We start from the raw sequence: 62,875 nt of genomic DNA, 5'->3' as shown, positions 1-62,875 counted from the left end.
TTGGTATTAGAGTGAGCCAAGGTTAAGGGTTCCTGAAGATAAGCTGGGCATGTACACTCGTCACTAAAGATAGCTTCTGTAACGCCCTGGTTACCCCAGAACAGTTACGGTGAACCGGAAATTTAACTCGCTACCCGAGTTCTTTGGTTAAAAACATGCTTCTAGGTATTATTAACAGGCTAAGGTGGAAAACTGATCAAAAAGAAAGGATATATTTTTATTTAATACATAAAACTGTTCATGGGCCCATCAAAATATTTACAAGTTATTTATAACTCAAAATGGTCATTACTGTTTCAAATATACAAACTCGCCGACCTAAGCAGCAAAAATAGGGTAAACCCCCTAGTTCCTCTGAGAACTCCTTGGCCATGGTGGTCAAGTGGCCGCATATGTACACATCACCACCTAAGCTCTCCACTCAAGGCTGGGTGAGCTTTTCTTTCCCTTTACCTGCACCACATAGCACCCATGAGCCAAAGCCAGCAAGAAAACACAATATAGCATGAATATAATATCAACAATGATCATAATAATCATTCAGGACTTTCAGTCCAAAACAGAGGAGTGACAATCGCAAAAGTCACTATGGTGGGTTCCATTCCCTCTAGCCATGTGACGATAGGGTCACCGGGGCTTAACAAATAAGTGGTCCTTTCACTAGCTTAAATAGGATAGGTGCTTGGTGATTAGTCACCAACATAACCTACCTCGTGACCAAAGAGTCACAACCATGGGATTCCGCTCCCTAGCCATGTGACAAGCTGTCACCTAGGCCTTAGGCCCTGGCTCTGAGTAACTAGTCATAGACTAGACAAGCGCTTACAAGTTTCATCGACCTTAGGGTCGGTCCAGCATTAATTCTCCTAGAGTCATTCAACGCTGATATCGATTAGATTTAATCTTTAATCGGCCCTGCATTCAGGACGCTGTTGCCGTTCCTGACTCTCAGGTCAATAATATGCGACCAATGCCGTCCCTGACTAATCAGTGCCATACACAAGTAAGCAAGCTCTGCTAAGCATTTAATATGCAATCAATGTCCACATTTATCAACCAACATGCCTCAACAACAATCATGCATGTCATATACACAGGGTGTAGTTTTCTTACCTCTAATTCGAGCGAGAATGAATAAAAGAACGACCCTTGAGAATGATCTTACTTTTAGCCCTTTAGTGGTCACCTAGTCATAACCAAATATGGGACACCATTAATAAAATGAATAACAAAGGTTCCCAATCCAAGATCTAGCCTCTGGAACATCAATCCCCACTAATCCGGGTAGTAGGAACAATCCCGAGGCCTAAAACCAAGTTCCCGAGGTCAAAACACTCAAATGGGCTCAAAACTACCCAAGAGTCACGACCCTAGCACCCTGAGCCATGGCCCCCAGCCACAACAGGAGCAAGGGCTGCGGCGCCCCATGTGCAGGGTCGCGGCGCCCAGCAAGGCCAAAACCTCCCCAGCTGCTTCTTCGAGCTTGGGCCGCGGTGCCTAAGAATAGGGCCGCGGCCCCCCACCCAGAACCAGCCATAAACCTGATTTCCTTCATCCCAAACCTTCCAAGAACACACCTAAACACTTCAAAATCCAAAAATCAAAGTTCCCAAACTTCCCAATGATCCAAAACCATTAAATCTCGAGGCTCAAACGAATCAAAAACTCAACGATTCACAAAAACCAATTCTAAGCTTAGAAACTCTAAAACTCAAAACTTAAAGCTTAGATTACCTTTGATTGGGTTGTTTCTCATCAAATCCTTCGGTCGAGAAGCTTCTAATCTTTCCTAGGATCACTATGCCTCGATCCTCGCTTGATTCCGACTCCTAATACTCTAAATTTCTTCGAAAATGCCTCGAACGGTAAAATGAACTAACGGGAAGAGAGAAAGGGTTTTCTAACATACGGTTTTATCTGACAAACTACTTCAAGCTTAAGTAACCTCAAATAAAACCTAAGGCTTGGGGTCCCAAAAACACCCCCGAGAACATTATAGTCAAAACCTCCAGAATTTCCTCCTGATCTCAATAACTCCCAATTTATCATCAAATAACATTCTCATTATTCAATATCCCAATAATAGACCCCCGTTATGGCAAAACCACTAATTTGAAATATAAGACTGTCTCATGCTGAATAGCTCGAATATATCTCCATAATAATGGGATCTCATCCACAAATCACAATATGCACCCAAAATACACAATATGCCCTCAACGGGCCAAATTACCAAAATATCATAATAATAAAATGTGGACCCACATTCATGCATATAACATCATATTATAATATAATTCACATAAACATGCATATTATCAGTTAATGACACATTTAAACAATTATGGCCCTCCCGGCCTACTAATCCAGCCATTAAACCGCATTAGGGATTTCGGGGCATTACAGCTTCACTCAGGGAATGGTAACTATTTCTGTAGTTATGTGCTTAACTCCTTAAATAGAATGTAAATGCTTTACCTACACATTGTATTAGGGAGCACGAGATGCTGATAGAGCCTGACTCTTGACTATATGATTACATGCTCCATGAATATATATATATATGAATGTAATTATATGATTACCTGCTCCGTGATTATATAAATGTGATATTTGCATGCTGGAGTTGGAGGTATGGTAGATATGTTGGAAGAGCAGGGATTATGGTTGATGTATAAATGCTATGGGCATGTGTTTAGCACTGCAATGGTTTGTGATTGTAGTGTGGTAAGATTGTTCCCGTGGGAAAAGCTCTTAATATGCTCATCATGTTTAATAAGTCAAGTTATTGACTGCAGATTTGATTAGAAGGTATGTATCCAAGGCAGATAATGAGGCTTGGTGGTGGTTATACAGAGGCTGAGAGTTTCAGTCAGGGGTTGAGTTCTTCATCTGCCCCTCAGAATTTCCAGCAGGTACTTACAGATGTGCAATTAAGATTGCAGAGGCAGGAGGAAGAGATCAGGTGTTTGAAGCAACAACAGAATATGTCGGGGAACACCTCTTCCTTTGTTGTGCCAAGAGTGGCACCAGTTTTGGCTCAGCCTAGGGTTGAGAACAGATGGGAATTTCTCTGTGGAATATTCCAGGAGTTTTACCCTCCAGTCTTTGAGGGGGGCCTAGATCCATTCAGAGCTGAGTAATGGATGGGCATGATCAGTTCCATTCTCGATAGTATGGGGTTGGTAGGTCACGATAGGGTGATCTGTGCGACATATATATTACAGGATGATGCCTGGACATGGTGGGAGGTAGTATCCTGAACACGAGACATAGCTATGATGGATTAGAAAGAATTTAGGCAGCTGTTCAATGAAAGTTATTGATGTGATGCGGCCCAGACTACAAAGATGAATGAGTTTATGAGCCTGGTTCAGGGCAATGCAACAGTAACCGAGTATATTAAGAGATTTGATGGACTGGCCAAGTTCGCTGTTGACGTGGTACCCACAGATGTAGCTCGAAAGAAATTTTTTATTCAGGGATTGAATCCCGGAATAGCTCAGGGCATTAGAGTTGCCCCAGTGCATGAAATCTCTACCTACGCTCAAGTGGTAGGGAAGGCTCTTGCTGTTGAGAGCAAAGGAAATCAGATTGGGCAGAAGAGTGCTGGAGAGCATGGAACTTAAGCAGTGATGCCTCCATTTATTGGACCATGCAAGAAGAAGGAGTGGAGGACCCGTCCAGTATGTGCTCGGTGCACGAGGCGTCATCTGGGAGAATGCCGAGCAAAAGCATGTTTCTTATGTGACATGGTTGGGCATTACAAGAAGGATTGCCCAAGGCTAAGAAAGGATGAGCAAAAGGGGATGGACAGCTTGACTACAGCTCGAGTGTTCATTCCGATGCAGTCAGAGACTGAGACTGAGACTGAGACTAGTTCCTCAGGGGTGGCAGGCCAGCTTTCTAGTTTTGATTTTTGTATTGTGCTGACTGGTTTTGGTGCCATGCGGTTTCTTTGTTTGTTGCATATAGAGAAACATAAAGAGGATATGCAGATCACATGGTTATGCTGTGATGGGAATGTAATATTGTATTGGTGATTTAAGAGATGAGTTAGGTTATGATGAAAATGACTCATCAGTGGTTTTGATAAGGTTGGTTATGAGTGATTTCAAGATGATTCTGAATTTGGATTGGTTAAGTAAGTATGGGGAAATGCTAAATTGCAAGGAAAGGATAGTAACTCTTGGGTTTGAGAGTGGGAAACCCTTGTGGCAGTTGGCACTATGCATGGACTTCGTATTCTTCTGGCATCTGTATTTAGAGCTAGAGATCTATTGCAGGGAAATGCATAGAACTCTTAGCTAGTGTGGTGGATACCACTTAGATTGTGTCAGCGGGATCAGGATAGAATGGATTAGTCTGTGAGTTTCTGGATGTGCTTCTAGGGGATTTGTCAAGATTACGTTCACATAAAAAGGGATAGAATGGTGACTGGATTGGTGTTAGGGATGGAATCAGGTTTAGGGCAATATTTTGAACAACTTCAGCAAAGTTGTGAGACCTAAAGGATTAGTTATTGGATAAGGTGGTATTCTCCAAGGTGGATCTTTGATCTGGTTAGTACCAGCTGAAGATCAGGGAGAAGGATAAACATAAGACTGTTTTTATATTAGATAAGGGCACTATGAGTGCTGAGTATGTTTTGAGAATTCGGTTAATGCCAAGTTATTTGTTTTATAAATCAGATGAATAGAGTATTCAAGGATTATCTTAATTGGATTTGTGATCGTCTTGGACGACGGTATTATTATTATATTTTAATATAATGTTTGATTGATTAAATAAGTGTTACAAAAAGTGATTATTTAATCTAGTGGGGGAATGTTATATTATTTCATATAATATAATATTAGATTAAATAATGTGACAAAATGTGATTTGTCACACAAATGTGATTTGTCACACCTTGTAACATATTATTGAGAGTCACAAAATTGGACTAATGTGTGTGCCCAAATGTGACATATTTTGGAGTTACAAAATCAGTTACAAATTTGTAACTCCCAAATATTACCCAATAATGTGTATATTATATGTTACACATTTGAGATTGGATTTCACAAAGTCATGATGATATATGACTGTTGGAGACATGTTTTTAACTCCCAATAGGTGTTTGGAGGTTACAAAATCATGTGGGAAAGGATTTGGGACGTTTTGGAACGTTTTGGAAAAATGACTTTTTTGTGCTGAAAATGGCCTGTGGCCGTGGCCTGGGGGACAGAAGCCAGTGGCCGCGGCCACTGAAAAGTCGTGGCCGCGGCCAGTGAGGCTGACAGCCTATGTGAATTTTTAGTTTTTTCCAAATTGAACGGTTCTAACATCCCAAATAACTCCCAAATCTCCATTTTAAATCCATAAACATCCAATTAAACATTGGTAACAACCATGGGGTTTGGTGGAATTTGAAATTCAAATGGGTATCTCAAACTCTATAAATAGGAGCCTAATGCTCACTTGTATGACAACACCATTTTTCATTCACAAAGCACTTGGCTGAAAAATACACCAAAAGGCTTGATAATTCCAGAGAGCTATTTCCTTGAGAGATCCCTTAGTGCTTAGAGAATAGGGGAAATAAGCTTTTGGACAAAGGTCTTGAACCTTGTTCAAGTTGGTGATCCCCACTACTCTACACTTTGGTTGAGTGTGAGAGTTTGTTTGTGTTTTCATTCTTTTGTTCTTCTTATTTTTTTGTATTATTATAGTATTAAGTTTGTAATCTTCTTCTTCTACATCTTTCTATTTACTTGTATTTTGAGCAATTGAGTTGTAATATTTATTTAATCAATTATCTTGTCCATTGTATTTTTGCATAGAGTTGTATTTGGTTTTTCCACAATTCCATTGAGTAATAAAATATATTCTCTAACAATTATAGTATTTTCTCTGTGGAGATTTGCCAAGGTCAAGGAACACCTTAGGGGCAGGAGTTTCCTTGGATGGGCAGAATATTATATGTACTTTGTGAAAGAGTTATGAGTCTTCTTACAGATCAGAATCAGTTAGTAGGTTGTTATGACACCTCAGTGATAGGGAAAAAGTGATTGTCTATGCATCATGTTGGTTAAAGGATCTGACCATAACTAAAGTAGAGTTTCTGGTGGGCCAGGTGGCCAGTTGTACCCTTGAGATTATCATTTCGGAAAGGATCAAAGGAAAACAATTAAGTGAACCACAGATAGGAAGATTGAGGAGAATGTCTTAGCTGGATTAGCTAAGGGTTTTGCAATGTCAGGTATGGGTTATTATGGAATCCGATGGACACTGGGATTAATTGGGAGATTCTAGTTGAATTTCATACTACTCTCTTATTCTCTTCATTCAGGAATCATGACCATGTACCGGAGTTTGAAAGTTTTATACTGATGGCCTGGGATGGAGAGGGACATAATGAAATACATGACAAAGTTCTTAACCTGTTAGCAGGTCAAATCAGAGCATCAAAAATCAGTAAGGCCATTGTAGCCTTTGAATATTTTATAGAGGAAATAAGGAAACATTGCGATGGGTTTCGCGATGAGGGTGCCCAGGATAGTGGGTCAGCGTGAATTGATTTGGGTCATTATGGATCAGTATTTAAAGTGAATTCACTTCTATCAGTAAAGACAAATAACACAGCTGATCAGTATTCAGATCTCTATGTGTGAGAGAGATAGTTCGCCTTCATGGAATTTGAGGTCTATCTTATCAGATGAGGACTCAGTTTTTACTTCCAAGTCTTGAGGAAGGTTAAGAAAGGTCATGAGTATATAGATGGAATTTAGTACAGTTAGTTATCCTCAGACTGATGGTAAATCAGAGAGAGAGTTATCCGGTTATTGGAAAGGTACCTTATGAGATGAGGTATGATAGAGAATGTTTATCACCCATTCATTATAATGAGATGGGTGAGGTGTTGATTTTGAATCCTGAGGTAGTTCAGAGGACCATTGAGATTATTAGAGATTAGAGCTTGGATGCTCACTTCTCAGAGTAAATGGAAAAGTTTATTGAATTCAAAAGCAGGAACATGGAGTTCCAAGTAGAAAATTGTATCTTCCTTAAAGTATCACCATGGAAAGAGGTGAGGAGATAGGGGCAAGTTGAGCCCTAGATTAATATGACTGTTTGAATCCTGGATAGGACTGGTCAGGTTGACTTTGGATCGGCCTTATCTTTGGCATTGTCAGTTGTATACAATGTATTTTATATTTCCATGTTGAGGACATGGGTTAGAAGAGACTCGTGTGTTGAGTTATAAGAATCTGGGGATTGAGGCTAAGTTATCCTGAAAGGAATAGCCAGTTCAGATTTTAACAGAAAGAATAAGGTTCTGAGGAACAAAATTATACTTTGGGTTAAGGTATGTTGTAGAGACAGTGAGGTCAAGGGAACGACCTGGGAAACTGAAATCAGTAGTGCGGAATTCTTATTCAGGGCAGTTCAGATAAATTTCGAGGACGAAATTTCTGTAAGGAGGGGATAGTTGTAATGCCCCAAATTTCCTAATAAGGTTTAGGACCTTGATTAGGAGGCCGGGAGGGCCATAATTGATTTATTATTTATTAAATGATTATATGTATGTTTAGGTGTATTAAATATGCATGTGAACTCATTTTTGATTAATTGGGTGATTTTTATATTTTGGCCATTTCGGACATATTGGCATATATGTGGCATGTGTGTGTGGTGCTTCATTATTATTTGGTTATGTTAGGGTTACCCAACACAAGACGATCCTAGGAGGTAAGCTAGTGGAAAAGTCACAACAGGATTTATGCTTGACCTGGAGTGAGTCAAGGGGTATGTAGCACATTACCGGGATATTGGGTAATGGGAATAAATATTTGATGATAAATTGGGAGTTAGTAAGATTAGGGGGAAATTCTGGAAGTTTTGACTATTTTACCCCCGGGGGCGTTTTCGGGACCCCGAGCGTTAGGATTTGTTTGAGGCTACTTAAGCTTGAAGTAACCTACTAGAATCATAAAAGAACATTCAGAACGTTCTCTCTTCCTAAAAGTTCCATTTCGACACCTGATCGCATTTTTGAAGAAAACTTGAGTTCTAGGACTCGGATTCAAGCGAGGATCGAGGCATAGCGATTCTAGGGAAGATTAGAAGCTTATTAGCCGAAAGATTTAGTGAGAAATAACATAATCAGAGGTTATTCAAGTTTTAAGTTCTAAGTTTTTAAAGTTTTTAAGCTTGAATTGGATTTTGTGTTTTGATGAGTTTTTGATTGAATTAAAGCTTGGGTTTTGTTGGATTTGGCTCATGGGGATGTTTGGGAACTTTGATTTTGGAATTTGGAGATGTTTGGGTAGGTTTTTGGAAGGTTTTAAAATGGTAAAAATGAGGTTTTTAGGCTGGTTCATGGTTGGGCCGCGACCCTGTTCTAGGGCGCCGCGGTCCAAGCTTGAAGAAGGAGGAGGCGGGCTCTGCCTGGAGGGGGGCCGCGGCATGGTTTCTTGAGGGCCGCGGTGCTTAAGGGAAAAGTTTGCTAGATTTGGTTTTTGGTCGTGGGAACTTAACTCTAAGGGCATGGGATCGATCCTACTACCTAGTTGAGTGGGATTCAACGTCCCGGAGGCTTAGGTTGGGTTTGGAAATATTTATTTACTCATTTTGATGAGGTTTTATATTATGGTTGTGACTAGGTTATCGCTAGGCGATTGGAATCAGGATCGTGCTTGTGGTTCGTTTATTGGTAACCTGTGCTTGGACCAAAGGTAAGAAAACTACACCCAGTATGTGATGCACGAGAAACATGCGGTTAGAGCATGCCATGAATGTTGAATATGATATTGATCAGAGCTTAAGTCTCTGTGTTTGTGCATGATCCTAATTATGCTAGCAATTGTTAAGTAAGCATGTTGAATGCCCTATATTCGGATATTTGACATATGATATATGTCTGGTAGCATTGCTTACTTGTGCGTGACACTGACTTACTAGTCAGAATCGGCAATGGTGTCAAAACTGGCTGTGAAGCTGTGACTTACTAGTCAAGTTCGACAGCGGTACTGAGCACTGGTTGTGTGCTATTGACCTATGAGTCAAGAACGGCATAAGCGTCATGAACGTAGAGCCGAAAAGATTAGATCTAATTGACAATGAGCATTAATACCGGACCAACCTCAAGTTCGATGAAAACTAAAAGCGCTTGTCTAGTTCTATGACTAGTTACTCAGACCTAGGGCTAGAAGGTCCAGGTGACCATATTGTCACATGGCTAAGGGTACGGAACCCATACTAGTGACTCCATGGTCACTCATTTGGTTCATGTTAGTGACTTGCTGATCAGTCACTCATCTAAGGGTGCAGATCCCATATTAGTGACTTGCTTATCAGTCACTCATCTAATGGTGCAGATCCCATGTTAGTGACTTTGATTAGGGCTATAAGCCCCATCATGGTTATTGGAACCTCAAGTGTAAATCACTCATCTGTTTAGGATTGACTTGATAGTCATCCATACAGGAGGGCAGGGCACAACCATCATTACTTGAACTTATTTGCATGCGTGATTAAGGCTATTATTGCTAGGCATGCGCATTATGATTTGATGACATGTTATTACTGTTCATGAGCATATTGAGTTTTCTTGCTGGGCTTCGGCTCACGGGTGCTATGTGGTGCAGGTAAAGGAAAAAGAAAGCTGGACCATCCTTGATTTGGAGAGCTTAGGTGACAATGTGTACATATGCAGCTGCCACGACCGATGGTTGAAAGAGGAACAAGGGTTAAACCCTATTTTGCCGCTTAGGTCGGCTGGTTGTAAATATTTTGTTGTAATTAACCTTTAAATTATATTTTTTGGGATCCCAATGTATACAGTAAACATTTTAGTGAAACGTTATATCTTAACCAAAAAATTTAACCCTAAATCGCTAATGATACTTAGTTACACGATTATGGCCAAATGACTCGATTAGCGAGTTTAGCACTGTTTAAAATGCACACCGTAACGGTCCCTGGAGTTTAGGGCGTTACACTCGAGGTCCTCAAAACCTTGAGCATCCATTTTTCTTGGTTCCTTGAGGTCCTCAAAACTTTGATCATTCATTTTTCTTGGTTCCTAAAGGTCCTCAGTTTTCTTGGTTCTTAGAGGTCCTCGGACCCTTTGAGCATTCATATTTCTCAGTTCCTCGAGGTCCTCAAAACCTTGAGCATTCATATTGCTCGGTTCCTCGAGGTCCTTGAAACCTTGAACCTTCATCTTGCTTGGTTCCTAGAGGTCTTCGGAACCTTTGGGCATTCATATTGCTTGATTCCTTGAGGTCCTTAAAACATTGAGCATTCATATTGCTCGATTCCTCAAGGTCCTCGAAACCTTGAGAATTCATCTTGCTTGGTTCCTAGGGTCCTCAGAACCTTTGGGCATTCATATTTCTCAGTTCATCGAGGTCCTCTGAACCTTGAGCATTCATCATGCTTGGTTCCTAGAGGTCCTCGGAACCTTTGAGCATTCATTTTTCTTGGTTCCTTTAGGTCCTCGAAACCCGGAGCATTCAGTTTGCTCGGTTCCTAAAGGTCCTCAAAACCTTTGAGCATTGATATTGCTCGGTTCCTCGAGGTACTCAAAACCTTTGAGCATTCATATTTCTTGGTTCCTCGAGGTCCTCGGAAACTTGAGCATCCATTATTCTTGGTTTCTTGAGTTCCTCGAAACTTTGAGCATTCATTTTGCTTGGTTCCTTGAGGTCCTCGGAACCCGGAGCATTCAGTTTGCTTGGTTCCTAGAGGTGCTCTGAACCTTTGAGCATTCATATTGCTTGGTTCCTCGAGGTCCTCGAAACCTTGAGCATTCATCTTGCTTGGTTCCTAGAGGTCCTTGGAACTTTTCTGCATTCATATTGCTCGTTTCCTCGAGGTCCTCGGAACCTTGAGCATTCATCTTGCTTGGTTCCTAGAGGTCCTCGGAACCTTTGAGCATTCATATTGCTCGGTTCCTCGAGGTCCTCAGAACCTTGAGCATTCATATTGCTCGGTTCCTTGAGGTCCTTGGAATCTTGAGCATCCATTTTGCTTGGTTCCTAGAGGTCCTCAGAACCTTTGAACATTCATATTGCTTGGTCCCTCGAGGTCCTTGGAACCTTTGAGCATTCATATTGCTTGGTTACTCGAGGTCCTCAGAACCTTGAGAATTCATATTGCTTGGTTCCTAGAGGTCATCAGAACCTTTGAGCATTCATATTTCTCGGTTCCTCGAGGTTCTTAGAACCTTTAGCATCCATTTCGCTTGGTTCCTAGAGGTCCTCGGAACCTTTGAGCATTCATATTGCTTGGTTCCTCGAGGTCCTCGTAACCTTGAGCATCCATTTTGCTTCGTTCCTAGAGGTCCTCGGAACCTTTGAGCATTCATATTGCTTGGTTCCTAAAGGTCCTCAGAACCTTTGAGCATTCATATTCCTTGGTTCCTCGAGATCCTCAGAACCTTGAGCATCCATTTTTCTTGGTTCCTAGAGGTCCTCGGAACCTTAGAGCATTCATTTTGCTTGGTTCCTAGAGGTCCTTGGAACCTTTGAGCATTCATTTTGCTTGGTTCCTAGAGGTCCTCAGAACCTTGGGCATCCATTTTTCTTGGTACCTTGAGGTCCTCAGAACTTTGAGCATTCATTTTGCTTGGTTCCTAGAGGTCCTTGGAACCCAGAGCATTCATTTTGCTTGGTTCCTAGAGGTCCTCGGAACCTTTGAGCATTCATATTGCTTGGTTCCTCGAGGTCCTTGGAACCTTTGAGCATTCATTTTTCTTGGTTCCAGGAGGTCCTCGGAACCTTGAGCACTCATCTCATTTATTTCAGATCTTGGAGCCGCTCGACTAGCTCAGAAGTGGAGCGTCTCTAACAAGCTCGCCCAATTAGCCTACGAGCAGCTCAGATCTTCTTACTGTCACTATTAAAAGATAAGCGATGTCAAGTAATGAAATGTCCAAGGCCTAAAGATCTGGTCCTCATGAAAGAGAGAGTTCACACGATAAATCAGCCTTATGTAAACATGAAGACTGTTTTGGGGGGCTATGGTTGTACCCATTTTTGGAGTATTACTACTCGTTGGCCTAGATCATACCTAAGGCTAGTCACTTGTTACTTTGTCTAATTATTGGGCCAGACCCTATAACTTAAGCCCACACTCAATTGTAACCCTAACTCTTCAATATAAATAAGAGAAGTGGGGACCAAGAGAGGAGGGCGACACCTTTTTACAGAGAGAGCTCTCAATCTTCAATGGAACCAAATAGCTAAAAGACGGATTATACAAATGTAATCCATGGCTTGCAAGATCAATTACAGTGACTAAGTGGATGTAGGTCATCTTTTTGGGGATGAACCACTATAAAATTATTTCTCTATTCATTATTTCTGGTCACTAGAATTATCTCTTATACTTTATTTAGCTCTCACATATCTTCTCAATATTATTATTTGAGTGTTAGACGAGTTAACGAAAAAACGGGTCAACAGATTTAATTAATTAATTAATTATTGTTTAAATATAATTATAATTATATATATAATTTTTTATAAGACAAATTAACGAAATTTGTTGATAATATATATATTATTATATTTATTTAATTAAATAATAAGAGTTTTGTTTTATTATATAATTATTGAAAATAATAGTATTTGAATTTAAAAGACTTTTATGCTTTGAATTTAAAAATGGAAAAATATCAAGGCTTTGTAAAATATCTAATATTCAACCATATAGGGACATTTAAGCTATTATTTTAATTATTTAATTAAATTAAATTAACCCTAAAATATTGCTATAAATAGGGACTTAAGTCTAGGGTTGTCAAGTAAGTGTGAAAAAACAAAAACATAGACTCAAGAGAGACCTATTGTGGTCGCCCATCACTACTTTCTTGTTCTCCATAATTTTCTCATCTCATGTGTTGAGAATTGTCCACCCTAGTCTAATTGATCAAAGGAAATTGTGGAAAACTGTGTAGTTTGATGATATAGTTCACTCTCTTGTTATTACTCTGCGACAAAAAGGAACAAGAGTTAGAGAGAGTGAAGGAAGGAGGCTCAATATCCGATGTGAAAAAGTAGAATTCTTAAACTCTGTTATTTGATTTACTTTATGAAATTCATTAGAAACATGTTTCTAGGTTGTTTTATATATTAATTTGTTTAATATATGAAACATACATGAAAATATTTATGATCCTGTAAAATATATTCCTAATAGCAGTGTTGTTGCTAAGACAGTTTCTCAACAAGGTCTTCATATTTGCAATCCTTCGGTATAAATATTTCACTTGCTTGGAAATCAACATAATTATTTTTGATCATCTAGTGTTTATTGCTTTGTATTAAAATTGGTATTGGATTCCATAATCTGATAGGTACATAATCTCAGTTTTTTTTTTAAAAATATATCACAATGTTTTTCAATGGTAATTATACATTTTATTTCTTAGGTTCAATGATATAAATACAAAAAAAAAAAAACATGACAACAACACCACATAAACATTTTCATAAATATAAGTTTCAAAATAATCACATTGTTTTCACTATATTTTTTTATATTACCTCATTTATTTGAAGTTTTTTTTTTTTCCATCTTTGCTTCCAATCTTACTGAAAAGTGGTTTTTGATTTTTTTTTTTTTTTGTTGAATTTTCATTGATAGCTTGATGGTGGCCAGAGATGGTGATTTTCTGTTGAGAAACCAGATGTCGTTTGGGAATTTTCTTACCCTTGTTGCATCGAGATCTTCTTGTAGATTTTTTTTCTAAAGCTTATTGCCGGCGTTCATGGAGATCTTCCCTCGGTGGTTACTGTCATGGCTGATTACCAAAGCAAAGCTTTTGGTGTGTGTAAATAGGTCTGTAGTAGACCGTACTTTTGTTAAAAAAAAAAAGTGTTGTCGTATTAGTGTTTAAATTGTCGTGTGGTAGTGTAAATTTTAATATTGGACAATATTTGTCTATATCAGAAAGAACTCCTAAAATTGTTACCATATATTGTAAATGAGCATTTTATGACTAGAGATGTACATTTTTTTCATGGAAATGCCCCTCTAGTGAGGCAGGAATTTTTTTTATCTAAATGAGGAATAAGGCAGGACTACAAATACTCTTCTAGATATCAAGATATGTGAAAACGTATTAGAGTGAGGAAATTCCATTTCCAATTTCTCCTCTTGATGTATCTAAATCTTGACTTTTTTTTTCTTTAAAAGAAAGGTTAATAGCATATAAGGTCCCTGATTTATTACTATTGTCACATATGTCCCCCATTTTATTTTATTTTAGCACTGAAGTCCCCATTTTTTGTTAAATGCAACAAATTAGTCCCTAGTTCTATTTTCCATCTAAGAACCGTTAATCCAATGGGTAAAATGATAATTTTACATTTGGGAGGATTGAGTTCTTTTATTTTATTTTATTTTAATGTAGCTTCTTTACCACTTCAAAAAAAATGCAACTTTTTTTAAGACAATAATTCTATTCTTCTTTCTTTTTAATAGATATTAGAGCTATGTAATTGTCTGAATAAAAAAAAAATTATTCATATTAAAGAAATGTATATCATACATCACAAATAAAATTTACAATAAATTATGCAAGAAAAAAAATGTATAATCTAATAATAAAGTTACCATAAGCATATGTTTTGAAAAATAATACACATTAAGATGAAATATTTCCTTTTAATTTTATCATGTTTGATAATAAAAAAAATTACATATTCGTGAAAGTATTTAGAAAATAAATTTATTTTTCTTGTGAATAGTTTAATCAACATGCTCCTATTGATAATGATACTTAATATACTTTTATTTCTAAGTATAGTTTTAGTTTTTTTTTTTTTTTTGTATTTTTTGTCATATTTCTAAATTGAATTCATTGTTATTTTGATTACTGAAATAGTATTTCTATTATTAATTTTGAAACCATTATTTATATTTAGTATTAATTTTTTAATTTTCATATTCTGACAAATATAGTATAAGATACATATTTACTTTTTTTTTTTCAAATTTGATGTTACTTTTGATTTATATATATACTTACAATTTATTAATAACTATAATATATATTTATCATGATTTGTTTAACTATGTTTCCTTAAATCATTTTAAATTAACTGTCCACATCTGATTTGAAAAAAACAAAAATTAGAAAAATTGAAAGAAATAAAAGATGAACTGAATTTAAAGTTTTAGGAACAAACATAAATTATGAATGAATTTTATAAATTTTATTTGTGATGTATCATATATTTATTTAATATGGATGAACTTTTTTTTTAATTTAGTTACATAGCTTAAATATATATCAAAAAGAAAGAAGGAAAAAATTACTGCCTTAAAAAAGCTGCATTTTTTTAAGTGGTAAAGAGGCTACATTAATAATAGACAAAAACTCAATGTAAAATTACTATTTTACCCATTGGATTAACGGTTCTTTGATGGAAAATAGAACTAGGGACTAATTAGATACATTTAACAAAAAATGGGGACTTAAGTGGTCAAAAAAATAAATGGGGACCTATGTGATACAATAGGAATAAAATGGGGACCCTATGTGCTATTAACTCTTAAAAAAAATATCTAATCATCTTTTTTCCAAAAAAAAAAAAACAGAAAACATTTAGGTCTTGAACTTTAAATTTTAAGAGAGTAAAAATAAATTTTGAAATATTCAATTTTCCTATGTTTGGATTGAATCAACAAATTAAGAATTTTTTTCTAGAAAAATTAAAACTTAAATATAGTATAATTTTTAAAAAATTTCGACATTTATAAATATCTACAAAAAAATATTAAAAAAAAATCTATAATCAAATTTGTGAAAAAAAATTTCTTCAATTTTTTCTTTTCTATCTTCCCTCGTGAAATTTTTTCTACTAAAATCCAAGTTACAAAGCCTATCCTAATTCAACAGATAATATAATACTCTGGTAGGTAAACGAATTATGAATTAAAATGACAAATACCAATATGCAAATGTTGTCGTTTTAAGTTAGAAAAGTGGTGTTTTTATTTTTTCACGTATATCCTTGCCGTTTACCAAAAACGACGTGTAGATTTATTACATTCCAAAATTACCCTCATCGCACGCTCTCCTCTCTCTCTTCTCTAGACTATACCCCAAAACCCCTGACCAGCCAAAACTGGAGTGGAGCCTATGCACTCACTGAGATCGCCCATGAAAGGCACCCCAAAACACGAACAAATTTGTGAAAAATAAGAGAAACCCGATTCAATCCAACCAAACATGTCTTCCGTAGCCACAAAAATTTCCCCCAGGTCTCTCACCAGGCTCTTCGCCTCCCCAAATCCCCTTTCTCGCACCCTATCCGCCGCCACAGCCACCGAGCCTCGAACCCAGAAGCTCGAGCGAATCGCCGACGAGCTCCTCGACCTCACAAAGCTCGAGAGGTACGACTACTCTGTTCTCTTCCGCCACAAAATGGGCCTCAACCGGTACGGTCCGGCGGTCTCAGCCCCCAGCTCTGGTGGTTCAGGAGCGGCCGGATCTGGGACGGCATCAGCTGATGCTAAGGCGGCGGAGAAGACGGCGTTCGACATTAAGCTTGAGAAGTTCGATGCAGCGGCGAAGATCAAGATCATAAAGGAGGTGAGAACTTTTACCGATTTGGGCCTGAAAGAGGCCAAGGAGTTGGTGGAGAAGGTTCCTGTTGTGTTGAAGAAGGGGTTGACCAAAGAGGAGGCTGGTCCCATAATGGAGAAGCTCAAGGAGTTGGGTGCTACTGTGGTATTGGAATAAGTAAACTCAATACCAAATTTTTCATTTTCTTTTTTCAAGTTAGTTCCATTGATGTAGAATAATAATTCTTTGGCTTGATGATAAATGGAAAGAGATGAAACAGTTATTGATGTTTCTTGTTACTCATAAGCTGATTATGAGTGGAGTTTGAAAGGAATTTTTGGTATTTGCTGAATTCAGACTGCTTTTTTTCATTTTAGTTCAGAATTGAGTTTAGATTGACACCAAGTATAATGAACATGACGTTAGCAAAACGCTAACTCAGGTTGTGTATTTTTAAGTTATATAAAATGTTGCCATTTGGTTCACATGTTTTGTTGTTGAATGTTGATTGTTCTTGTGACACTTCTGGGTCTTTGGAGACCTTATTTTGGAGCGTTTAGAACCCACCAAGTTGATCACCGTCCAGTGTCCAATATGAAAGAAGGAAAACCTTTTAAGGGGTTGATTCGTTGTTATTGCTAAATCATTTTCTTCTTTCTTCTTTCTAATTTTTTTTCTGTCTTTGTTTGTTTGCTTTGGAAACCTACAACAACGAGCGCGTAATTATAATTTTTGTGTTATTTGGATTTCCAAACAAATTTGGCACATTTTTATCCTTGGGTTATGTGAAAAGTTAAACAAACGCCCCTTCAAAGTTGAATCCAATCTAAAGGGTTAGTTGCCTTTGTTCTTGGTGTAAAAAAAGAATACCCTCTAATCAGAAGATTTATACATAAGAATTGCCTCCAACAAAGGTTTAATCCGCTGCAAAACAAGGAATATATTCTTCGGCTTTGCAACAAAATGCTTTTTTTTTTTTTTTTTTTAAAAAAAACCTCTTACCAGGGTAAAAGATAACACATTTGAGCAAGGAGGGGCAAGAGAGAATGTCCACAATGACTAATAATGTAAGAACAAAAGGCAATAATGCTCTTATAGTCCTACTACCATACACTGTAATTTTTCTATTCAGTCGATCTTCCCCCCCGGATCAAATCAAAATGACTAACATAAGAAAGAGATTCCCATGGGGTATCCACAACTCTTTCTTTCTTACACAGTTTTCCATCTGTTTTCGAAATTTGAAAACAAAACTCCATGTATATGGAACCCCCGTTAAGTAACATAAGTTCATATAAAAGTCACATTCTCCAGATTTACAAGCCTAATCTATATACACCAGCAGATGCATGAAGACGTACCACGTTGGGATAATTTTCACATGCCCAGTATGGTTCTTGCTTTTGTTCTTGTCACTGACGTGTGAATTTAATGTCACATCTGAAAAATGGAAAACCAGGATTAACAACCTCAATAATCGTAGTTCTAGAATGTATGCTTAGTTAAAACATGTAAAAACCAACACATTTTCTCAACTATGGGAGGAACATTGGTTTGACCCAAAGCAGGAAATCACCCCCATGGTCTAGAAGGTTTGCTAGAATAGTAGCCCCAGTACTCAGCCAAATTTTATGCCGGCAACAGTTCCATTCTAGAAAATTCAATGTGATTTCTATATAGGCAGATTATGTTCAAAACCAATTAGCCAGAGAAGTTTACCAACAACGAAGAGTTCTACTTTTCAATGCCTTCATTGCTGCTTTGGCAAAAACTTGTGCTGCCTCTGCTTCAGCTTCAGCTGCCTCTGCCTCTCTTGCTGCCGCTTCAGCTGCTGCAATGGCAGCTTCTGCCTCAGCAACTGCCCGTGCAGCGGCTGCAGCTGCCTCTTGTGCAGTCATGCTCCTCATCTTTGAAAGATCTGCATCAACCTGGGATTTAGTAAGAATAATGACATCACTCTTCTCTGCCACCAAGTGATCCTTTGACCTTTCCTCGAGAGGTAACACGGATGAGCTTCTTCTCTTTTCAGCACCTGTTGAGCTTGGTCCAATCCTGTATCTATGCTTAACCTGTCAACACAGATAATATAAAAATGATAAACTGGAAACTGTACTTAAACATTTAAACATTTTTTTATTTGATTTTCAGCTTAGCATTTCTCTGCAAATGTGCTTGCATAAACTCCACATTATCCGAAATAATTGTATCACTAATCTAGACGCATGCATAACAATGGAAAATGATCTACATGTCATGCATACTTAGATTACAGATTAAAAACATTATTAGATTGGAACAATTTTCAATTTTACACACCAATGCTTTTCTCACTCAATCGGTTACCTCATTGCAATGCACAAATGGAAGATGTATTACACAAGCAATTTTATGCAAGATAGTCTTACCTTAATCAGTTTCCCATTAGCTGCCATATGCTTTAATTTCGTTGATAGCAGCTTTTTGAGGTTTGGGGGCGCCCAATATTTCTCCTGCATAAATGAAGTTGGAAATATCAAGAAGCATTTTAAGAAAGAAAAAAATGAAATAGCAAAGACAAAAGAAGAAATGTGAGATATGCTGTGCCAAATTATTTGCATATTCTGGATTACACTAATTAGGTGAGATGACATTATTGACTCGGCAGAATGTGGAAACATTAAAAAAAAATTGGTAAGTGATTACATCATGGAGTTCACAACCAGCATCCTGAAACTGTAGCCAAATTGTTTAACAACAGTGATGAATCCAATTAAGTTGAAATTGGCAACATTATCAGTGATGCAGGCGATTGACTTCTGCCACTACATGTTACTATCTGTGTCCTGTGCTCTTATAAAGGAAACGATTAGGCTATAGTACAAATCAGCTTAAAGTTACTCTAGTACATCACAAAAACAAATTAGAAAAATAAGAATCTTTGAACAATTGTGCAGTTTGACTCCTTGAGTATTTGTTTAATAAGGATGATAGATTCTGATATATTTTAAATATTAAGATTATGAAAAGTTTACTATATTGTTATTAATTCTTATCAGAGGCTTCTGAGACCGAATTAGAGAAACATAAGCACAGATACCTCTATGTACATAGCAATTGCAGCCCTGTCAGAACCCCTCAGCTCCTTCAAATTGGTGATAGCATCTAATATAAGCTTATCCAACCTACAACCAACCAACAGAGCTAGTCATTAAACCCTCAAGCAAAAATGGAATATAAGATTTTGTCCATTAAAAACTTCAAATTTTCACCTCAACAAAGAAGAGTGCAATCTATAATCTTCTAAGGTTTAACTAATTTTAGATGTTTATGTAAATTATAAAATTGGCCTCACACTAGTATAAGCAGACAAATTTTGGTCATAAACAATGGCAAATCTCCGCTTCAAGCACTTATTGCAACACAATAGGGCAAAGGTAACCAAATGTTCTATAACTAAAATATCCAAGCATCAAACGAAAAACAAGGTTGTTTCTAGAATGATATCAAAGAATGAGATGGACTGAGTAAAAATAGCTTCTCTTCAGACTGAGCTGTCTACACTTGGAAAAAAACCTAGAAGCATTAATGACAAAACCAAAATTGTTAGGTCAATTTAATTTACCTTGCATTTGGTTCTTTTGAATTGGTATTTCGCAATGTTCCACCAGAAATCGCAAGAGGCTTAGCATCAACAATTTCTTCGCCATTTTGAAGTACAGAAGCCACAGCCAAAGAGTTGTTATCATGTTTAGGTGTTGGTAGGTTCTTTTTAAGAGCAAGCTTAGCCTTCTGCCTGGACCCCCATATTGCAGTTACATTGATGTTTCTCCATTTATCCTGTCCGAACCAAAGAAAAAGTAATTGTGAAAGATGCAAAATGCATAATATAATTGGAACAGAGTTAAAGGTCCAATAAACATAAAATCATCCATCCAGCCTGAAGACATTCTGAAACTTACTAACTGTCACAGTAAGAAATTTACAGATTGATACCTTGAGATCAACATTTGAACGCAAATGGAGTATGGAACTGAACTCTGGATCTGTGAGTATCGTGCGCCATTTTCCTGCCCCGTGTTTAATTACTCCAGCTTTAAGGGCTGCTTCTTCTTCTGCTGTCCACTTCTGTTTAGGAGCACCCATCAACAGAAGTCCAAAACCCTTCAAGTTCTAGGACAGTCAAACTCAGCACTACCACTGTCTATAGATAGACCAAACATTACATAATAAATCTTGTATACAACAGGAACTTAAATAAACCACAAAAGCACAAAACAAAACCATAAGAGTTAGGGTAGGTTGAGAAGTGTAAACCTTTGACGACCACAGTACCGGAAAACATATGCAAAAGAAGGAATAAGAACAACTAAGAGAATGACAATATACCAAAAAAGTCGAAAAGAGTCTAAATCACAACAAATGGAAAATACTTTGTCTGATCCCGGACATTTGATCCTCTTTCAAGAGAGGTGTGATTTGGACACAGCCCAAAAAAATTCAAGCTCCAAATACCTCGCAATCTAACGAAACTAAACATAAACATAATTGTAGCGACCCCTTTAAGCCCTTTTTAGCTGAAATATCACGTTTAAGGTCTCCAATTTGATATAATTGACAAATACCAGTACAGCTCTTAATCATCTTCAAAGTTCAGACCATTATAACTTTTATTTTCAGTCAAAAACAGCTCAAAGTCTGGAAAATACACAACGTAATTGGATTCCCTTGTTTTCACCATACCAAATTCAAAGAAGAAAACAAATTGAAAAGAGAGTAATGCAAGAGCAACAAACACCAACGGAATCGTTCATTTTTCGAAACAAGCGAAAATTGAGAAACAACAAATTCAAACCCAGCGATGCAACAAGGAGTGCGATCATCATTTATTTCCCCCCAAAAAAACTAACTTGTAGCAAGATTAATAATGAAAATAACTGTAAATCTGGAAACACAAACAAAAAAATAAAAAATGAAAAGAAAATAAAGTGAGGAAGGAAGAGAAGTACCGGATCGAAGAACGGAGAAGAGAGTGCTTGAATCCTGATCAATAATGCGGGAACGGACCCAATTTCACATTCTCATTTTTATTTTTGTTTTTGGGATTCGTCCCAATCCTTTTTATTACAATTAACATTTAACACCAAAAATAAATAAAGAAGAAAACGAAGACTGTCTTTTCATTTCATTTTATTTTTAATTTGGGGGAAATTATAATATTGCCCTAATGTTGTAAATAGTAGCAAATGAAAGTTATAATTTGTATTATGTTATTTATTTAAATTAACTAAATAACTTTATTATATTTACATAACTATTAAATATAATAAAAGTATTTTAAATTGACTAAATTACTTTTTTTATTATGAAAATATTATTAAGTATTTTTTTAGCAAAAGATATATATATTTTTTAAAAAGTTGTCTTTTAATTATTAATTATAAGACAATAAAATAAAATGAGAAAGAAGTCATCAAAGGTAATAGTATTTATATCTATATAAACAAAATTACTAATCTATATAAAAGAAATTATTAAGGAGACGTAAAGGAAAACACTTGGAAGATAATATGACATTTTAAAATCTCTTCAAATTACTCTATTTATTTTATTTTGTAATCTAATTTTTTTATTCATTTTATGAATTATAAATAATTCTACTTCTTAACTACTTAATCATTCAAAATTACTAAAACATAAAATTATTAAAATATAAATAGTAAGCGTGGATGTATGGAGTAAATATGTATGGTACATTTTTTAAAATTATAATATATATTAATTACTTAACTATCACATCAATAATATATATTTAAGTAATTATAAAACATATACACGAAAATTATAAATATCAAGCTATTTTTAAGTATCACAATATGATGAATACTAATTATTTTCAAATGATATTTTATGTACCATCCTGTAGATGCTCAAAATTTCGTGCTTGTAAAAGACCCAAAGTGTATGCTCAGGTCCCATAAACATCCAAAAATATGGCTGAGTTGCAGTGACCCCGAGCCACCATCGCCTCTCATGCAGCAGCCTAGATGGCATCGCGCCCCGTAGGGGTGGCACGCCCCTAAGTGCCTCGCGCACCAGGCGCCTCGCGAGGCCCTTCCGCTTCGCGTGCCAGCATCAGGCGAGGCTGCCCACAACACTTCTCACGCCAGCGTCTCGCGAGGCCACCTCCGCCTCGCATGCCCAACATCAGGTGAGGCCACCTCCGCCTCGCGCGCCAAGCACTCGCCTCGCGTCTCATGCACCTAAGCACCTCGCGAGGCATGGCCTCACGCCCCTATGGACCTCGCGAGGGAAGCCGCGCACCACCAGAGCTACGCCTCCAAGGGCCTCACGAGACATGGCCATGTCTTGCCTCGCGAGAGACAGCCTCGCCTTGCCTCGCCACGGGTGCGCCACGAGGGCCTCGCGAGGGAGCGCCTCGCCTAGCCTCACCTCGGCCGCGCCACAAGGGCCTCGCGAGGGAGCGCCTCGCCTAGCCTCGCCTCGGCCGCGTCACGAGGGCCTCACGAGGGAGCATCTCGCACCCTTCACCTCGAGATGGCATCTCCTATGGAGACCTATGGAAACCCCACCATCTAGAAGTGAAAGCTCAAGTATGATTCAGAAATGTCATGCTAGTACAATCTTGTACGGGGTACGGCTTCTAAGACCCCGTACACCTGACCATAGCACTCATGCTAGACAAGTAGTTGGAGCACAAGGAGAGAGGACATGGCCTGCATGCTCCCAACCAGATGTCAGAGTCGACACCACTACCACCTGCACCACTCCTCTGACATTCGTACGGTCGAGTTGTGGAGACATTCTCATGGTACCTGGCCATGTACTAGTGTCAACACCACTACCTCTGAAACCACTCTCCTGACAATGTACCTATGTACCGCTTGGTCCCCTGGACCACCATGTATCCAGGGCCATTAGAGCCTACTATAAAATGAACCCTAATTCCACATGGAAAGGGGTTGGAAAAATTAATGTAGCATTGCACCATAATCAATACAAGCTTATTTCACCATTTTTCTTCTGCAATTGTTATTGAAGTTTCTACTTAGATTTCTAGAGCTTTTCTTTTGATAATTTCTACATTGCAATTTTTCTAACTTAACTTAGTTAACGAGTTCTCACCGTCAACACATACACATTTACTCTTTTTTTTTAATTAATTTTAAAAAAAATGTAGTTACATGTAACTACACTTTAGTTTAAACATTACATGTTTAAAAAATAATTTTAAAAAATGTAGTTAAATTTAAATAAAATATTTACAAGATTATTATTTAAATTAATGATATTAATATATATAATATATCTTATTCTAAACATTCTCTTTCAATTTCAATTTTTGAGTATTCTTTCTAAAAAATAAAATTAATTAAAAAAAGATAGTAAACGTGTATGTATGGAGTAAATGCGCATGGTACATTTTTTTTAATTATAATATATATTAACTACTTAGGTATCACATAGCAATAATATATAAATGTATTTAAATGTAACTACACATTAGTTTAAATGTTACATGTTTAAAAAAATATTTTTTTAAAATCTAGTTAAATTTAAATAAGATATTTACAAGATATTATTATTTAAATTAATAATATATAGAAATATCTCTTCGTGATTTTATATATATTTTAAACATTTTTTATTAATCTCATATTTTCTTCTACTATAATTTCTTTTTTTTTTTCTCTTCTTCTCTCTAAACTCTTTCAATTTCAATTTTCATAATGGAGTATTCTTTTCTTTGCGACTTAAACAATGATAAAGATAATTGAATGATAAGGATCAGAGTTTGTAGAATATGGAAGTCTCTCAATACCAAAAAATGATTTTTATTGATGAAAAAGTTGTATCAAAATTTATTTCCTCAGTTTTCTTTCTATTATCAATTGTTTTATATTTAATTAATGTGTTGTATGTTTTTGTTACAAGCGAGTATAGACCACTTTCAAATGACCATAAAACTATTTTTTTGGTTACAACTTTGCTTAAGAGGCTAGAAGAAGAATGGTTGATATTCCGATCAATGAATTCCAATGCATATCTCCAAATTTGATTAATTTACATGTTAATAATAACACAATCATCTCAGGTATTTCTTCAATTATTAATGTTTGTTAATCTTTAAATTTTTTATTTTAAATTATTGATCTTTATATTCTAACATCTATCTTAATCTTATTTTTCTATCATGTTTTAGATGTTGTCGGATGCTTATGAGGTGTGGGTGATATTGAGATTGTTGGAGGTGGTTGGAAAAAATGAGACATCAAAGTTATTAGTGAGTATAAGTTAACTGATTGTTACACCCAAATTTCGAGACCAGAAATTATAACCTCGAAAGCTGGACTCGTCAAGTATGAACTCGAGATATATAAAACACATGTTTAAGGTCCAGTTGTAAAACCTCCGAAGCAAGATGGCAATCTCGAAGACATGTAACCTCGAGATTCTTTCCAGGCTCGAAAGGGCATAGCATCGGGATACATTCGTTACCGAGTGCCTTCAGATCGAGTAGTCCGAGCTTAAAGAGTGCAGGCTCGAAACATGACAGCCTCGATAGAATCTATCTGCTCTGAGCAGGTCTAGGATTAAGACGGCCAGTTCGTAACCTGTCCGTAAACCTTGACCGACACGATGTTGGTTGCTGACTTCGAAGATTCGATGAGTCATCTGATGTAACGCATTTTGTACGTTTAAAGATGTTTATTGTTGTAACATCCCAACATTAAAGGGATATTAACAAGTTTGTTATCCGTTCCTAGGTCTTCAGGGGACGTTTCCTTGTATATAGGAGTTACAGAATTTAATGTAATTACTTCAATTAATATGCAAAAGTATCTTCCTGAAATATGTGGGAATGAACTCTGGAACCTCTCTATAAATAGAGAGGTCTTCAACACTTGTAAAAGGACGGATCTTTTGATATCTTGAGAGAAAACTCTGGCTAATTCATCTCTGAAGGATTTCCAGAAAACTCCAAGTCTTAATAAGAGAGACTCGTGGACTAGGCAGATTCAACTGTTGAACCACGTAAAAACCTTGTTGTTCCACCATATTATTCATTCGTACCATAGCTCATATTGTTTAATTGCTCTACGTTTTAAGCTGACGAAAAACGGCGTCAACAGTTTGGTGCTTTCATTGAGAGCATTAAGCAGTACGAATATGAGTCTAGTCATTCGAAGAAGCCTCCCTGATCAGTTATGGCCGCAAATGATCCTAATATTCCTGAAGAAGAAGTCAGTTATCCGCGATGCCTTGGGAAACAGCCGATGATGAATCCGGACCCAGAGGAGAGAAGTGAATCCTCTGACTCTCGAGGACCTCCTGCACCGCCGGCCCCCGGGGACGACGAGGACATGTACTATAATCCTGAGCGATATGTCCCCATTGTGGAACTCGAAAACCGACAGTTGAGAAAGCAGTTGGCGGAGGCCAAGAAGCGTAACGTGGAGCTAGCTAGATTGGCTGCGAAGGCGTAGGCGGCTCAGCCCCAACCTCCGCCTGAGGTCCGGGCCTCACCTCCGTGGGACATTCATGTTCCTCCCCGCAGGACTCGTGGGTGACCTCACAAAAATGCTGCCATAAGAAGAACGGAGCAACCACCGCCACCGGCAGAACAGCCTGCTCCCATAAGGCCTCGAAAAAACACTCGAGCTAGAGCTCCTGTTAACTCGACTGTCGAGTTACCAGCTGAAACTGGGAATAATCGAGCCCCCGCAGCGACTCGGACTCAGAATCCTAGTAACGCGCAGAACGTTCCCGAGCCAGCACAGGCGAACTCGGGACCTTCCAGACCCCGAAATGGGTGGCAGCCACCATCAGCCATACGGCACCCTCCGTCGCCAATAAGATATCCCTCACCGCCTCGGAGAAACACACAACCGACTCAGGGTGATAGGGAAAGGCGGGCTGGACGGAAGCAGGGGAGTGGAGAAACTACTAGAGAACAGAGAGGCGCCCAGCATGCGAGAAGCCAAATGTCTCAGTCTCACACTATAGAGACGAGACAACCTGAAAGGAATCCGTCTCGAAAAAACCATGCAACGAGCCTCGCCAGCGAAGGCTCAGGAGACACCAGATCAGTTAGTGTGTATGATCAAGGATGCAGAAATACTGGGAACCAAAGGGACCACCCTGACTTACGGGAACACCTGAATCAAAATCGGGGTAGCGGTAACCCCTCGAACCCAGACTTGAGAGATCACCTAAATGGGTGCAAGGATCCCATGCGAGGGCGCGAGCCTGGAATTGTGATCAACGATAGGAAATTTCAGGTGAGACCCCCCATGGATCCAGTCCAAGAGAGAATTGACCAACTGGATAGAGCATTTAGAGTCTTACAAAATGAGCGAGGTCGGGATCAGGACGAAGATTCTGATGAGGAGCTCGAGTCATTTGCTCCCCACATTTCCAGGACTCAGTTTCCTCAGGGGTTTCAGATTCCTCATGTCCCACCTTTTTAAGGGAAATCTGACCCGTACAGTCACTTAAGTATGTTTAACACTATTATGAGAGCAAGTAATGTGGGGTACGAGCTCAGATGTATGCTATTTCCAGCTTCGCTTACAGGACCAACAAAAAACTGGTTCGAAAAATATAAGAGGCATTCAATTACTTCTTGGGATCAGTTGTCGAGATATTTCAAGAAGCAATTTAGAGCCATGATCGGAATAAGGCCCGAGGCATCGACCCTGACCAATGTCCGGCAGCAACCAAATGAAACATTGAATAGCTACCTTACAAGATTCAATCTGGAAGTCGCCCGAGCTCGTGATGTAGACGACAGCAGTCATTTAATGGTCGTTCGAGCTGGGGTATTGCCGAGAAGTCCCCTCTGGGAAGATATGCAGAGGAAGCCTGTGAGGTCCATAACCGAGTTTAATCGGCGAGCTCAGAGGTTTGTCAATGTAGAAGAGGCAAGGTCAATGCTGAATATGACCTCTTAGCCCATAACTACAATAACAAACGTAAACTCTGCTTCGACCTCGGCAGACCCATCAGCCTCGAAACCCCCTGCAGAAAACCCTTCCAAAAGAAAAAAGAATGAAGGAAGTAACCCCGAGGCGGAAGGGGGAAAGAAGAAGAAATGGGAAAGATATTTCTCCGTGTGCAAAGTGTACACCGAGCTCAACGAGTCTCAGGAGAATATTTACCTGGCTAATGAAAACCAGGTCCCTTTCAGACGTCCAGACCCCATGAGAAACCAAAAATCCAAGAGAGACTCCAGTAAGTACTGCATATTTCATAGAGATATTGGACACACTACTGATGAGTGCAGGCAACTGAAGGACGAGATTGAAGGTCTGATCTCGAGAGGATACTTCAGGTAGTATGTCAGGAACCAGAACAATAATCAGGCTTCTACCAGCCAGAGGACAGCTGCGCTACCGCCTGCCCAAAACAGAAATTCCCGAGCAAGGGAAGACGAGAGACCCCCTTCGATTGATGGAGAATATGTCGTAACCATATCGGGCGGGCCTCATCTCGCAGGATCAAGCAAGAACGCCCAAAAGCAATAAGTGAATGAACTAAAAACTGGCGACGGGTCCCTTTATGAACCCGAACCCAGAGCTTTGAAATACCAAAGGGTTGAATCTCAACCTATGACCTTTACTGAGGACGATGCGTCCCATGTCCAATTTCCTCACAACGACCCACTGGTCATCACTCTTCAACTCGCGAACAAGAGGGTTCACTGAATTCTTATTGATATTGGGAGCTCAGTGAACATTCTCTATAAGGCCACCTTAGAAAAGATGGGACCCACGCTTCATGACCTAAAGGCCTGTGCAACGACGTTGTGCAGTTTTTCAGGAGAAGGGATTGCCTGTATGGGGTCCATCGAACTCCCTGTGACCTTGGGAGACTTCCCAATCTCAACAACCAAGATGATGGAATTCGTAGTAGTGGACCTGCCATCGGCCTACAACGTGCTGCTCGGGAGACCCGCCCTAATAAGGTTGGGGGCAGTTTCTTCTGTGAGGCATTTGGCCATCAAGTTCCCGACTTCTAGTGGCATCGGGATACTGAAGGGAGATCAGCTAGTTGGGAGGGAATGCTATAGCATTTCCATTAGAGGAAAGAAGCAGACGAACGCTCAAACGCTTGTCATTGTTTAGAATAAGGACGGGACAGTCTTCAAAATAGACGAAGAAATCGATCCAAGAATAGAGGATAGAGCTGACCTCGAGCCATTGCAGGAGCTCAAAGAGGTCAGGCTCGAAGAAGCAGACCCCCCGAAAACAGTAAAGGTAGGGAAAAATCTCCCCGAAGAAACGAAATAGCAATTAATTTGCTTTTTAAAAAAGAACAAGGATGTCTTCGCATGGTCACATTCGGACATGATAGGGATTAGTCCGAATGTGGTGAGCCACACATTGAATATCGACAAAAGCTTCCCTCCGAAGCAGCAAAAGCAAAGACTACTGGATGACGACAGGAAAAAGGCCCTTAAAGAGGAAGTCGATAGGTTGAAAGCAAACCGATTCATCAGGGACGCTTTTTACCCCGATTGGGTGGCCAACCCGGTACTGGTCCCGAAGCCTAACGGGACATGGCAGACCTATATTGATTACTCGGACCTCAATAAGGCCTGTCCTAAGGACTGCTTCCCTTTACCTCGAATCGACCAGCTCGTGGATGCCACGGCATGGCATGGACTTATGTCATTCATGGACGCCTATTCTGGATATAACCAGATTGCCATGCATGCCCCTGACCAAGAACATACAAGTTTTGTAATAGACAAAGGGTTGTATTGCTACAACGTCATGCCATTCGGGCTGAAGAATGCTGGAGCCACTTACCAGCGACTCGTAAACATGATGTTCTCCGAACAGATAGGTAATAACATGGAAGTTTATGTTGACGATATGTTAGTTAAATCTCAACATAACAATAACCATGTTGATGACCTCGAAGAATGCTTCATTGTGTTACAGAGATATAACATGAAGCTCAACCCTCAGAAGTGCTCTTTCGGAGTATCTTCGGAAAAATTCCTAGGCTTCATTGTAAATGTCCAGGGAATAGAAGCAAATCCAGACAAGATTTATGCTCTAATTGATATGCCCTCACCTCGGAAGCATAAGGATGTCCAAAGTTTGACTGGCAAGATGGCGGCGCTAAGTAGATTTATCTCGAAATCTACAGACCGTTGTCTTCCATTTTTCAACCTTTTGAGGGGAGGCAAGAAGTTCGAGTGGACGGAGGAATGCGAGTTAGCTTTTCAAGAGCTCAAGAAGCATCTCGCAGAACCCCCCATCTTGTCAAAACCCATCACGGGAGAAGTTCTATACCTATACCTTGCTACGATTGAGCACGCCATTAGCGCGGTACTCGTACGAGAAGAACAGAAAGTGCAAAGGCTTGTGTATTATGTCAGTAAAAGGTTACTGGGGGCAAAATCGAGATATCCCTTGATGGAGAAGTCAGCTCTCAGCCTAATCCACTCATCTCGAAAGCTCCGACCTTATTTCCAGGCACACCCCATCCATGTACTAACCGATCAACCACTAAGGCAAGTCTTGTCCAAGCCAGAAGCCTCAGGTAGATTACTGAAATGGGCTGTTGAACTCGGACAGTTCGAGATCACCTATCATCCGAGGGCGACCATAAGAGGATAGGCACTGGCAGATTTCATAGTGGAATGCACTGGAGTGACCAACGATGAAGTTATAACCCCGGCCCGCGAGCTATGGAAACTTTACGTTGACGGGTCTTCCAATGAGAATGGATCAGGAGCAGGTGTAATTCTGATCACCCCAACAGGAAGTCGATTTCACTCTGCCTTGAGATTTGACTTCGACGCGTCGAATAACAAAGCCGAATACAAAGCCCTACTGGCAGGGCTCCGTATGGCCAAGGAACTCAAAGCCAAAGCAATACATTGCTACAATGGCTCCCAGCTGGCGGTTAATCAAATTTTAGGAGAGTACCAGGCTCGTGGTGCGAGAATGGCTGCATATTTAGAAAAGGCCAAATCAGCATTGGAGCATTTCGAGTTCTATGCGATAGAACAGGTCCCTCGGGAACAGAACTCAAACGCAGATGCCTTAGCCAGGCTTGCTACCTCTACTGAGGTTGACGAACTGAATGTCGTGCCAATTGAACATCTCACGACTCCCAGTATTATCGAGCCTGAGCAGGAAGATGTTTGCATGATCAATTCCGAGCTGACCTGGATGACTCCAATAGTTGAATACCTTGAGACTGACACTCTCCCAGAAGAACGGACCAAGGCTCGAAAACTGATGTATCAGATCCCCAGGTATACCATTATAGATGGAAATCTATATAGAAGAGGATATTCCATGCCGCTACTCCGATGTGTGACCCCACCCGAGGCTAAGAAGATCCTAGAGGAAATTCATGAAGGATTCTGTGGAGACCATACTAGGGGGCATAGTCTATCCAAGAAGATCATATGCCAGGGATACTTCTGCCCTACCATCAAAACAGATTCGTTCGACTACATCAAGAAGTGTGATAAGTGCCAATGGTTCGCCACAATTCCTCGAGCTCCACCCTCCGAGCTAACTATGATGACCTCCCCATGGCCATTTGCGGTCTGGGGAATCGACCTCATACGCTCATTGCCGACTGGCAAAGGCGGAGTGAAATACGCAGTAGTCGTCGTAGATTACTTCACGAAGTGGACCGAAGTCGAACCTTTGGCGACAATCACCTCGAAGAAATTCCTCGACTTCGTAGTGAAGAACATCATATGCCGATATGGGATGCCAAGGAAGATTGTGTCCGATAACAGTACTCAATTCGACAGCGAACTGTTTACCAACTTTTGCGAAAAAAAATGGGATAATAAAGAGCTTCTCATATGTGGTCCATCCCCGGGCGAATGGCCAAGTCAAAGCTATAAATAAAACCCTAAAGAGTTCGCTAAAGAAAAAGTTGGAAGAAGCTAAAGGAAAATGGCTTGAAGAATTGCCCCAAGTCCTATGGACATATAGAACCACAGCCCGTACTTCAATAGGGCACACCCCATTTTCTCTGGTATATGGTTGCGAGGCTATGTTGCCAATCGAGGTCAAAATTCCCACAATTCGAGCCCTCGCTTATGACCAAGCCTCGAACTAATCCCAGCTCGAAGAAAGTCTGGACCTGATTGAAAAAAGAAGGAATGAAGCTCAGCTAAAAAATGATGCATACCAACAGCGAGCTACCCCGTACTTCAACAAAAGAGTTCGAGATAGAAAATTCGGCGTAGGAGATTTGGTGTTGAGGCGCGTATTCTTGGCGACACGGGATCCAGCAGCTGGCGTGCTCGGGCCAAATTGGGAAGGACCTTATCAGATAGAATCAGTCATCCGACTCGGCGTATACAAGTTGGCAAGATTGAATGGAAGTTTGGTACCACGAGCATGGAATGGCGAACATCTACAACCTTACTATCAATAATGTAGGAATGATGTCGCCTATAACCATGCTTGTTTGTCTGTACTATTTTCCTATTATTGAATTATTCGAATAAAGTTTGATTTCGTTTTAATATGCTGTATTTTTTGCAATCTCTCTTAACTAAATAACCTATGGTCACACTCATAGGATATTAAGGGGGCATTAGTGGTACATATACCATCATCTTGAAAAAATATATGAAAAGCATACAAGTGTTTGGATATAACCAAATGCGCAAGCTAAGATAGTTTGGATATAACCAAACTATCAAAAACATATAAGTGTTTGGATATAACGAAATGCGCGAGCTAAGATAGTTTGGATATGACCAAACTATCAAAAACATATAAGTGTTTGGATATAACCAAATACGCGAGCTAAGATAGTTTGGATATAACCAAACTATCAAAAACATATAAGTGTTTGGACGTAAACAAATGCGCGAGCTAAGAAAGTTTGGGCATAACCAAATTATCAAAAGATAAAAATGTTTGGATGTAACCAAATATGCGAACTAGATTAAAAATATAAGTGTATGGATTACAAACCAAACACGACCTTAATAGGTTTGGAACAAACCAGCTAAAACTAATTGACAGTAAGTTGGAACATAAACCCACTTCGCGTTAAGTCGAGATCGAGGCTGGAGTATCTTGCAAAACGTTAGTTTCGACCTCACAACCTCGAGGAGCTACCCGAGGACGAGAAAAAGTAACTAAAAAAGTAAGATATAACTAAACCATTTGCATTACACACCATATAAGTACTTTCGGGTGCATGGTAAAAGTAATCTCTGACCTTGACAAATAACGAGATCGGATGCGGATATTTCGAGCAAACTGTGCATGAATGCATTGAACCTTGAGCCTAAATCCACCATATGTTTGTATGAATAAACATGCATATAGGTCACTTTAATATAAAATGCGCGAAACATTTCGACCCAAGAAATGTAAAGCAAATATATTAAGATAAAGTCAAAAATGGTATCTCAAATGTCATAAGTCTGAGCCCGAAAATAGCTCGTAAAAAGGCAGCTCTTTCATGAGTCATAAAATTGTCTTGGCCCCGGGGGCATAGAAAATAAAAAATCAAACACAAAGACTATTACAAGAAATTCAGAGGGACGCAACCCCGAGGCGAGATTTAAGAAGAAGGAGCATTCTCCTTGGCCTTCTCAACATCTTCCTTGGCCTTCTCAGCATTAGCATCATCCCTGGCTCCCTCTTCCTCATCCCAAGCAGCCTCCTCCTCATCAAGACGAGCTTGCCATTTATCCACGAGCTTTGCTTCAAGAGGGCCTAAGAAGCTGGTGTCGAGGTCGACATTGTTGGCCCAGATTCTATACATGGCCAGGTCGACTGCCCGGTCCTTCTTCTCCTTAAACTCTTCAAGAAGATGAGACTTTTCACCCTCCATGATCTCGAAAGTGGCAGCCTTCTCTTCTTCAAGCTTGGCATTGATCTTCTCAAGCTCTGCGGCCTGAGCATTCACCTTCTCAAGCTCTACGAGCCGGGCATTCAGTTTTTCAAGCTCGGCTGTCTTGGCCTTTAGCTACTCAGCTTCTGCCTCCATCTTTGCCTTTGTGGCCTTGAGTGTCACTCAGCTTGATTTGGAGATCCTTCGCCTCCTGAGCAAAAGACATACTTGAGTGGACCTCGCTGTTCAACTTATAATTAAGTTGAGCAGAGACAGCAAGAGTCTGGCATACGAAGAAATCAAATTAGCATATGAACCAAGTATAAATATAGCTAGAAGCGAGAGAAGAAAGGTTACCACAGCAGTAAGCTCGATGCTCTTCTCGTAAAGAGTGTTGCAATCTCGAGCATTGTTCAAGAACTGCCAGTGAGGGGTGTTGAAGCTGCCAAAACTCTGGCCCACCCGAGACAGAACGTCCGGGCCAATCATAGCCTCGTGAGGTCCGGCTGCGTTATCGATCACATACTCATCGACGTGAGTAGAAATCGAAAGCAGGTATGTTCTTGAGGCTGAGGGTTTTTTCGGAGGTGGGCTAAGCGTGGGGTTGACCCGAATTGCAGGAGGAGCGGGAGGCAAGGTCGAAGAGGACGTCTAGGCCTTAGCAGGTGGACTCAAAACTGGGCTCAGAGCAACCAGATCCGGGGGAGGAGGCGTCTTCTCGGTCCTCTTAAGGACCTTAGCAGGCTGGTCTATTTTCCGCGACCCCCTCGGGCGCTTACTCCTTTGAGCTCCTCCGCTGGCCAGAACGTTGTCAAGGTCAGAATTCATATCACCTGCACATTCACATCGCATTATGAGATATCCCAAAACAAAGTAAGTTGGCATGATGCAATCAAACAAGGAATGAAAAGACAAGTGGAGAGAAACCTAAATGGAACTCTCCCCCGAGCTCGAGCTCGGCGACCAGGTAATTCCCTCATCTTCAGAAGAGGCGAGGGGAGTACCTTCCCTATAGGTGGAAGTCAACCTCAAAAGGTCCCTATAGTCATTAGTCCCATATTGAATGGCTATTCCATCCCATACCTCGTTCAAACTATACATGGTGTCATATTTCCCGAGCCAGCTATTGAACCTATGTACCCTCTCATCCACCCAAGACCATACATAGAAATGGTTTCTATCATCCTTACATAATATTAATCTATCAGGTTTATGCTTTAGTAGCGAGGGAGACCACAAATCCGAGCTAAGGATGACTGTACCTCTCTCACCCAAGCTCGAGCTCGAGCCTTCATCGTTGGCCTCATTCCCCGATTGCGGACTCCTGCGACACCGAGCTGGAGATGGAGGCCTCGCATCTCTCCTTGGAGGAAGGTTACTGGTTGGGAGAGGTACGATCTCCCACTGGTCATACTTGTTATTGGACCAGTCAAATGTGGACTGATCTTTCTCCAAGAGGCTGCATGCTCGGAGTTTTTCTTCGTGCATGAGATAAGAGAGGGACCTCCTGCCATAAGGGAGTTGGAGCAGAGCCTCCTTGTGCTCTCTTATCTCCTTGGTGGGAGTAGGATGGTGGAAGTTAGCTGGAAGAATAAACACATTTTAACTAAGCACGAGCCTAAACAAAATTTGAGCACAAAAAAGAAAAGAAGTTTGAGATACTTACGAATTCGCCTGAACGAATAGTACCGCGATGGAGCTAGGCCATCTGTCCAGAAGAAGGCCTTCTTGAAGTATGGTGGATGATTGGGTAGATCCCCGGAGATCTTCGTCTCCTTGGGATAGCTCGAAAGGTAGTAGAAGTCGTCCCCTCCCCGACCTAGGGAGGGATTGCTTTTCAGACAAAAGAGATATAAGATCTCTTCAGGCGAAGGTCCTTCCCACTTCAGCTCGTGGTAAAGCGACCTCAGGGCGTACAGAACCCTGTAAGAATTGGTATTGAGCTGGAAGGGAGCCAACCCAACAAAATCCAAGAAGCCTTTAAAAAAGGACTTCAAAGGCAGAAGAGCTCCCGCCTTCATGTGATCCTGGTTCCAAGCTGCATACCTCAGCTTACTGTCAGGATTCCCATCTCCCGGAGCGCGGCAACTTCGCTCGTGGGAGGTCGGAGCTCGGCACCTCAGTGAGCCCGACAGTCCTATGCCGTGAAAGGCTAGAATGTCAGTTATCTGTCCTAGCGATGTGACCGAGCTCCAATAGTGCTCGGCCTCAAAGAATTCCCTCCTCGGCTGCGAGGTAGAAGGTTCTCCCATCAGCGAGAATCAAAGATCTCCCGGCTTGAATGCGACTGTCACTTTAAGCATGGGGTCGAGAGGAATCGGTCTAGGCTCGGTGTCCGAATTTGGGTAGAGGGTGACCCTTAGTTTTTTCCTTTTTCCTTCCTCAACCTCGTCTATCTGACGTCAAAAATGATCCCGGATGTCCTCTTGCTCACACCTCAATTTGTGCTCCCGGATCAAGTGCTGGTTCCGAGTGAAAGGATATTCGGGGCTCGGAGTTGCGGATGAATAAGGAATCGCAAGCTTAGACCCCCACCACTTTCCCGAGTTCTGCGACATCTAACAAGAAAGCAAAAGGGTGAGGGCCAAGCGAACAGGAAATAATGAGATAAATAGAAGACCTAAGCTCGAATGATCGATGATACAAGGCAAGATCGATCCAAAGGATGAGGCCAATCTCAGAGCGTGTAGTCCACCGAAAGAAAAAAAGGTGGACATGTTATTGGAAATCCCGATATATCAGGGAAAAAAGTGGCGGTTATTCAAAAAGTGATATTTTTGGGAATCGTGCATTCTATAAAAAACTCTGATTCTGTACCCAATATCTTGTTGTGCAAGATATGTCCTCCGAAATTTAAAAACCCAAAGAAAGAGCCATATTTGGGTCTTTTGCGCATAAAATGGGTTTGAGATCGATAATGCTAGAACCTGAATCTATTGGTTATCAGCCAAAACGTTCTAGTATATTAAACTAATGAATGGACCAACAATATCCTAGTGCTAAAGTGCAACAGAAGCATAAACGTGCATGCAAAGATATAGTATGAATGCGGATATAAGGGGTTAAGAACAGATACTTACACAATGAAGCTGGCGGGTATTGAGAAATTGAAGACTGAAGGAGTGGATGCAAAGACGATCTCACGGAGTCGAACAAGCCAGCGTTGTTTTGTTTTCTTGGTTTGGAGAACATGCAAGAACCAGGGCAAATCAAAATTCTGGTTTTTCTTCTTTTTTCCTCTAAAAACACAAGTGAAAGTGAAGTGGGGAAGACGATGGGGATGTATATATAGGCCCCTGGGAATGTCAAAGGCCAAGTTGATCTAAGTCGTTGGCCATATTTCGTATCCAATCCAACGATAAGGGACAAATGATTCGATGGTACCATAAGGGATGGCAGACGGATAGGCGTGGGCAGGTTTCTAAGGTACTCAAGTACTTTGAGTGATCAATACCCAGCTGACACGTGTCCACCCTAGAGTATATTTGATGGTACAGTTCCCAATGGAAGTAGTTCAAAAGTTTCCTTCTCATAGGATTCGAACAAATACTTTTGAGGGGGAAAAATGTTACACCCAGATTTCGAGACCAGAAATTATGACCTCGAAAGCTGGACTCGTCAAGTATGAACTTGAGATATATAAAACACATGTTTAAGGTCCAGTTGTAAAACCTCCGAAGCAAGATGGCAATCTCGAAGACATGTAACCTCGAGATTCTTTCCAAGCTCGAAAGGGCATAGCATCGGGATACATCCGTTACCGAGTGCCTTCAGATCAAGTAGTCCGAGCTTAAAGAGTGCAGGCTCGAAACATGACAGCCTCGATAGAATCTATCTGCTCTGAGCAGGTCTAGGATTAAGACGGCCAGTTCGTAACCTGTCCGTAAACCTTGACCGACACGATGTTGGTTGCTGACTTCGAAGATTCGATGAGTCATCTGATGTAACGCATTTTGTACGTTTAAAGATGTTTATTGTTGTAACATCCCAACATTAAAGGGATATTAACAAGTTTGTTATCCGTTCCCGGGTCTTCAGGGGACGTTTCCTTGTATATAGGAGTTACATAATTTAATGTAATTACTTCGATTAATATGCAGAAGTATCTTCCCGAAATATGTGAGAATGAACTCTGAACCTTTCTATAAATAGAGAGGTCATGAACACTTGTAAAAAGACTGATCTTTTGATATCTTGAGAGAAAACTCTGGGTAATTCATCTCTGAAGGATTTCTAGAAAACTCCAAGTCTTAATAACAGAGACCCGTGGACTAGGCAGATTCAACTGCTGAACCACGTAAAAACCTTGCTGTTCCACCATATTTTTCATTCGTACCATAGCTCATATTGTTTAATTGTTCTACGTTTTAAGTTGACGAAAAACGGCATCAACACTGATAAAAGTAATATTACAAATATATATATATACTAGATACAAACAACGTTCAATATGCATGTTTGCTTAGTTTTATTTATAGAATTATTAATTATTTTTATTAAATTTATATTAATGTCATATAAATTTTGAAATATATATCCTATTTTACTTAAATAATTTATTTATTTTTGTTTAAGTTTATATTTGTTCTAGTTTTTGAATTTGAGAGTGACAACAAGAGATTATATATTATATGTTTAATGTAATATTAAACATTATACGTGGATTTTAAATTTAAGTTTCTTACTAGTTTTTAAAAAAAAAAAAAATTTGTTGCTAATTCACAGTAGATTATATTATATGGTTAATATGATATTATTCTAATAAGTGAGTTTAAGTTTAATTAAATTTTATTTAAGTTATAAAAAGTATGATTTTATTATTTTAAAATAATTATCATTGTAAATATCTCAAAAATATCATATTTTAATTTGTTTAATTATTTATTATTTTAAAATAATTATCATTGTAAAATATCTGAAAAATATCATATTTTAATTTATTTATTATTTTTAAATAATTATCATTGTAAAATATCTCAAAAATATCATATTTTAATTTTTTTTCTTAAGTTTAAGTAGTTACAAACTACTGTTAAATATAAGAATATTATGTTAAATATAAAAATATCCCATTAAAGTTAACATTAAAAAAATAAAAAACCGTTAAAACAAAAAATTTATGTTATCTACACACTTATATATAGAAGAGATATATGTTTGTTATTGTAGTTTTTTTAAAATGTCATATTTTATTTTGTTTTCTGTTTAGAAGAAGATGAGGTGGCACTCTCTTCTTCTAATCATTTGTTTTCTCTATTTTGTGATTTTTTTCCTAATTTTTTATTTAACATTTATTAAAAAAAAACCCACATGGTTTACAAACCATTGTGGGTACTTTGATTTAACTCAATCTTGCCAAAATACCAAATAATTATATTTTTTTAGTTTATTAAATTTAATATATTACTTATATTTTACATATCTAATTTTTGTAGTATATATTTTTATAGAATAAATGGCGGCTAAAACATCTAATGTTTTCAAAAAGTTGCACTTTTATACCCAATTTTTTTTACATTAAATATACTCAATGTCTTCAAAATATTGCATTTTTATACCCAATTTTTTTGCAGTAAATATACTCAATGTTTTTAAAATGTTACACTTTTATACCTATTTTTTATTATTTTGATAAATAATAAGTGAATGAAAAATGTAGGATTTTAATTTTTTATAAATTTTAAATTATTTTCTCTTTCTTATTCTTTCTCAAAATAACAACTTTAAATTAAAAATTAATAAATATTTTATTTGAATTAATAAAAATTATTTCAAGTAATTAAAAACTTATATATTTTCATAAATTTAAAATATAATTTTTTTTTTAAAAGTAAAGGAAAAATATAAGTTTTAATTATTTTGATTAATTTTACTAATCTTAATTTTTTATTTATTTTGAAAGTGAAAATAATTTAAAATTTTAACAATAACTAAAATCCTATATTTTTCCTTCAATTTCTTATTATTTCTCAAAATAATTTTAAAAAATAAGTATAAAAGTACAACATTTTAAAAACATTAGGTATATTCACTGCAAAAAAAAGTTTAGGTATAAAAGTGTAATATTTTGAAGTCATTGAGTATATTTACCGCAAAAAAAAAAAGATTGGGTATAAAAGTATAATATTTTGAAAATATTAGGTATTTTAGCCACCATTTACTCTATTATTTAAATTTGTAATTTATATTGAAAAAATTGACATTATCTATCTATATCTATATATAAATATATTTAATTAAGATAAAATATCTATAAAAAATAATAGTACTATTATAAAATACATATAAAAATAATATTATTATTTTCTTGCTATTATTATTAATATTTTCATTGTTTTTTTTATAATATGAAAAATAATTATAATAATAGGTGATGTGACACTCTAATTTTTTCCCAAACCACTCTATTTTTATTTTCTCATTTTTTTATTCTAATTTATGATTATTAATTAAGGGAAAAATATCTATACAAATCTATATCAATATCTACCTATACGATTACTTTTTATTTAAACCTCAATAGATTTCCAAATATATATCTTAACGTCATATATAATTTAAATTTGAATTTGAATTTGATTTATTTCAACTTTTTATTTAAATGATATATACAATTTATCTATAAATTTATATTATTTATATAAACGAGAGCCTTAAAGAGATGGTATGTCACTCTAAAATTACTCTAAATCACTCTATTTATTTTCTTATACTTTTATTCAACTTTTTAAAAAAAATATATTTTCTTAAACTATTTTTTGTAAATATATATAATAATAATAATCGTCATTAACTCTATTCTATTTTATTTTAGTTTCTAAATATCTATCTATATACCTATTTGTAACGTTTTGATGAAACATGAGGTCCAAAAATTAATTTTTTAAAATAAATGGTCTAAACAGGTAATTGAATACATGTGGTTCAAAAATTTATCTATATACACTTATTTTTAACGTTTTGACAAAACACGAAATCCAAAAATTAATTTTTTAAAATAAAACAAATTTTTAATCATTTATTTTACCATTTTAAAAATAAAGTGTCCAAATAAATAATCAACCAAAATACATGTGGTTCAAATAATATATCTACATACACTTATTTTTAACATTTTGACAAAACACGAGGTCCAAAAATTAATTTTTTTAAATAAATGGTCTAAACAGGTAATCGAATACATGTGGTTCAAATAATCTATCTATACATTTTTTTTTTTTACGTTTTTCCAAAACACAATGTCCAAAAGTTAGTTTTAAAAAAAATAAATGGTCCATACAGGTAACCGATTAAAATATAATGTTCAAAATGGTGTGAATCCTTACACAAAATATATACTATATAAATAATTTACTTTTTATAAAAAATAAAAAAAAAACCTTTTGAGTACATGCATGGTCCAAAAGTTAATTTTTAAAAATAAAATATCAAAACGGGTAATCGGTTGGAATAGAGTGTTATCAATTTATCTATTCCTATTTGTAATCTTTTGACAAAACACGAGGTCTAAAATTTAATTTTTATAAATAAATGGTAATCAGCTAAAATAATCATTACGAAATATTGCGCGAAGCGCACTTATATTTTTTAGTTACTTATATATATGAGTGGGGAAGAAGTATTCATTCTTATATATTATGTGGACCTAATTAAGGTTTTTATTTTGTAATTTTAGTAAATACATGAATAAAAAATCTTATCTAAACGTGTAATTGTGGCATAATAAAAAATAGAATAAATTACATTTTTGCCCCTCGAACTATGACATTTATATGATCATGCCCCTCGAATGATTCACGGTGTACTATGCATGTTACTGAAATATGAGACTTCTGTTAGATTTCGTCCTAGGTGGCTAACAGATTGATGATGTGACATTTTGTCTCTTGATGTGGCACTGGCATGTGTAGAATAATTAACAATTTTGTCCTCTGAACTTTGACCGCTACCAAATAATACCCCTTTTATTAAAAAAATATTTTTTTTTCTAAAAATAATAATTAAATCCTTAAAAAATTTAAAAATTTAATTAATAACAAATAACTTTTTTTTAGTTTTTTTTTCTTTTACAATATAAAATAAATCTATTTTAGAATGAAAATTTAAAATAAATACTAAAACAAATAAAAAATCCTTTAATTAAAAAGGATGACGAATGACGAAGAACTTACATAAAAAAAAAAAACTTTTAATTTAAGAGGAGGAGGACAAAGGGGAACAAACTTTGTTTTAGGATTTATTTTTAATTTTTATTTTAAGAAATATTAATTTTATATTGTAAAAGAAAAGAAAAAGTAAAAAAAAATTATTTGTTATTAATTAGATTTTTAATTTTTGAGTATTTAAAAATTTATTTAATTAGTTTGAAATTTTTAGTATTTTTTATTTTCTTAATCTTTTAAATGATTTTTTAAAATTTTTTTAAGGATATAATTATTATAGTTAAGAAAAAAATGAGGTTTTCTAAAAAAAATTAAATTAGTTTTAATAAAAATGGCACAATTTGGTAGTGGTCAAAGTTTGGAGGGCAAAATTGCTAATTATTCTACACATGGCAGTGATACATCAACAGACAAAATGCCACATCATCAATCTGTTAGCCACATATGACAAAATCTAACAGAAGTCTCATATTTCAGTAACGTGCATAGTTCGGGAGAATTTTTAACATCACGAATCATTCAGGGAGCACAATCATATAGTGGTCATAGTTCAAGGGGCAAAAATGTTATTTATTCTAAAATATATATAATATGTTTATTAATTTAATATATTAAATTATATAAACAAAATTACATATTTGAATTTTAACATATTAAAATTAATAGGTAAATAAGTTAATAATAGGATAAATTATGATAAATTTACTCAAATAATTATTATGCTTTTGTAATTTCCTTTTATCTAATGTATTGTGTTCGTGTTTTTATCTGTCCTACCAAATTTAATTATGTTGAGCTTATATTTGTCAAATGTAAAGGATAAAGTGAGGGCTAACAATTTATTTATGGTTACTTTTTTTATATATATACTAGGTAAAATTGTTACACCTAAATTGTTCCTATTGGTGATCAAGCACCAGTTAAGAAGGTTCGAGCTTAAGCATCAAGCTCAAAATGATGGATCTCCTCTGGAGTATTTGAGAGCAATTCGAACCATCATTGCAAACTCGAAAAGGTTGATCTCCGAGGGTTAAGCTCGATGATATTGCTGGCTAAGGATGAGGCTAACCAGAATAACGAGCTCATGATGTTGGTCGATCTCGAAAGTGTGTAAACTGTATGTTCGAGGTCAGTAACCTAGTTTGAACGCGGTGGCTGTTAAATCCCTATTCCTTAGAGATTTGTTATTATCTGATAATAAATCCTGATTATCATGGGATATTGCATGATTAATATATTTAATTATATGTATTTCAAATTTGAATTGTAACTTCCCGAAATAAAAGAGAAGATATTTTGTTAACCAGTCTATAAATAAACTGGAGAATTTCATTTGTAGATACGCACAATTGGGTACTGAGAATACTCTGCCAAATTTCTTGGTAAGCTTTAAGAGAATACCACCACTCAATAATATTGACTCATGGACTAGACAAATTTTAACTACTGAACCACATAAAATCCTAATTGTTCTTATTTATTTTCTTAATATTGTGTTTAGTGCTCTTTAGATTTAAGTTGATAAAAAACGATGTCAACAGTTTGGTGCTTTCATTGAGAGCATTAAGCAACTCGTTAGATTGTTTAATCAGAAACCTCCTGAATTACCAATGGCCGCCACAAACAACTCTAGTACTAGCAGGCAACCATTGCCCCAAATACCGGAGGAGCGAACTCCTCGCATTGAAGATTACCCACGCCAACCTGGGAAGTAGCCCATGACCGACCACGACCCAGAGGAAGGGAGTGCATCCTCTGATTCCCAAGGACCACTTGCTCCCAGGCCTGACGAAGACCTCTACTATAATCTAGAGAGGTACATTCCTATTTTTGAACTGGAGAATCGCCAACTGCGCCAACAATTGGCAAAAGCTACAAGGCGCAACGAAGAGTTGGCTAGACAAGCCGCTAAGGTCCAGGCACCACCCCGGAGGCCAAGAAGACGTCCCCGAGGGAGCACAACCACCAGGAGAGCTGAGCAAGGGGCCCAGCAAGCTCAGTCGAGGCCCAGGGCGAATCCTGGCGATGAACGCCCTAGGAGAAATACTCAAACTGATTCTACTGATAATCTGACTGTGGAGGTGTCTACAGGAACACAGAATAACCGAGCTCCTCCACCAGCTTGGAGTTCTAACCCTGAAGTAGTCAGGAACAACCCGGAATTCTTCCGGTCCAATTTTGGACCATTCAGACCCAACAATGGGAGGCCACCACCATCACTTATTATACATCCACCCTCTCCAATAAGACACCCCTCACCAGTCCGAGAGGCACCATGACCTGCACCACAAAGGCCATCTTGCAGTGGCAGTCAAGATGGGAACCATCAGGCCAGACCTAGACATAGGGGCGAAAGGGAGGCAACTCGAGAACACAAGGCTCCCCAATCGATGGGAAGCCTTGTGTTGAGATCACAAACGATTGGGGCGAGGAGGCCAGTGGAAGATCCACCTTGTAACCACTGAACCCCTCAGCTAGAGAGAAACGTCAGCTTCATAAATGGGAGCTCAGACTGCACTCGTTCTATAATCATATATAATACTGAGCCCAGGTATACTGTGAATCAGGGCAATCATCCTGACCTTCGAGATCACCTGAACCATAACCGGGGGCAAGCCAATCCCACAAATCTTGATTTGCACGACCATTTGAACAATCAAATACAGTTGGCATATGGAAATCAGTATAACCCTATACCGAGACATGGCACTGGAGTTTTTATAAACAATAACCAGCTCCCCCAAGTACAAGCTCAGCCTTTAGTGGACTTGGTCCAGGAGAGTATTGACCAGCTCAAAAAGGCGTTCAGGCTCATTCAGGATGAAAGGAACAGGGATAAGGCCGAATACTCCAATGAGGAGCTCAAGCCTTTTGCCCCACATATCTCTAGCACTCCATTTCCACAGGGGTTTAGGATACCCCATGTAACACCATTTGATGGGAACTTAGACCCATGCAGTCATCTAAGCACGTTCAATACCATCATGCGAGCCATCAATGTTGGTTATGAGCTCCGATCTATGTTATTCCCAGCTACTCTGGCAGGACTAGTGAAAAACTGGTTCGAAAAGTTTAGAAGACATTCGATCTCATCTTGGGATTAGTTAGCAAAGGAGTTTAAGAAGCAGTTCAAAGCCATGGTAGGCATCAGGCCCGAAGCCTCAGCTTTGAACAATGTCAGACAACAATAAGGAGAGTCATTGAAGAGTTACCTTGCAAGGTTTAATATAGAAGTGGCTCGAGCCCGCAACGTCGGCGTCAGCGGCCACCTTATGGCTGTAAGAGTTGGTATATTACTAGGAAGTCCCCTTTGGGAGGATATGCAAAGAAAACCCATAAGGTCATTAACCGAGTTCAACAGGAGGGTCCAGAGATTTGTCAATGTAGAAGAGGCGAGGTCAGCATTAAATCTGGCCTCTCAACTCATAACTACAACGAAAAATGTTAACTCAGTCTCAACCTCGGCTGCCCCATCGATGTCAAGACCCTATGGAGATAACCCTTAAAAAAGAAAGAAAAATGAAGGGAATAACCCCAAGGCAGACGGGGGGAATAAGAAGAAGGGAGACAAGTAATTCTCCATTTACACAGTATATAAAGAGCTCAATGAGACTCTGGAAAATATCTTCCTTGCTAATGCGAATCAGGTCCTGTTTAGACGACCTGACCCAATGCGAAATCAAAAGGCGAAGAGGGACTCCAATAAGTATTACAAATTCCACAGGGATGTTGAACATACCACTAATGAGTGCTGACAACTAAAGGATGAGATCGAAGGCTTGATCTCGAGGGGATATTTTGGACAATATGTGAGAAACCGGAATCCCAGTCAAGTCTCGACAGGATAGAGGGCAGTGTCTGCGCAACCTGCCCAACAGAACAACTCTCGAGCACGGGAGGATGATCGACCTCCCCTATAGATGGGGAGGATGTGGTAACCATCTATGGGGGACTGCATCTCGCAGGATTGGGCAAAAATGCCCAAAAAAGATACGTAAACAAGCTTAAAATTGGGGGCGGTTCTCCCTACGAGCCCGCTGCACAAGCTCTGAAGCAGCAGAGGGTTGAAACTCAAACCATCACTTTTATAGAAGAGGGTGTGTCACATGTCCAGTTTCCTCACAACGACCCCCTGGTCATCACACTTCAGCTCGCGAACAGGACGGTACGCAGGGTCCTGATTGATAATGGGAGCTCTGTTAATATCCTTTCCAAAGCCACTCCATAAAATATGGGACTCACGCTTTGAGACCTGAAAGCCTATGCAACCACATTGTACGAATTTTCAGGAGAAGGGATTGCTTGTACGGGATCCATTGAACTCCTCGCAACCTTGGGAGATTATCTAGTCTCGATAACCAAGATGATGGAGTTCGTGGTGGTGGATGCTCCGTCGGCCTACAACATACTGCTCGGGAGACCAGCTCTGATTGGGCTGGGGGCAGTATCGTCTGTTAGGCACTTGGCCATCAATTTCTCGACGTCTAGTGACATCGAGACGCTGAAGGGAGACCAGTTCGTAGGAAGGGAATGCTACAACATTTTCGTGAGAGGGAAAAACCAAACAAGTGCATAGACCCTTGTGGTCATTCAGGAGATGGACAGATCCGCCTTTGATATAGAAGAAGAAATCGACCCTAGAGTTGAAGAAAAGGCTGATCTAGAACTGTTGGAGGATCTTGAAGAAATAGAGCTCGACGAGAAAGATACCACGAGGGTGGTAAAAGTAGGAAAAAATCTTTCTGAAAATGCAAGATAGCAATTAACTTGCTTTTTGAAAGAAAACCAGGCCATATTTTCATGGTCACACTCAGATATGGTAGGGGTTAGTCTGAATGTTATCAGCCATGCACTCAATATTGATAAGAGCTTCCCCCCGAAGCAGCAAAAATGGAGGCTCCTGGACGACGACAGAAAGAAAGCCCTAAAAGAAGAGGTCGAGAGGTCAAAAGAAAATTGGTTTATTCGAGATGTTTTTTATCCCGATTGGATAGCTAATCTTGTGTTGGTTCCGAAACCCAATGGAAAATGGTGAACCTGCATCGACTATTCGGACCTTAACAAGGCATGTCCCAAGGATTGCTTTCCTTTGCCTCAAATCAACCAACTCGTAGATGCCACAGTAGGTCACGGCATCATGTCATTCATGGATGCTTATTCTGGATATAACCAGATTGCCATGCATGCACCTGAATAAGAACATATGAGCTTTGTAATTGACAAGGGATTGTACTGCTACAACGTCATGCCTTTCAGGCTGAAAAATGTCAGAGGCACATGCCAAAGACTGGTAAATAAGATGTTTGCTAAGCAGATAGGGAATAACATGGAAGTTTATGTGGACGATATGTTAGTCAAATCCTAACATAACAATAACCATGTGGATGATCTCGCAGAATGTTTTGTCATACTTCGAAAATACAACATGAAACTTAACCCACAAAAATGCTCATTCGGAGTATCTTCAGGTAAGTTCCTTGGATTCATAGTGAATGCTCGGGGTATAGAGGCTAATCTTGATAAGATCAAAGCTTTAATAGACATGCCCTCACCTTGAAAGCATAAATATGTCCAGAGTTTAACTGGACGAATGGCCGCCTTAAGTAGGTTTATTTCAAAATCTACAGACCTCTGCTTTCCATTCTTTAATCTTTTAAGAGGGGGCAAAAATTTTGAGTGGTCAGATGAGTGTGAACTCGCGTTTCAGAATCTTAAGAAACACCTCACTGAATCACCAGTCTTGTATAAACCGATCACATGAGAAGTTTTGTACTTATAAACCTGTGTACCACGTCAACAAAAAGTTATTGGGGGCAGAATCGAGATACCCATTAATGGAGAAAGTGGCTCTATGCCTGATGCACGCATCTCGAAAGCTCCGACCGTATTTCCAAGCACATCATATTCATGTGTTAACTGACCAACCACTGAGGCAGGTGTTATCTAAGCCTGAAGCATTCAGAAGACTGTTGAAATGGGTTGTCGAGCTCAGACAATTCGAGATTACTTATCACCTTAGAACAACAATCAAAGGATAGGCTTTGGCAGATTTCATTGTCGAATGCACAAGGATTTCCAACGAGGAAGTCGTAACCCCAGCCCACAAGCTGTGGAGACTTTATGTTGATGGTTCCTCCAATGAAAATGGATCGGGGGCAGGGATCATTCTAATCATCCCAATGGGAAATCGCTTCCACTCAGCACTAAGGTTTGGCTTCGGGGCATCAAATAGGAGGCGTTATTAGCAGGACTTCGAATAGCCATTGAGCTCAAGGCAAAGGCCATACATTGCTATAGTGACTCACAGTTGGTTGTTAACCAAGTTGTGGGTGAATATCAGGCTCATGGTATAAAAAAGGTCGCTTACCTGGAGAAAGTAAAAGAAGCACTCGGAGGGTTTGAGTTCTACGCTATAGAACAAGTCCCTTGAGAGCAAAATTCAAATGCAGACACATTGGCCAGGCTCGCCACGACTAACGAAGCCGGTACACTCAACGTGGTTCCGGTAGAATTTCTATCAATCCCAAGTATAAACGAGCCCGATGAAGAAGATATCAATATGATCGATTCACAACCCACTTGGATGACCCCAATAGTTGACTACCTCGAAACTGGAAGTTTCCCAGCAGATCGGAACGAGGCTAGAAAGCTTATGTACCAAATACCAAGATATACTATTTTGGAAGGAAAATTGTACAGAATGGGGTACTCTATGCCATTACTTCGGTGTGTAACTCCTCCCGAGGAAAAAAAGATTTTGGAAGAAATCCATAAAGGATTTTGTGGAGATCACACTGGGGGCATAGCTTGTCAAAAAAGGTGATTAGGCAGGGGTACTTCTGGCCAACAGTCAAGGCAGACTCGTTCGAGTATGTAAAACGTTGTGATAAATGTCAACGATTTGCCTCAATACCATGAGCTCCATCCACTGAGCTTACTATGATGTGCTCCCCATGTCCATTCGTGATATGGGGAATTGACCTCATAGGCTCATTACCAACTGGAAAAGGTGGAGTAAGGTATGTTGTAGTCGCGGTGGATTATTTCACAAAATGGACCGAAGCTGAACCCTTGGCCACCATTACCTCGAAGAAAGTCCTAGATTTCGTAGTAAAAAATATAATCTGCAGATATGGGATGCCCAGGAAGATAGTATCAGATAATGGGACCCATTTCGACAGTGATTTGTTTACACATTTTTGCAAAAAGAACAGGATAATAAAGAGTTTTTCCTCCGTGGCCCATCCCCAGGCAAATGGCCAGGTCGAAGTAGTCAATATAACCTTAAAAAGCTCCATGAATAAAAAGTTAGAAGAAACAAATGGGAGATGGCCAGATGAGATGCCTCGAGTCTTATGGGCTTATAGGATCACAGCAAGAACTTCAACGAGGCATACCCCCTTCTCCCTGGCTTATGGATGCGAGGGCATGTTGCCTATCGAGGTCGAAATCCCAACTATGAGGCGCGATGCATATGATCAGGCCTCGAACCAATTCCAGATCGAAGAAAGTATAGATTTCATTCAAGAAAGACGAGACAAAGCCCAGTTGAAAAATGCTTCATACCAGCAACAGGCTACTAGATATTTTAACAAGAAGGTCCGAGACAGGAAATTTAGATTGGGAGACTTGGTGCTAAGGCACATGTTTTTGGCCAGGCGAGACCCGTCTGCTGGGGTACTTGGACCAAATTGGGAGGGACCCTATCAGATCGACTCCATTATTCGACCTGGAGTATATAAGTTAGCGAGGCTAAACAGAGAATTGGTTTTGCGTGCTTGGAATGGTGAACATCTACGACCTTATTATCAGTAATGTAGGAATGATGTTTTCATTTTAACTAAACATGTAATTGATTTTTTGCTTTTTATCAATAAAGTACTGATTTTCATTCAAAAGTTGTATTATTTATTATTATACTTTTTTTGCAAACCCTCAAAATTCAATAACCTAAGATCGCAATCATAGGATATTAAGGTGGCATAAGTGGTATACAATCATACCATAGGCTCAAAAAAATATAACATAACTAAAAAGTAACTCAAATGGCAATGTCTGGATTATTAACCCGACAAGAAAATCAATAAGTGTATGGATCATTAACCAAACATGCGAACTAAAAATGTTTGGATTATTAACCCGACATGAAAATCAATAAGTGTATAAATCATGAACCAAACACGCGAGCTAAACAAGTCTGGAACAAACCAGCAAAACCTAACTGACAGTAAAGAAGTTGGAATTCTAGATAAACCAACTATAAACTAAGTCGAAGCTAGGGCTGGAAACTTTTGCAAGAAAGTTTCGACCTCGCAACCTCGAGGCCCTACTCGAGGATGAGGAAAAGTATCTGGAAAAGGAAAATATAACTAGACTAATAAGGTTACATGCCACTTAATTATTTTTTCAAATACATGGTAAAAGTAAAGTTCGACCTTGACAATAACGAAGTCAAACATGGATATTTCGAATAAACTATGAAACAATGTATTGAAATTCGAACTTAAATCCAATATATATTTGTGCGAATAAACAAGTGCAAAAGCAGGTCCTTAATAATGGCGTGCTCAAAATATTTCGATCCAGAAATGTAGTGTATAATATTAAGGCAAAAAGCTAAAGGTTAAACAAAGCACATAAAGATTTTCGAGCTAAAAAATTGAGAGCATAAAAAATACTATTGGTATAAAGTCATAAGATAATTAAATAGCTCTAAATCGAGTTGTAAATTGTCACTGCCCCGAGGGCATAAAAATCATAAATGTATAATTACAAAAATTATAATGGGTCGCAGCCCATGATCTTGGCCTCAAGGGTTAGATGTCTCTCCAGCTGCAACCCCTGAAGCCTCCGCTGCTTCCTCACCTTCAATCCTGGCCTCTTCCTCCTCGATTCGAGCCTGTCATTTTTTGAGGAATTCGGTCTCCAGATTGGCAAAGAAGCTGGTGTCGAGGTCGGGGTTGTTAACCCAAATTTAGTACATCGCCATGTCAATGGCACGATTCTTTTTGGTTCACTCTGGTGTTCAATGGTCTATTGGGTCGGGAGATAGTATTTGTAAAGCCCTACTACTGAGGGACCGTTACATTGTGTATTTTAAATAGTGCTAAACTCGCTAAACGAGTCATTTGGTCATAACCGTGTAACTAAACGTGATTAACAGTTTAGGATTATTTTTTTGTCAAAGATACAAACGTTTCACAAAAATGTTTACTGTATACATGGGATCCCAAAATACATTTAAAAGGTTAATTACAATAAAAGAGTTACAACCTGCCAACCTAAGCGGCAAAATAAGGTTTGACCCTAGTTCCACTTTAAACCCTCGGTCGTGGTGGTTGAGCAGCCGCATATGTACACATCGTCACCTAAGCTCTCCAACTCAAGGATGGTTTAGCTTTCTCTTCCCTTTACCTGCACCATATAGCACCCATGAGCCAAGGCTCAGCAAGAAAACTTAAACATGCTCATAAGCAGTTTATAACATATTACCAAATCATAATAAGCATGCCTAGCAGTAATAACCCTACTTATGCAAGCATACCATTCATGTAAATGACTACATACCATTCATGTAAATGACTACATTGTCATATGGGGCCAATTGCCCTAGATGAACGATCAATGCATCATAGTGGGGTCCAATGCCCAAAATACATGATTACAGAATCATACTGGGGCTCAGCGCCCAAACACACGATTAATAAATCATACTAGCCCAACACCCCAGGATATGGGACTAATGAGTCACCCCGGGGACCCTTGCCCTGTCCTCTGTATAATCAGCCTTGGAGCTGGCCCAGCACACCTGGCGCTTTAGTTTTCTCTGACCAATAGGTCGGTCAAGCGTATAATGCGCACCTGGTTAAACTAAACCATATGGACCAGCACTCAGGGTGCTATTACTCTAATGTCCCAAATTTCCTAATAAGGCTTAGGGCCTTGATTAGAGGGTCAGGATGGCAAATTATGGAATTATGTGATTATATGATATTTATATGTATTATTATGTGATTATGTGAGTTATATTATAATATGACTTGTTATGCATGTTTAGGTGTATTAAATATGCATGTGGGCCCATTTCTGTTTAATTGGGAAATTTTCATAATTTGGCCCGTCTTGGGTATATTTGGCATATATGTGATATATGTGTGGGACCACATTATTATGTGAGTATGTTTGGGTTACTTGGAACGAGACGATCCTAGGAAGCAAGCTAGTGGGAAAGTCACAACGGGATCCATACTTGACTCAGAGTGAGTCAAGGGGTATTTAGCACATTACCGGGATATTGGGTAATGAGAATAAATATTTGATGATAATTTGAGAGTTAGTTAGATCATGAGGGAATGATGGAAATTTTGACTATTTTACCTCGGGGGCGTTTTTGGGACCCCGAGCATTAGGATTTCCTTGAGGTTACTTAAGCTCGAAGTAACCTGTCAGAAACATAAAAGAACGTTCAGAATGTTCTATCTCTCCCTTGTTCCCTTTTTGACATCGATTACATTTTCGAAGGAAACTTGAGTTTTAGGACTCGGATTCAGGCAAGGATCGAGGCATAGAAATTTTAGGGAAGATTAGAAGCTTATTAGTCGGAAGATTTAGTTAGGAAACGACTCAATCAGAGGTAATCCGAGTTTTAAGTTTTAAGTTTTCGAGTTTTTAAGCTTGAATTGGATTTTATGTTTTGATGAGATTTTGGATGGTTTGAGATTTGGGTTTTGATGGTTTTGGATCATTGAGATATTTGGGAACTTTGATTTTGGGATTTGGAGATGTTTGGATAGGTTTTTGGAAGGTTTTTAAATGAAGCAAACGAAGGTTTTTGGTTGGTTCGTGGTTGGGCCGCGACCCTGTTCTTGGGCGCTGCGGCCCAGGCTTGATGAAGGAGGAGGCCTGCTATTTGGGAAGTTAGGGCCGCAGCGCGAGGCACAGGCAGAGAAGGAGTTCGACCTCTATTTGAAGGTGGGCCGCGGCTCAGAGCTAGGGGGGGGGGGGCGACACTTAAGGGCAGTTTTGGCCATTTTGGGTTTTTAGTCGTGGGAACTTAACTCTAAGGGCTCGAGGTCGATCATACTCCCAGGTCGGATAGGATTCAATGTCCTGGAGGCTAGGACTTGGTCCGAAAGTATTTATTTACTCGTTTTTATATGGGATTTTAAATTATGGTTGTGACTAGGTTGTCGCTAGGGGCTTGGAACAGGATCGTGCTTAAGGGTTGTTTATTGGTAACCTATGCTTGGACCAAAGGTAAGAAAAATGCACCCAATATGTGATGCATATGATACATGTGGTTATGGCATTGCATAAATGTTAAATATGAAATTGATCAGAGTTTGAGTCTTTGTAATTGTGCATGATTATGATTATGCTTGTGATTATTGGTTAAGCATGTTGAATGCCTTATATCTAGATATTTGACATATGATATATGTCTGTTTGCATTACCTCATTGAGGAAGCACTGACTTATTAGTCAGGGAACGACAATGGTGTTTAGTATTGGTTGTAAAGTTCTGACTTACCAGTCATGAATCGGCAGTAATACTGAGCACTAGTTGTATGGTATTGACTTGTGAGTAATACCTGGCGCTTTAGTTTTCTCTGACCAATAGGTCGGTCAAGCGTATAATGCACTCCTGGTTAAACTAAACCATATGGACCAGCACTCAGCGTGCTATTACTCTAACGTCCCAAATTTCCTAATAAGGCTTAGGGCCTTGATTAGAGGGTCAGGATGGCAAATTATGGAATTATGTGATTATATGATATTTATATGTATTATTATGTGATTATGTGAGTTATATTTTAATATGACTTGTTATGCATGTTTAGGTGTATTAAATATGCATGTGGGCCCATTTATATTTAATTGGGAAATTTTCAAAATTTGGCCCGTCTTGGGTATATTTGACATATATGTGATATATGTGTAGGTCCACATTATTATGTGAGTATGTTTGGGTTACTTGGAACGAGACGATCCTAGGAAGCAAGCTAGTGGGAAAGTCACAACGGGATCCATACTTGACTCAGAGTGAGTCAAGGGGTATTTAGCACATTACCGGGATAATGGGTAATGAGAATAAATATTTGATAATAATTTGGGAGTTAGTGAGATCAGGAGGGAATTCTGGGAATTTTGACTATTTTACCCCGGGGGTGTTTTTGGGACCCCAAGCATTAGGATTTGCTTGAGGTTACTTAAGCTCGAAGTAACTTGTCAGAAACATAAAAGAACGTTCATAATGTTCTCTCTCTCCCTCGTTCCTTTTTTGACATCGATTACATTTTTGAAAGAAACTTGAGTTTTAGGACTCGAATTCAGGCAAGGATCGAGGCATAGAAATTCTAGGGAAGATTAGAAGCTTATTGGTCGGAGGATTTAGTTGGGAAATGACTCAATCAGAGGTAATCCGAGTTTTAAGTTTTAAGTTTTAAGTTTTCGAGTTCTTAAGCTTGAATTGGATTTTATGTTTTGATGAGTTTTTGGATGGTTTGAGATTTGGGTTTTGATGGTTTTGGATCATTGAGATATTTGGGAACTTTGATTTTGGGATTCGGAGAAGTTTGGATAGGTTTTTGGAAGGATTTTAAATGAAGCAAACAAAGATTTTTGGTTGGTTCATGGTTGGGCCGTGATCCTATTCTTGGGCGCTACGGCTCAGGCTTGATGAAGGAGGAGGCCTGCTGTTTGGGCAGTTAGGGCCGCGACACAAGGCACAGGCAGAGAAGGGGCTCGACCTCTATTTGAAGGTGGGCTGCGACTCAGAGCGGGGGGGCTCAACGCTTAAGGGCAGTTTTGGCCATTTTGGGTTTTTAGTTGTGGGAACTTAACTCTAAGGGCACGCGGTCGATCCTACTCCCCAGTTGGATAGGATTCAACATCTCGGAGGCTAGGACTTGGTCCGGAAGTATTTATTTACTCGTTTTTTATGAGATTTTATATTATGGTTGTGACTAGGCTGTCGCTAGGGTCTTGGAACAAGATCGTGCTTAAGGGTTGTTTATTGGTAACCTGTGCTTGGACCAAAGGTAAGAAAAATGCACCCAGTATGTGATGCATATGATACATGTGGTTATGACATTGCATAATTTTTAAATATGAAATTGATCAAAGTTTGAGTCTATGTAATTGTGCATGGTTATGATTATGCTTGTGATTATTGGTTAAGCATGTTGAATGCCTTATATCTGGATATTTGACATAGGATATATGTCTATTTGCATTACCTCATTGAGGAAGCACTGGCCTATTAGTCAGGGAACAACAATGGTGTTTAGTATTGGTTGTAAAGTTTTGACTTACCAGTCATGAATCGGCAGTAATACTGAGCCCTGGTTGTATGGTATTGACTTATGAGTAATACCTGGCGCTTTAGTTTTCTCCGACCAATAGGTCGGTCAAGCGTATAATGTGCTCCTGGTTAAACTAAACCATATGGACCAGCACTCAGCGTGCTATTACTTTAACGTCCCAAATTTCCTAATAAGGCTTAGGGCCTTGATTAGAGGGTCAGGATGGTAAACTATAGAATTATGTGATTTTATGATATTTATATGTATTTTTATGTGATTATGTGTGTTATATTATAATATGACTTATCATGCATGTTTAGGTGTATTAAATATGCATGTAGGCCCATTTTTGTTTAATTGGGCAATTTTCATAATTTGGCCCGTCTTGGGTATATTTGGCATATATGTGTGGGACCACATTATTAAGTGAGTATGTTTGGGTTACTTGGAACGAGACGATCCTAGGAAGCAAGCTAGTAGGAAAGTCACAACAGGATCCATACTTGACTCAGAGTGAGTCAAGGGGTATTTAGCACATTATCGGGATATTTGGTAATGAGAATAAATATTTGATGATAATTTGGGAGTTAGTGAGATTAGGAGGGAATTATGGGAATTTTGACTATTTTATCCCGGGGGTGTTTTTGGGACCCCGAGCATTAGGATTTGCTTGAGATTACTTATGCTCGAAGTAATTTGTCAGAAACATAAAAGAACGTTCAGAATGTTCTCTCTCTCCCTCGTTCCCTTTTTGACATTGATTACATTTTCGAAGGAAACTTGAGTTTTAGGACTCAGATTTAGGCAAGGATCGAGGCATAGAAATTCTAGGGAAGATTAGAAGCTTATTGGTCGGAGGATTTAGTTGGGAAACGACTCAATCAGAGGTAATCCGAGTTTTAAGTTTTAAGTTTTCGAGTTTTTAAGCTTGAATTGAATTTTATGTTTTGATGAGTTTTTGGATGGCTTGAGATTTGGGTTTTGATGGTTTTGGATCATTGAGATATTTGGGAACTTTGATTTTTGGATTTGGAGATGTTTGGATAGGTTTTTGGAAGGTTTTTAAATGAAGCAAACGAAGGTTTTTGGTTGGTTCGTGGTTGGGCCGCGACCCTGTTCTTGGGCGCCACGGCCCAGGCGCCGCAGCGCGAGGCACAGGCAGAGAAGGGGCTCGACCTCTATTTAAAGGTGGGCCGCGGCTCATAGCTGAGGGTGGGGGGGCGACCCTTAAGGGCAGTTTTGGCCATTTTGGGTTTTTAATCATGGGAACTTAACTCTAAGGGCTCAAGGTCGATCCTACTCCCCAGTTGGATAGGATTCAATGACCCGAAAGCTAGGACTTGGTTTGAAAGTATTTATTTACTCGTTTTTATGGGATTTTATATTATGGTTGTGACTAGGCTGTCGCTAGGGGCTTGGAACAGGATCATGCTTGAGGGTTGTTTATTGGTAACTTGTGCTTGGACCAAAGGTAAGAAAAATGCACCCAGTACGTGATGCATGTGATGCATATGATACATGTGGTTATGGCATTGCATAAATGTTAAATATGGAATTGATCAGCGTTTGAGTCTCTGTAATTATGCATGATTATGATTATGCTTGTGATTATTGGTTAAGCATGTTGAAAGCCTTATATCTGGATATTTGACATAGGATATATGTTTGTTTGCATTACCTCATTGAGGAAGCACTGACTTATTAGTCAGGGAACGACAATGGTGTTTAGAATTGGTTGTAAAGTTCTGACTTACCAGTCATGAATCGGCAGTAATACTGAGCACTGGTTGTTTGGTATTGACTTATGAGTAATACCTGGCGCTTTAGTTTTCTCTGACCAATAGGTCGGTTAAGCGTATAATGCGCTCCTGGTTAAACTAAACCATATGGACCAGTACTCAGCGTGCTATTACTCTAACGTCCCAAATTTCCTAATAAGGCTTAGGGCCTTGATTAGAGGGTCAGGATGGCAAATTATGGAATTATGTGATTATATAATATTTATATGTATTATTATGTGATTATGTGAGTTATATTTTAATATGACTTGTTATGCATGTTTAGGTGTATTAAATATGCATGTGGGCCCATTTATGTTTAATTGGGAAATTTTCATAATTTGGCCCATCTTGGGTATATTTGGCATATATATGATATATGTGCGGGACCACATTATTATGTGAGTATGTTTGGGTTACTTGGAATGAGACGATCCTAGGAAGCAAGCTAGTGGGAAAGTCACAACGGGATCCATACTTGACTCAGAGTGAGTCAATGGGTATTTAGCACATTATCGAGAGATTGGGTAATGAGAATAAATATTTGATAATAATTTGGGAGTTAGTGAGATCAGGAGGTTATTCTAGGAATTTTGACTATTTTACCCCGGGGGCGTTTTTGGGATCCCGAGCATTAGGATTTGCTTGAGGTTACTTAAGCTCGAAGTAACCTGTCAGAAACATAAAAGAACATTCAAAATGTTCTCTCTCTCCCTCGTTCCCTTTTTGACATCGATTACATTTTCGAAGGAAACTTGAGTTTTAGGACTCGGATTCAGGCAAGGATTGAGGCATAGAAATTCTAGGGAAGATTAGAAGCTTAATGGTCGAAGGATTTAGTTGGGAAACAACTAAATAAGAGGTAATCCGAGTTTTAAGGTTTAAGTTTTTGAGTTTTTAAGCTTGAATTGGATTTTATGTTTTGATGATTTCTTAGATGGTTTGAGATTTGGGTTTTGATGGTTTTGGATCATTGAGATATTTGGGAACTTTGATTTTGGGATTTGGAGATGTTTGGATAAGTTTTTGGAAGGTTTTTAAATGAAGCAAACAAAGGTTTTTGGTTTGTTCGTGGTTGGGCGGCGACCCTGTTCTTGGGCGTTGCGGCCCAGGCTTGATGAAGGAGGAGGCCTGCTGTTTGGGCAGTTAGGGCTGCGGTGCGAGGCACAGGCAGAGAAGGGGCTCGACCTCTATTTGAAGGTGGGCTGCGGCTCAGAGCTTGGGGGGGGGGGGGGGGGGGGGGGCGCTTAAGGGCAATTTTGGCCATTTTGGGTTTTTTTGTCGTGGGAACTTAACTCTAAGGGCTCTAGGTCGATCCTACTCCCCAGTTGGATAGGATTCAACGTCCCGGAGGCTAGGACTTGGTCCGAAAGTATTTATTTACTCATTTTTTTTATGGTATTTTATATTATAGTTGTGACTAGGTTGTCGCTAGGGGCTTGGAACAGGATTGTGCTTGAGGATTGTTTATTGGTAACATGTGCTTGGACCAAAGGTAAGAAAAGTGCACCCAGTATGTGATGCATATGATACATGTGGTTATGGCATTGCATAAATGTTAAATATGGAATTGATCAGAGTTTGAGTCTATGTAATTGTGCATGATTATGATTATGCTTGTGATTATTGGTTAAGCATGTTGAATGCCTTATATGTGGATATTTGACATAGGATATATGTCTGTTTGCATTACCTCATTGAGGATGCACGTACTTATTAGTTAGGGAACGACAATAGTGTTTAGTATTGGTTGTAAAGTTCTGACTTACCAGTCATGAATCGACAGTAATACTGAGCAATGGTAGTATGGTATTGACTTATGAGTCAAGAGCGGCATTAGCATGTTTAACCCATGCCAAAATGATTAGATCTAATCAACATGAGCATTAAATGATTGACTGACCTATTGGTCGAAGAAAACTAATGCCCTTGTCTAGTCTAAAGGCCTGTTACTTAGAGCCAGGCCTAAAAGGCTCAGGTGACTGAAACGTCACCTATCCAAAGAGACTTATTTGTCATTTATCCGGAGAGACTTATTAGTCATCTATTCAGAAAGAATTATTAGTCATCTACTTCAGAGAGAGAGACTTATTAGTCATCTACTTAGAGTGCAGGACTCCACAATCATTTATTTGTACCTTCCTACATGCATGAATAGAGTTATTACTGCTAGGTTTGCTTATTATGATTTGGTGGCGCGTTATTGTTTACTCATGAGCATGTGTTTGAGTTTTCTTGTTGAGCCTCGACTCACAGGTGCAATGTGGTGCAGGTAAAGGTAAAAGAAAGCTGGACCATCCTTGAGTTGGAGAGCTTAGGTAATGGTGTGTACATATGCGGCTGCTCGATCACCACGACCGAGGGTTTAAAGAGGAACTTGGTGTTATATTATTTTATATAATATAATATTAGATTAAATAATGTGACAAAATGTGATTTGTCACACCTTGTAACATATTATTGAGAGTCACAAAATTGGACACATGTGTGTGTCCAAATGTGACATATTTTGGAGTTACAAAATCAGTTACAAATTTGTAACTCCCAAATATTACCCAATAATGTGTAGATTTGATATTACACATTTTGATTTGAATTTCTTAAAGCCATATGTGAAATATGGCTGTTAGAGATGTGATTTTAACTCTCATAATGTGTATGGAAGTTACAAAATCAAGTGAGAATGAATTTGGAACGTTTTGGCAAAGTTGGAAAATTGGTTGCTGAAAAAACGTCTTAGGGCGCGGCCTGAGTTTTTCAGGCCGCGGCCCAAGAGGCAAAAATAGGCAAAAACACATCGTGGGCCGCGGCTCGTGTTTTTCAAGCCGCGGCCTGAGCGGCTGACAACATTTTCCAACTTCGGTTTTTATCCAATTTTGAACGTTTCCAACAGCCAAGTAACTCCCAAATCTCTATTTTAATTCCATAAAACATCAAATTAATCATTGGTAACAGCCATGGGGGTTGGTGGAATTTGAAATTCAAAGGGTGTCTCAAAACTCTATAAATAGGAGTCTAATGCTCACTTGTAAGACACACCATTTTTCATCCACAAAGCACTTGGCTGAAAAATACACCTTGAGGCTTGATTATTCCAGAGAGTTATTTCCTTGAGAGATCCCTTAGTGCTTAGAGAATAGGGGGAAATAAGCTTTTGGACAAAGGTCTTGAACCTTGTTCAAGTTGGTGATCCCCACTACTCTACACTTTGGTTGTGTGAGAGTTTCTTTGTGTTTTCATTCTTTTGATCTTGTTGATCTTATTTACTTGTATTATTATTGTTTTGAGTTTGTAATCTTCTTCTCCTACATCTTTCTAGTTACTTGTATTTTGAGCAATTGAGTTGTAATATTTATTTAATCAATATTATCTTGTCAATTGTATTTTTGCATAGAGTTGTATTTGAGTTTTTCCATAATTCCATTGAGCAATAATATATATTCTCTAACACTTGGGTTAGACCCTAATTTGCCGCTTAGGTCGGCTGGTTGTAACTTTTTTATTGTAATTAACCTTTAAAATATATTTTGGGATCCCAATGTATGCAGAAAATATTTTAGTGAAACGTTGTATCTTTTACCAAATTTTTTAACCCTAAACCGTTAATCACATTTAGTTATACGATTATGGCCAAATGACTCGTTTATTGAGTTTAGCACTATTTGAAATACACAGCGTAATGGTCCCTGGGTAGTAGGGCGTTACAATTACCATCCTTGACTAATAAGTCAATGCTTTACAACCATCACTCAGCGTGCTAATGCCGTCCTTGACTAATAAGTCAATGTTTTACAACCAGCACTCACCGTGCTAATGCCATCCTTGACTAATAAGGAAATGCTTTACGACCAACTCTCGCCGTGCTAATGCCGTCCTTGACTAATAAGTCAATGCTTTACGACCAGCGCTCAACGCTATTGTCGTCCTTGACTAATAAGTCAATGCCTTATGACTAGCGCTCAACGCTATTGTCTTCCTTGACTAACAAGTCAATGCCTTACGACTAGCGCTCAGTGCTATTGTCGTCCTTGACTAATAAGTCAATGCCTTACGACCAGCACTCACCGTGCTAATGCCGCCCTTGACTAATAAGTCAATGCTGGGGCTTAGCCCTAGGATATGGGACTAATAAGTCACCCCGGGGCCCATTGCCCTATCCTCTGTATAACCAGCTTTGGAGCTGATCCAGCGTACCTGGAGCTGAGCTTTCCATGACCAATAGGTCAGTAAAGCGTGTGATGCACTCCTGGTTAAGCATAACCATAACGACCAGCACTCAACGCGCTATTGCCGCCCTTGATTGATAAGTCAATGCTTTACAACCAGCACTCACTGTGATAATGCCGTCCTTAACTAATAAGTCAATGCTTTACGACCAGCGCTCACCGTGCTAATGCCGTCCTTGACTAATAAGTCAATGTTTTACGACCTGCGTTCAACGCTATTGTCATCATTGACTAATAAGTCAATGCCTTACGACTAGCGGTCATTGCTATTGTCGTCCTTGACCAATAAGTCAATGCCTTATGACTAGTGCTCAGCACTATTGTCATTCTTAACAAATAAGTCAATGCCTTACGACCAGCACTCACCGTGTTAATGCCGTCCTTGACTAATAAATCGATGCTGAGGCCTAGTCCTAGGATATGGGACTAATAAGTCACCCCGGGGCCCATTGCCCTATCCTCTATATAACCACATTTTAATCTTCCTTAGAATCGTTATGACTCTAACCTTGCTTGAATCCGAGTCCTAAAACTCGAGTTTCCTTCGAAAACGCTAACGAGCGCCAAATGAAAGAATAAGAGAGAGAGAGAGAATACTGAACGTACTTTTCTTTCTGACAGGTTACTTTAAGCTTAAGTAACCTCAAGTAAAACCCAAGGCTTATGGTCCCAAAAACACCCCCGTGGGTAAAATAGTCAAAATCCCCAGAATTCCCTCCTGATCTCACTAACTCCCAATATATCATCAAATAATAATTCTCATTACCCAATAACTCGGTAATGTACTAAATACCCAATATACCCCTTGACTCACACCGAATCAAGTATGGGTCCCGTTGTGACTTTCCCACTAACTTGCGCCCTAGGATCGTCTCGTGCTGAGTAACCCAAATATATCCACATAATGATGTGGTCCCACACATATCACATATATACAAAATATACCCATAACGAGCCAAATTACGAAAATTGACATTCTAATCAGAAATGGGCCCACATGCATATTTAATACACCTAAACATGCATATCAAATCATATTATAATATAACTCACATAATCATAAAATGATACACATATATTTCACATAATTTCCATAATTTTTCATCCTGCCCCCTAATCAAGGCCCTAAGCCTTATTAGGTAATTTGGGACGTTGCAACTATTCCCTCCTTACAGGAAATTCGTCCTCAAAATTTTATCTGAACAGCTCAGGATTTAGATCCCGCATATCTTATTCTAGTTCCCAGGTCGCTCCCTCGACCTTACTGTTTCTATATAATACCTTAACCAAATGTATAGTTTTGTTTCTTAGAACCTTGTCCTTCCTGTTAAAATCTGAATTGGTTATTCCTCTTAGGATAACTCTGCCTCCAGTTCCAGACCCTCATAACTAAACACATGAGTATCATCTAATACATGTTTCCTCAACACGAAACTATGAAATACATTGTGTATGGCCGGCAGTGCCGATGATAAGGCCAATCTGTAGGCCACCTGACCAATCGTCTCTACGATCTCAAATGATCCTACAAATATAGGGCTTAACTTGCCATTTTCCCCCAAATCTCCTCACCCCTTTCCATGGTGAGACTCTAAGGAATACATAGTCTTCCACATTCCTGCATTTCAAATTAACATAACTTTTATGTCTATTATGAGAAGCAAGCATCCGATCTCTAATCTTTTCAATAGCCTCAGTGATCCTCTGAACTACCTCAGGACCAAAATATTTCATCTCACCCATCTCATCCCAGTGAATGAGTGATCTATACGTCCTACCCTACAACATCTCATAAGGTGCCCCTCCAATAATTGAATAATTCTATCTGATTTACCATCAGTTTGAGGATAATAAGTTGTACTGACCTCCAGCTGTATACTCATTGCCTTCTGTAACCTTCCCCAAAACTTGAAAGTAAATATAGGGTCCCTATCCGTCAGGATAGACCTCAAAGTCCCAAGAAGGTGTATTATCTCTCTCACATAGATATTTGCAT

At 38.7% G+C, this 62,875-nt stretch overlaps 2 protein-coding genes across 3 annotated transcripts; one reads left to right on the top strand and one right to left on the bottom strand.

The window, feature by feature from the left end:
• The first annotated feature begins 16,040 nt into the window (after nt 1-16,040).
• Nucleotides 16,041-16,919, top strand: LOC133807571 (uncharacterized). The gene has a single exon (XM_062245814.1). It carries the CDS (start codon nt 16,232-16,234, stop codon nt 16,742-16,744), a length of 513 nt encoding a protein of 170 aa, XP_062101798.1. The 5' UTR covers nt 16,041-16,231; the 3' UTR covers nt 16,745-16,919.
• A 687-nt stretch (nt 16,920-17,606) lies between these two features.
• Nucleotides 17,607-21,703, bottom strand: LOC133807545 (telomere repeat-binding factor 2). 2 transcript variants are annotated; one of them, XM_062245812.1, is made up of 7 exons: nt 21,553-21,703; nt 20,540-20,747; nt 20,169-20,383; nt 19,644-19,728; nt 18,973-19,056; nt 18,287-18,636; nt 17,607-18,007 (listed from the first exon to the last, which is right to left on the bottom strand). In XM_062245812.1, coding segments are annotated over exons 2-7 (885 nt in total). In that variant the 5' UTR covers nt 20,690-20,747; nt 21,553-21,703; the 3' UTR covers nt 17,607-18,006. The 2 variants fall into 2 exon arrangements, with proteins under 2 accessions (XP_062101796.1, XP_062101797.1); XM_062245813.1 differs by having other exon boundaries at nt 20,540-20,707; nt 21,553-21,702.
• Nucleotides 21,704-62,875: the final 41,172 nt, after the last annotated feature.

This window comes from Humulus lupulus, chromosome 1, assembly GCF_963169125.1.
Source record: "Humulus lupulus chromosome 1, drHumLupu1.1, whole genome shotgun sequence".
Taxonomy (NCBI): domain Eukaryota; kingdom Viridiplantae; phylum Streptophyta; class Magnoliopsida; order Rosales; family Cannabaceae; genus Humulus; species Humulus lupulus.
The sequence above is the reverse complement of the archived record's forward strand: the minus strand, read 5'-3'. Positions and strand labels throughout refer to the sequence as shown.

Bases quoted from the DNA above. Each gene is read 5' to 3' on its own strand.
- LOC133807545 (XM_062245812.1), bottom strand. From the start codon at position 20,689: ATGGGTGCTCCTAAACAGAAGTGGACAGCAGAAGAAGAAGCAGCCCTT. The intron at 19,729-20,168 runs GTAAATTAAATT...GGTTGGTTGTAG, and splicing joins TCAAAAGAACCAAATGCAAG to GTTGGATAAGCTTATATTAG. The intron at 18,637-18,972 runs GTAAGACTATCT...CTGTGTTGACAG, and splicing joins CTAATGGGAAACTGATTAAG to GTTAAGCATAGATACAGGAT.
- LOC133807571 (XM_062245814.1), top strand. From the start codon at position 16,232: ATGTCTTCCGTAGCCACAAAAATTTCCCCCAGGTCTCTCACCAGGCTC.